Source organism: Aegilops tauschii, chromosome 5 (genome assembly GCF_002575655.3).
Source record: "Aegilops tauschii subsp. strangulata cultivar AL8/78 chromosome 5, Aet v6.0, whole genome shotgun sequence".
Classification (NCBI taxonomy): domain Eukaryota; kingdom Viridiplantae; phylum Streptophyta; class Magnoliopsida; order Poales; family Poaceae; genus Aegilops; species Aegilops tauschii.
In genome coordinates this window covers 417,252,270-417,324,358 of record NC_053039.3, presented here as the reverse complement: position 1 = coordinate 417,324,358, position 72,089 = coordinate 417,252,270, and the positions used below count along the sequence as shown (strand labels likewise).

The following is a 72,089-nucleotide window of genomic DNA, read 5'->3' as shown; positions in this document are numbered from 1 at the left end:
CAAAATGCACATAATCCCCTAAATATGGTAAATGAGCCCGGAAAAATGCCAAATTTGAACACGGTGATTTGCAGGGTGTATGTTCATCGTAGAAAAAAACTCCAGGGCAAAGAACGAAGAAAATTTGGATTCCCCTTCAATCTTGAGAATTTCCCTTTCGAAAGCATGGAACTTCCTCGGTGATGGTTCGATTTATGAAGGGCGTGCATGACAACATAGGCCAAACCTTCTCAAATTTTTACCAAGGCATGGTGAGGTCATACCATGGCACCATGCCAGGCATCATGTTTTTTAAGCATTTATTTAATTTTTTTAAAGTGGAAAACCCAACAAACAAACATTTGTGGTTGACTATTGCCACACATTTCATCGAAATATTTGTCCATTCCTTGTAAAAGGCATGAGAATTTACTAAATGGCATGAGCATGGTTTTCTAGGCCGTTCTTGTGGACCCTTTCATGCATCGATTGTTTGAACTTGAATTATGCACATTAATGCCTAGGAAATACACATAATCCCGTAAATATGGCAAATGAACCCGGAAAAGTGCCAAATTCAAACATGGTGATTTGCAGGTTGTATGTTCATCGTAGAAAAAACCCGTGGACAAAGGACAAAGGAAATTTGGACCCCCTTCAATCTTGGTGATTTCCCCCTTGAAACCATGAAACTTCCTCGGTGATGGTTCGATTTATGAAGAGCGTGCAAGACAACATAAGCCAAACCTTCTCAAATTTTTACCAAGGCATGGTGAGGTCATACCATGGCACCATGCCAGGCGTCATGTTTTTTAAGCATTTATTTCATTTTTATAGTTGAAAACCCAACAAATAGACATTTGTGGTTGACTATTGCCACACATTTCATCGAAATATCTGTCCATTCCTTGTAAAAGGCATGAGAATTTACTAAATGGCATGTGCATGGTTTTCTAGGCCGTTCTTGTGGACCCTTTCATGCATCGATTGTTTGAACTTGAATTACGCGCATTGATGCCTAGGTAATGCACACAATCCCCTAAATATGGCAAATGAACCCGGAAAAGTGCCAAATTCGAACACGGTGATTTGCAGGTTGTATGTTCATCATAGAAAAAACTCGTGGACAAAGGACAAAGGAAATTTGGACCCCCCTTCAATCTTGGTGATTTCCCCCTTGAAACCATGAAACTTCCTCGGTGATGGTTCGATTTATGAAAGGCGTGCTTCACGACATAAGGAAAACATTCTCCAATTTTACCAGGGCATGGTGATGCCATACCATGGCACCAAGCCAGGCGTCATGTTTTCCATCCATGTGTTTCATTTTTTGTATAGTTGTTAACCGAGTAAACGGCACATTTATGGTTGACTATTGCCACACATTTCCTTGAAATGTTTACCCATTCCTTGTAAAAGGCATGAGAATGTGCTGAATAACACGAGCATGGTTTTCCATACCGTTCTTGTGCACCTTTTCATGCACCGATTGTTCGAATTTTAATTATGTCCATTAATGCCTAGAAAATGCACATAATCCCCTAAATATTGTAAATGAGCCCAGGAAAATGTCAAATTTGAACACGTTGCATTTCAGGCGGTATGTTGATTGTTGGAAAAAACTAAATGACAAACTAGGATGGAAATTAGGATTCTCCTTCAATCTTGGGGATTTTCCCTCTCGAAAGCATGGAACTTCCTCCTCGATGATGGTTTGATTTATGAAGGGTGTGCATGACGACATAAGCCAAACCTTCTCAAATTTTTACCAGGCATGGTGTGGTCACACCATGGCACCATGCCAATCGTCATGTTTTTTAAGCATTTATTTCATTTTTCTATAGTTGAAAACCGAACAAACAAACATTTGTGGTTGACTATTGCCACACATTTCATCGAAATATCTGTCCATTCCTTGTAAAAGGCATGAGACTTTACTAAATGGCACGAGCATGGTTTTCTTGGCCGTTCTTGTGGACCCTTTCATGCATCTATTGTTTGAACTTGAATTATGCACATTAATGCCTAGGAAATGCACATAATCCCCTAAATATGGCAAATGAACCTGGAAAAGTGCCAAATTTGAACACGGTGATTTGCAGGTTGTATGCTCATCATAGAAAAAAAACTCGTGGACAAAGGACAATGGAAATTTGGATCCCCCTTCAATCTTGGTGATTTCCCCCTCGAAACCATGAAACTTCCTCGGATGATGGTTCAGTTTATGAAAGGCACGCATCACGACATAAGGAAAACATTCTCCAATTTTTACTAGGGGCATGGTGAGGCCATACCATGGCACCACACCAGGCGTCGTGTTTTCCAACCATGTGTTTCATTTTTTTATAGCACGAGCATGGTTTTCCAGACCGTTCTTGTGCACCTTTTCATGCACCGATTGTTTGAATTTGAATTATGTGCATAATTAATGCCTATAAAATGCACACAATCCCCTAAATATGGTAAATGAGTTTGAAAAAATGTCAAATTTGAACACGTTTCATTTGAGGCGGTATGTTGATCGTTGGAAAAAAACTGAAAGACAAACTAGGACGGAAATTTGGATTCCCCTTCAATCTTGGTGATTTCCCTCTCGAAAGCATTGAACTTCCTCGGTGATGGTTCGATTTATGAAGGGCGTGCATGACAACATAAATCAAACCTTCTCAGCTTTTAACGAGGGCACGGTGAGGCCATACCATGGCACCATGCCAGCCGTCATGTTTTTCAAGCACATATTTCATTGTTCTATAGTTGATAACCCAGTAAATGACGCGTTTGTGGTTGACTCCATTGAAATATCTGCCCGTTCCTTGTAAAAGGCTTGAGAAATTACTAAATACCACGAGTATGGTTTTTCCAGACCGTTCTTGTGCACCCTTCCATGCACCAACTGTTTGAATTTGAATTACGTGCATTAATGCCTACAAAATGCACATAATCCCCTAAATATTGTAAATGAACCCAGAAAAGTGTCAAATTTGAACACGGTGATTAGCAGGGTTTATGTTCATCGTAGAAAAAAACTCATGGATGAAAGACAAAGGAAATTTTGATTCCCATTCAATCTCGGTGATTTACTATCGCACACGGTTCATCTCCGTCGCCTCTGCGAACCGTGTGTGTTCACTCATGATAACCCACAAGTATAGGGGATCGCAACAGTTTTCGTGGATAGAGTATTCAACCCAAATTTATTGATTCGACACAAGGGCAGCCAAAGAATATTCTCAAGTATTAGCAGTTGAGTTGTCAATTCAACCACACCTGGAAAACTTAATATCAGCAACAAAGTATTTTGTAGCAAAGTAGTATGGAAGTAACGGTAACGGTGGCAAACGTAACAGTAACAGCTTTGTAGTAATTGTAACCGTGGCAACGGAAAAGTAACTAAGCAAAGATCAATATGTGAAAACCTCGTAGCCAATGGATCAATGATGGATAAATATATCAGATGCGATTCCTCATGCAACCGTTATTACATAGGGTGACACAGAACTAGCTCCAGTAAATCAATGTAATGTAGGCATGTATTCCGAATATAGTCATACGTGCTTATGGAAAAGAACTTGCATGACATCTTTTGTCCTACCCTCCCGTGGCAGCGGGGTCCTATTAGAAACTAAGGGATATTAAGGCCTCCTTTTAATAGAGTACCGGACTAAAGCATAAAACTTAGTGAATACATGAACTCCTCAAACTACGGTCATCACCGGGAGTGGTCCCGATTATTGTCACTTCGGGGTTGCCGGATCATAACACATAGTAGGTGACTAATGACTTGCAAGATAGGATCAAGAACTCACATATATTCACGAAAACATAATAGGTTCAGATCTGAAATCATGGCACTCGGGCCCTAGTGACAAGCATTAAGCATAGCAAAGTCATAGCAACATCAATCTCAGAACATAGTGGATACTAGGGATCAAACCCTAACAAAACTAACTCGATTACATGATAAATCTCATCCAACCCATCACCATCCAGCAAGCCTACGACGGAATTACTCACGCACGGTGGTGAGCATCATGAGATTGGTGATGGAGGATGGTTGATGATGACGATGGCGACGGATTCCCCTCTCCAGAGCCCCGAACAGACTCCAGATAGGCCCTCCCGAGAGAGATTAGGGCTTGGCGGCGGCTCCGTATCGTAAAACGCGATGAATCCTTCTCTTTGATTCCCCCCCCCCCCGAACGTGAATATATAGAGTTGGAGTTGAGGTCGGTGGAGCCTCAGGGGGCCCACGAGACAGGGGGCGTGCCCAGGGGGGCAGGCGCGCCCCCACCCTCGTGGACAGGGTGTGGGCCCCCTGGTCTTGACTCTTTCGCCAATATTTTTTATTAATTCCAAAAAATTCTCCGTGAAGTTTCAGGTCATTCCGAGAACTTTTATTTCTGCACAAAAATAACACCATGGCAATTCTGCTGAAAACAGCGTCAGTCTGGGTTAGTTCCATTCAAATCATGCAAGTTAAAGTCCAAAACAAGGGCAAAAGTGTTTGGAAAAGTAGATACGATGGATACTTATCAACTCCCCCAAGCTTAAACCTTTGCTTGTCCTCAAGCAATTCAGTTGACAAACTGAAAGTGATAAAGAAAAACTTTTCAATTTTTCAGCAAAGATTATGAACTAACCATATTCACAATAACACTTAGGTCTCATGTGTACTCATATCAATGGCATAATCAACTAGCGAGCAATAATCATAAATCTCGAATGACAACACTTTCTCAAAGCAATCATAATATGATATAACAAGATGGTATCTCGCTAGCCCTTTCTGAGACCGCAAAACATAAATGCAGGGCACCACTGAAGATCAAGGACTGAATAAACATTGTAATTCATGGTAAAAGAGATCCAGTCATACTCAATATAAATTAATAGTAATGGATGCAAATGACAGTGGTGCTCTCCAACTGGTGCTTTTTAATAAGAGGATGATGACTCAACATAAAAGTAAATAGATAGGCCCTTCGCAGAGGGAAGCAGGGATTTGTAGAGGTGCTAGAGCTTGATTTTTGAAATAGAGATAAATAATATTTTGAGTGGCATACTTTCATTGTCAACATAACAACCGAGAGATCTCAATATCTTCCATGCTACACACTTTATAGGCGGTTCCCAAGCAGAATTGTAAAGTTTATACTCCCCCACCACCAACAAGCATCAATCCATGGCTTGCCTGAAACAACGAGTGCCTCCAACTAACAACTGTCCTGGGGGAGTTTTGTTTGCAATTATTTTGATTTGGTTTGAGCATGGGACTGGGCATCCCGGTGACCAGCCATTTTCTCGTGAGTGAGGAGCGGAGTCCACTCCTCTTGAGAATAACCCGCCAAGCATAGAAGATACAGACAGCCCTAGTTGATACACGATACGTCCATTTTGCATCAAGCTTTTATATTGATATTTATTGCATTATGGGCTGTTATTACACATTATGTCAGAATACTTATGCCTATTTTCTCTTATTTTGCAAGGTTTACATGAAGAGGGAGAATGCCGGCAGCTGGAATTCTGGGCTGGAAAAGGAGCAAATATTAGAGACCTATTCTGCACAACTCCAAAAGTCCTGAAACTTCACGGAAGTCATTTTTGGAATTAATAAAAAATACTGAGTGAAGAAAGTACCAGAGGGGCCCCACACCATGGCCACGAGGGTGGGGGCGTGCCCCCCTGCCTCGTGGGTGATACGTCTCCGTCGTATCTACTTTTCCAAACACTTTTGCCCTTGTTTTGGGCTCTAACTTGCATGATTTGAATGGAACTAACCCGGACTGATGCTGTTTTCAGCAGAATTGCCATGGTGTTATTTATGTGCAGAAACAAAAGTTCTCGGAATGAACTGAAACTCCACGGAGATTATTTTTGGAAATAATAAAAAATATTGGCGAAAGAATCAAGGCCAGGGGGACCACACCCTGTCCATGAGGGTGGGGGGGGGGGGCGCCTGCCCCCCTGGGCGCGCCCCCTGCCTCTTGGGCCCCCTGGAGCTCCACCGACCTCAACTCCAACTCCATATATTCGTGTTCGGGGAGAAAAAATCAGATAAAAAGATTCATCGCGTTTTACGATACGGAGCCGCTGCCAAGCCCTAAACTCTCTCGGGAGGGCTGATCTGGAGTCCGTTCGAGGCTCCAGAGAGGGGAATCCGTCGCCGTCGTCATCATCAACCATCCTCCATCACCAATTTCATGATGCTCACCGCCGTGCGTTAGTAATTCCATCGTAGGCTTGCTGGACGGTGATGGGTTGGATGAGATTTATCATGTAATCGAGTTAGTTTTGTTAGGGTTTGATCCCTAGTATCCACTATGTTCTGAGATTGATGTTGCTATGACTTTGCTATGCTTAATGCTTGTCACTAGGGCCCGAGTGCCATGATTTCAGATCTGAATCTATTATGTTTTCATGAATATATGTGAGTTCTTGATCCTATCTTGCAAGTCTATAGTCACCTACTATGTGTTATGATCCAGCAACCCCGAAGTGACAATAATCGGGACCACTCCCGGTGATGACCATAGTTTGAGGAGTTCATGTATTCACTATGTGTTAATGCTTTGGTCCGGTACTCTATTAAAAGGAGGCCTTAATATCCCTTAGTTTCCGCTAGGACCCCGCTGCCACGGGAGGGTAGGACAAAAGATGTCATGCAAGTTCTTTTCCATAAGCACGTATGACTATATTCGGAATACATGCCTACATTACATTGATGAATTGGAGCTAGTTATGTGTCACCCTATGTTATGATTGTTACATGATGAACCGCATCCGGCATAATTCTCCATCACCGATCCAATGCCTACGAGCTTTTCACATATTGTTCTTCGCTTATTTCCTTTTCTGTTGCTGCTGGTACAATCACTACAAAACACAAAAATATTACTTTTGCTACCGTTACCGTTACTATCATACTACTTTGCTACTAAATACTTTGTTGCAGATACTAAGTTATCCAAGTGTGGTTGAATTGACAACTCAACTGCTAATACTTGAGAATATTCTTTGGCTCCCCTTGTGTCGAATCAATAAATTTGGGTTGAATACTCTACCTCGAAAACTGTTGCGATCCCCTATACTTGTGGGTTATCAAGACTATTTTCTGGCGCCGTTGCCGGGGAGCATAGCTCTATTCTTTGAGTCACTTGGGATTTATATCTGCTGGTCACTATGAGGAACTTGAAAGACGAAAAAACATAAATTTATCCCTCAACTACGAGGGGAGGTAAGGAACTGCCATCTAGCTCTGCACTTGATTCGCCTTCTGTTTTGAGTAAGCTTGTGACACCTAAATCTGCTTCTGCTATTAATTCTGATATGTCGCATGTTATTGATGATGCCACTTCTACTATGCATAATACTTATGTTGAAACTACTTCTATGCTTGATACTACTGTGCCACTTGGTGAATTTCTTGATGAACAACTTGCTAGGGCTAGAGAGAATGAAATTATTGAAATTGATAATATTGATGAAAGTGATGAAGGCTCTCCCAATAAATATGAATTACCTGTTGTGCCTGAGGGCTATGTTATGGATGAAGAAACTGCTAGAGACTTTCTTGCTTGCAATGATAGAAGTGATCTAAAGAAATTATTAGCTAAGCTTAAACAAAAAACTCTGAATGCTAGAATGAAATATGATCCTGCTTATGCTACTTCACCTATCTTTGTTACTGATAAGGATTATGAATTCTCTGTTGATCCTGATATAATTACTTTGGTCGTATCTGATCCTTTTTATGGCTATGAATCTGAAACTGTTGTGGCACATCTTGCTAAATTAAATGATATAGCCACCCTATTCACTAATGATGAGAGAACTTGCTACTTTTATATCCTTAAAATATTTCCGTTCTCATTAAAGGGTGATGCTAAGATAAGGTTTAATTCTCTTGATCCTGGTTGTGTGCGTAGTCCCCAGGATATGATTTATTACTTCTCTGCTAAATATTTCCCTGCTCATAAGAAACAAGCTGCTTTAAGGGATATATATAATTTTGTGCAAATTGAAGAAGAGAGTCTCCCACAAGCTTGGGGGAGGCTTCTCCAATTACTTAATGCTTTGCCTGATCATCCTCTTAAGAAAAATGAAATACTTGATATCTTTTATAATGGACTAACCGATGCTTCGAGAGACCACCTGGAAAGTAATGCTGGTTCTGTTTTTAGGGAAAGAACACCAGATGAAGCTGAAATTCTGTTGAAAAATATGTTGACTAATGAAAATAATTGGACACTTCCTGAGCCAATTCCTGAGCCTATTCCTAAACCAACTCCGAAGAAAAGGGGTGTTCTATTTCTCAGTCCTGAAGATATGCAAGAGGCAAAGAAATCTATGAAGGAATAGGGTATTAAAGCTGAAGATGTTAAGAATTTACCTCCTATTGAAGAAATACATGGTCTTAATTTACCGCCTGTTGAAGAAATCTATGATCTTAATCCATTACCTATTGAAGAAACACATGGTCTTGATAACCCGGCACAGGTAGTAAAGGTAAATTCTCTCTATAGATATGATAAAGCCGAAATCCCTCCTACTAAGTTTGCTAGCCAATGCCTAGATGAGTTTGATAATTTTATGGTTAAGCAAGAAGACTTCAATGCTTATTTTGGTAGTGAATTAAAACGCAATGCTTATATGATTGAACACTTGAGTGATTATATGTCTAGAGTTAAAGGTGAACTTAAACTCATTAGTAAACATGCTTCTATGGTTACCACTCAAGTAGAACAAGTACTTAAGGCTGAGAATTATTTTCTCAATGAATTAAATAGTAAGAATAATGATTATGCTGTTAGAGTGGCTACTAGAACTAGTAAAATGACTCAGGAACCTTTGTATCCTGAAGGCCATCCTAAGAGACTTGAGCAAGATTCTTTGAGAAATAATATTGATGCACCTAGTCCTTCTAAAAAGAAGAAAAAGAAAAATGATAGGACTTTGCATGCTTCTAGTGAACCTGTTGTAGACACACCTAAGAATCCCAATGATATTTCTATTTCTGATGCTGAAACACAATCTGGTAATGAACATGAACCTAGTGATAATATTAATGATGATGTTCATATTGATGCTCAACCTAGTAATGATAATGATGTAGAAATTGAACCTGCTGTTGATCTTGATAACCCACAATCAAAGAATCAACGTTATGATAAGAAATATTTTGTTGCTAGGAAACACGGTAAAGAAAGAGAACCATGGGTTCAAAAACCCATGCCTTTCCTCCCAAACCATCCAAGAAAAAGGATGATGAGGATTTTGAGCGCTTTGCTGAAATGATTACACCTATCTTCTTGCGTATGCGATTAACTGATATGCTCAGAATGAATCCTTATGCCAAGTATATGAAAGAAATTGTTACGAATAAAAGAAAGATACTGGAAGCTGAAATTTCCACCATGCTTGCTAATTATACTTTTAAGGGTAGAATACCAAAGAAACTTGGAGATCCAGGAGTACCCACTATACCATGCTCCATTAAAAGAAATTATGTTAGAACTGCTTTATGTGATCTTGGAGCCGGTGTTAGTGTTATGCCTGTCTCTTTATATCGTAGACTTGATTTGAATAAGTTGACACCTACTGAAATATCCTTACAAATGGCTGATAAATCAACTGCTATACCTGACGGTATTTGTGAGGATGTGCCTGTCGTGGTTGCAAACGTTACTATTTTAACGGACTTTGTTATTCTTGATATTCCCGAGGACGATAGTATGTCTATTATTCTTGGAAGACCTTTTTTGAATACTGCAGGGGCTGTTATTGATTGCAACAAAGGCAATGTCACTTTTCATGTTAATGGCAATGAGCATACGGTACACTTTCCGAGGAAACAACCTCAAGTTCATAGTATAAACTCTATTGGAAAAATTCCATCGATTATTTTTGGAGGTTTTGAATTTCCTCTACCTACTGTCAAGAAGAAATATGGTATTCTTATTATTGGGGATGTGCATATCCCCGTTGAGGTAACATAGTATTATTCGAAATTTCTCCGGTTCCATGTTATTCGGAATGAGTTTGTTAACAAGACTTGATCAACCTTGTTAGTGGATTCCTTTTGATGAGCATGAGATGGATGAAATTAGAAGCACAACCTTCTGTACCCTCTCTCTACTTTCTGTTATTTAGTTGAAATAAAGTAAAAATAGTATTTTCCTGTCTGCTTTCTGATTTATCCGTGCAATATAAAAATACCCCAAAAATAAAATTTCTCCAAATGCCCTGCCAATTTAATATGATTTTTTCTGGAATATTTGAGAATATCTGGCATTGAGAACACAACAGGGGGAGCAAGCACCTGGCCACGAGGGTCCAGGGCGCGCCCACCCCCCTGGGCGCGCCCCCTGCCTCGTGGGCCCACGGTGGCTCCCCTCCACTTATTCCTGCACCCACACACTTCTTCTTCCTCACAAAAAAATCACCAACCAGCTCAAGCACGAGTTCTATCTCATTTTGCTGCGATTTTCGGTCTCCTTGCTCAAAGCACCTCTCACAAAACTGCTTTGGGGGATTGTTCCTTGGTATGTGACTCCTCCATTGGTCCAATTAGTTTTTGTTCTAGTGCTTTATTCATTGCAAATTTGTGCTACCTAGGTGACAATGTTCTTGAGCTTGCATGTCAAATTTATATGGTTCCAAGTAGTTCTAATGCATGATATAGTCTCTAGGCACTTGTACGAGTAGTTGCTATCAATTTTGTTGAGCTTGGTTCATTTTTATTTGAAGTTACTAAAAATTTCAGAAATTTGTAGAGGAAGAAATATGTTTAGGAAAATGTACCAAGGTGGTCCTTCAAGGAAGCAAGGACCCAGGCTTGCAATGCGTGATGCTGATGATGAACCACCAAGGGACGCTCCCGTGCGGCCTTGTGAATGGCCTTCAGAGGACTTCATGGATCAAGCAGGAATCAAGGAAGAATTTAACGCATATTTGCGTAACGCTGATCTTGTGAGCTTCGAGGCAGAAAAGTGCCGTCAGTACCACTATCTTACTAGTTCCTTCGTGAGGAGGTTTGAATTTTCATCTTCACGCAATTCTCAAACTGTCCTGTTTGATCTTTATGAAAATTCTTATACTATGGACTTAGAGGATTTTACCACTGCTTGCAAACTTCCACAATGGGGAAGTACTAGTGAACCTCACAAATCTGAATTTAGAGATTTTCTTGCTAGTATAACTGTGGGGGAATCTAGAGACATAGCACAAGCTACCATAGGGAGCATTCATTTTCCTGCTATACATTATTTTGCTCTCTTCATAGGTAGGTGCATAAATGGTAAGGATGAAGCATGTCACAAGTGTGTCCCTGACCTCAGTGTTCTCAGGAGTGCTGTGTTAGGAGATAAATCTTATAATTTGGGAGCGATTGTTGCACGTAGGTTGCATCATAATAGATTTAATGGAGATTTCTTTGGTGGAATTTATGCAACCCGTATAGCTAATTTTCTTGGTATAACCATACGTGAGGATGATATTGAGTTGCCTCCTGCTTATTTGGATTATGAGGCTATGGTTCGTCATCATTTTGTTGAGAGGAACGATCAGTTCCTCCAGTACTGACTAATCTTTGACAGACGACGCACCTATCACGTCGCTCTCCCTGCTTCTACCTTCTTTGACTTTCAGGCAAAGGGGAGATATTACATAACCAGAGAGGAGGCAGATGAGTATAAGAGGAGGGCTGAGATAGCTCGCCTCCAAGCTGTAGCCCATGATGCAATGACTGCTGCATCTCAGTACGACCCCAACTACAACTTTGGATATCCGCCAGGCCATCCGTGGCAATAGACCAACTTAGGCCAAAAGCCTAAGCTTGGGGGAGTACGTATTTCCCACCGACATTACATTTATGTTAACACACTCATTGCTAGTTGTCGGTGCTCATACTTTTTCACTGTAATATCCATGCTAGGTTATTTTCCTTTTTATGCTTTCTTCTTGTGTGTTTAATAAACCTTAAGAAAAACAAAAAAAATTAGTAGTAACTTTTAGTTAGTTTACTTTTCTTGCTGTAGTAATAATTAAAAAGAAAACGCAAAAATATTTCATGTTCTTCTTTTGCTTGTTGGGAGCTTTCCCGTGTAAATAGTTTTATTTCCTTTCTTTTCTTTGGGGGTCGATAGGAGAAGACCATAATGAAAATGTTGAAGTGGCTCTTATATGCATGATTGTTGATTTAACCAAGAGCCCATATTGCCTTGTCTTCTCCTATTTATTGAATGCTCGCAGATTCCAGCTTAGTCCAATGCACGTGCACTATTATTATTATTATTCACATCGTTCAGTCATGCAAGTGAAAGGAAATTATGAAGATATATGATGAATTGATTGAGATGAGAGAAGCTGGTATGAACTCGACCTCTCTTGTTTTTGTAAATATGATTAGTTCATAATTCCTGATTCAGCCTATTATGAATAAACATGTTTGCAATGACAATTAGAGATTATAGTTACTTATGCCATGCTTAATTATCTATGAGTTATAATGGTTTACCTTGTGTGCCAACATGCTATTAAAATGGTTGTGATGTGGTATAGTAGGTTGGTATCCTCCTTTGAATGATTCGAGTGACTTGACTTGGCACATGTTCACGCCTGTAGTTGAAACAAATCAACATAGCCTTTACGATATTTATGTTCATGGCGGATTATATCCTACTCATGCTTGCACTCAATGTTTATTAATTTTAATGCATGTTCATGATTGTTGTCGCTCTCTAGTTGGTCGCTTCCCAGTCTTTTGCTAGCCTTCACTTGTACTAAGCGGGAATACTGCTTGTGCATCCAATCCCTTAAACCCCACAGTTATGCCATATGAGTCCACTATACCTTCCTATATGCGGTATCTACCTGCCGTTCCAAGTAAATTTGTATGTGCCAAACTCTAAACCTTCAAATGAAATTCTGTTTTGTATGCTCGAATAGCTCATGTATCAACTAGGGTTGTCCGTATCTTCCATGCTAGGCGGGTTATTCTCAAGAGGAGTGGACTCCGCTCCTCACTCACGAGAAAATGGCTGGTCACCGGGATGCCCAGTCCCATGCTTTATGCAAACCAAATCAAAATAATTGCAAACAAAACTCCCCCGGGACTGTTGTTAGTTGGAGGCACTCGTTGTTTCGAGCAAGCCATGGATTGATGCTTGTTGGTGGAGGGGGAGTATAAACTTTACCATTCTGTTTGGGCACCGCCTATAATGTGTGTAGCATGGAAGATATCGCCATCTCTTGGTTGTTATGTTGACAATGAAAGTATGCCGCTCAAAATATTATTTATCTCTGCTTTAAAATCGAGCTCTGGCACCTCTACAAATCCCTGCTTCCCTCTGCGAAGGGCCTATCTATTTACTTTTATGTTGAGTCATCAACCTCTTATTAAAAAGCACCAGCTGGAGAGCATCGCTGTCATTTGCATTCATTACTGTTAATTTATATTGGGTATGACTGGATCTCTTTTACCATGAATTACAATGTCTAGTCAGTCCTTGATCTTTTAAGGTGCTCTGCATTTATGTTTTGCGGTCTCAGAAAGGGCTAGCGAGATACCATCTTGTTATATCATATTATGATTGTTTTGAGAAAGTGTTGTCATCCGAGATTTATTATTATTGCTCGCTAGTTGATTATGCCATTGATATTAGTAAACATGAGACCTAAGAGTTATTGTGAATATGGTTAGTTCATTATCTTTGCTAAAAACTTGAATGCTGGCTTTACATATTTACAACAACAAGAGCAAACAGAGTTTGTAAAAGTTTTTCTTTATCACTTTCAGTTTATCAACTGAATTGCTTGAGGACAAGAAAAGGTTTAACCTTGGGCGAGTTGATACGTCTCCGTCGTATCTACTTTTCCAAACACTTTTGCCCTTGTTTTGGACTCTAACTTGCATGATTTGAATGGAACTAACCCGGACTGACGCTGTTTTCAGCAGAATTGCCATGGTGTTATTTATGTGCAGAAACAAAAGTTCTCGGAATGACCTGAAACTCCACGGAGATTATTTTTGGAAATAATAAAAAATATTGGTGAAAGAATCAAGGCCAGGGGGGCCACACCCTGTCCACGAGGGTGGGGGCGCGCCTACCCCCCTGGGCGTGCCCCCTGCCGCGTGGGCCCCCCTGGAGCTCCACCGACCTCAACTCCAACTCCATATATTCGTGTTCGGGGAGAAAAAAATCTGAGAAAAAGATCCATCACGTTTTACGATACGGAGCCGCCGCCAAGCCCTAAACTCTCTCGGGAGGGCTGATCTGGAGTCCGTTCGGGGCTCCGGAGAGGGGAATCCGTCGCCGTCATCATCATCAACCATCCTCCATCACCAATTTCATGATGCTCACCACCGTGCGTGAGTAATTCCATCGTAGGCTTGCTGGACGGTGATGGGTTGGATGAGATTTATCATGTAATCGAGTTAGTTTTGTTAGGGTTTGATCCCAAGTATCCACTATGTTTTGAGATTGACGTTGCTATGACTTTGCTATGCTTAATGCTTGTCACTAGGGCCCGAGTGCCATGATGTCAGATCTGAACCTATTATGTTTTCATGAATATATTTGAGTTCTTGATCCTATCTTGCAAGTCTATAGTCATCTACTATGTGTTATGATCCGGCAACCCCGAAGTGACAATAATCGGAACCACTCCCGGTGATGACCATAGTTTGAGGAGTTCATTTATTCACTATGTGTGAATGCTTTGGTCCGGTACTCTATTAAAAGGAGGCCTTAATATTCCTTAGTTTCCGCTAGGACCCCGCTGCCACGGGAGGGTAGGACAAAAGATGTCATCCAAGTTCTTTTCCATAAGCATGTATGACTATATTCGGAATACATGCCTACATTACATTGATGAATTGGAGCTAGTTCTGTGTCACCCTATGTTATGACTGTTACATGATGAACCGCATCCGGCATAATTCTCCATCACCGATCCAATGCCTACGAGCTTTTCACATATTGTTCCTCGCTTATTTACTTTTCTGTTGCTACTGTTACAATCACTGCAAAACCCAAAAATATTACTTTTTCTACCGTTACCACTACTATCATACTACTTTTCTACTAAATACTTTGCTACAGATACTAAGTTATCCAGGTGTGGTTGAATTGACAACTCAACTGCTAATACTTGAGAATATTCTTTGGCTCCCCTTGTGTCGAATCAATAAAGTTGGTTTGAATACTCTACCCTCAAAAACTGTTGCGGTCCCCTATACTGGTGGGTTATCAGTGGGCCCCCTGGCAGGCCTCCGGTGCCCCTCTTCTGCTATATGAAGTCTTTTACCCTAAAAAAAATCATAAGCAAGCTTTCGGGAAGAAACTCCGCCGCCACGAGGCGGAACCTTGGCGGAACCAATCTAGGGCTCCGGCGGAGCTGTTCTGCCGGGGAAACATCCCTCCGGGAGGGGGAAATCATCGCCATTGTCATCACCAATGATCCTCTCATCGGGAGGGGGTCAATCTCCATCAACATCTTCACTAGAACCATCTCCTCTAAAACCCTAGTTCATCTCTTGTATCCAATCTTTGCCCCAAAGCCTCAGATTGGTACCTATGGGTTGCTAGTAGTGTTGATTACTCCTTTTAGTTGATGCTAGTTGGTTTATATGGTGGAAGATCATATGTTCAGATCTATTATGCATATTAATACCCCTTCTGATTATGAACATGAATATGCTTTGTGAGTAGTTACGTTTGTTCCTGAGGACATGGGAGAAGTCTTGCTATAAGTAGTCATGTGAATTTGGTATTTGTTCGATATTTTGATAAGATGTATGTTGTCTTTCCTCTAGTGGTGTTATGTGAACGTCGACTACATGACACTTAACCATTGTTTGGGCCTAGAGGAAGACATTGGGAAGTAATAAGTAGATGATGGGTTGCTAGAGTGACAGAAGCTTAAACCCTAGTTTATGCGTTGCTTCGTAAGGGGCTGATTTGGATCCATATGTTTCATGCTATGGTTAGGTTTACCTTAGTACTTCTTTTCTAGTTGCAGATGCTTGCAATAGGGGTTAATCATAAGTGGGATGCTTGTCCAAGTAGGACAGCACCCAAGCACCGGTCCACCCACATATCAAATTATCAAAGTACCGAACGCGAATCATATGAACGTGATGAAAACTAGCTTGACGATAATTCCCATGTGTCCTCGGGACGTTTTCCTTCATATAAGAAATAGTCCAGGCTTGTCCTTTGCAACAAAAAGGATTGGGACATCTTGCTGCACCTTATTTACTTTCATTACTTGTTACCCGTTACAAATTACCTTATCACAAAACTACCTGTTACCGATAATTTCAGTGCTTGCAGAGAATACCTTACTGAAAACCGCTTGTGATTTCCTTCTGCTCCTCGTTGGGTTCAACACTCTTACTTATCGAAAGGACTATGATAGAATCCCTATACTTGTGGGTCATCAAGACTCTTTTCGGGCGCCCTTACCGGGGAGTGAAGCGCCTTTGGTAGGTGGAATTTGGTAAGGAAAAATTTATATAGTGTGCTGAAATTTACTGTCACTTATTACTATGGAAAGTAATCCTTTGAGGGGCTTGTTCGGGGTATCTTCACCCCGACCAGTAGAGCAAAGAGTTGCTCCTCAACCTACTGAACCTACTGAAAATGTTTACTTTGAAATTCCTTCGGGTATGGTAGATAAACTGCTAGCTAATCCTTTTACAGGAGATGGAACATTGTCATCCCGATTTGCACCTAATCTATGTGGATGAAGTTTGTGGATTATTTAAGCTTGCAGGTATGCCCGAGGATGTTATCAAGAAGAAGGTCTTCCCTTTATCTTTGAAGGGAGAGGCATTGACATGGTATAGGCTATGTGATGATATGGGATCATGGAACTACAAACGATTGAAATTGGAATTTCATCAGAAATTTTATCCTATGCACCTTGTTCATCGTGATCGTAATTATATATATAATTTTTGGCCTCGCGAAGGAGAAAGCATCGCTCAAGCTTGGGGGAGGCTTAAGTCAATGTTATATTCATGCCCCAATCATGAGCTCTCAAGAGAAATGATTATTCAAAAATTTTATGCTCGGCTTTCTCTCAATAATCGCTCCATGCTCGATACTTCTTGTACTGGCTCTTTTATCATGAAGACTATTGAATTCAAATGGGATTTATTGGAAAGAATTAAATGCAACTCTGAAGATTGGGATCTCGATGAAGGTAAGGAGTCAGGTATAACACCTAAGTTTGATTGTGTTAAATCTTTTATGGATACCGATGCTTTCCGTGAATTTAGCACTAAATATGGACTTGACTCTGAGATAGTAGCTTCTTTCTGTGAATCATTTGCTACTCATGTTGATCTCCCTAAGGAGAAGTGGTTTAAATATAATCCTCCCATTGAAGTAAAAGTAGTTGCACCTATTAAAGTTGAAGAAAAGACTATCACTTATACTGATCCTATTGTTCCTACTACTTATATTGAGAAACCACCTTTTCCTGTTAGAATAAAGGATCATGCTAAAGCTTCAACTGTAGTCAACAAAAGTAATATTAGGACACCCAAACCCCCTGAGCAAATTAAAGTTGAAACTAGTATTGCTATGGTTAAAGATCTCTTGGCTGATAATATTGATAGGCATGTTATTTACTTCTGTGATGAAACTGCTAGAATTGCTAAACCCGATACTAAAAATAAAAATAGACCTGTTGTAGGCATGCCTGTTATTTCTGTTAAAATAGGAGATCATTGTTATCATGGCGTGTGTGATATAGATTCTAGTGCAAGTGCAATACCTCATTCCTTATACAAAGAAATTATGCATGATATTGCACCCGCTGAGTTAGAAGATATTGATGTTACAATTAAGCTTGCCAACAGAGATACTATTACACCAGTCGGGATTGTTAGAGATGTTGAAGTCTTGTGTGGGAAAGTTAAATATCTTGCTGATTTTCTTGTTCTTGGCTCCCCACAAGATAACTTTTGTCCCATTATATTTTTTAGACCCTTCTTAAATACTGTTAATGCTAAGATAGACTGCAAAAAGGATGTTGTTACTATTGGTTTAGGGGATATGTCTCATGAGTTTAATTTTGCTAAATTTCATAGACAACCCCGTGATGAGGAATTGCCTAATAAAGATGAAATTATTGGTCTTGCTTCTATTGTCGTGCCTCCTTGTGATCCTTTAGAACAATATTTGCTAGACCATGAAAATGATATGTTTATGAATGAAAGAAGGGAAATAGATGAAGTATTCTTTAAATAGGGACCTATTCTGAAACACAATTTGCTTGTTGAAATCCTCGGGGATCCTCCTCCACCCAAGGGTGATCCCGTGTTTGAGCTTAAACCATTACCTAATACTCTTAAATACGCTTATCTTGATGAAAAGAAGATATATCCTGTTATTATTAGTGCTAACCTTTCAGAGCATGAAGAAAAGAAATTATTGAAAACTCTGAAGAAGCACCGTGCTGCTACTTGATATACTCTTGATGCTCTTAAGGGCATTAGTCCCACTTTATGCCAGCACAAAATTAAATTGGAGAAAGACGCTAAACCAGTTGTTGATCACCAACGACGGTTAAATCCTAAGATGAAAGAGGTGGTAAGAAAAGAAATACTAAAGCTTCTGGAGGCAGGTATAATTTATCCCGTTGCTGATAGTCAGTGGGTAAGCCCTGTCCATTGTGTCCCTAAGAAGGGAGGTATTACCGTTGTTCCTAATGATAAAGATGAATTGATCCCACAAAGAATTGTTACAGGTTATAGGATGATAATTGATTTTCGCAAATTAAATAAAGCTACTAAAAAGGATCATTACCCTTTACCTTTTATTGATCAAATGCTAGAAAGATTATCCAAACATACACATTTTTGCTTTCTAGATGGTTATTCTGGTTTCTCTCAAATACCTGTGTCAAAAGAGGATCAAGAAAATACTACTTTTACTTGTCCTTTCAATACCTTCGCTTATAGACGTATGCCTTTTGGTTTATGCAATGCACCTGCTACCTTTCAAAGATGCATGATGGCTATATTCTCTGATTTTTGTGAAAAGATTGTTGAGGTTTTCATGGATGATTTCTCCGTATATGGAACTTCTTTTGATGATTGCTTGAGCAACCTTGATCGAGTTTTGCAGAGATGTGAAGAAACCAATCTTGTCTTGAACTGGGAGAAGTGCCACTTTATGGTTAATGAAGGTATTGTCTTGGGGCATAAAATTTCTGAAAGAGGTATTGAAGTTGATAAAGCTCAGGTCGATGCTATTGAAAAGATGCCGTGTCCCAAGAACATCAAAGGTATAAGAAGTTTCCTTAGTCATGCCGGTTTCTACAGGAGGTTCATTAAGGACTTCTCAAAAATTTATCGGCCTCTGACTAATCTCTTACAGAAAGATATCCCTTTTGTGTTTGATGATGATTGTGTAGAAGCATTTGAAATACTTAAGAAAGCTTTGATTTCTGCACCTATTCTTCAGCCACCTGATTGGAATCTACCCTTTGAAATTATGTGTGATGCTAGTGATTATGCTGTAGGTGCTGTCTTAGGACAAAGAGTTGATAAGAAATTAAATGTTATTCAGTATGCTAGTAAAACTCAGACAGTGCCCAGAGAAATTGTGCTACTATTGAAAAAGAATTTTTAGCAGTTGTATTTGCCTGTGATAAGTTCAGACCTTATATTGCTGATTCTAAAGTAACTGTTCACACTGATCATGCTGCTATTAAATATCTAATGGAAAAGAAAGATGCTAAACCTAGACTTATTAGATGGGTTCTCTTGCTACAAGAATTTGATTTGCATATTACTAATAGAAAGGGAGCTGAGAACCCCGTTGCAGACAACTTATCTAGGTTAGAGAATGTTCTTGATGACCCACTGCCTATTGATGATAGCTTTCCTGATGAACAATTAGCTGTCATAAATGCTTCTCGTACTCCTCCATGGTATGCTGATTATGCTAATTACATTGTTGCTAAATTTATACCACCTAGTTTCACATACCAGCAAAAGAAAAAGTTTTTCTATGATTTAAGACATTACTTCTGGGATGACCCACACCTTTATAAAGAAGGAGTAGATGGTGTTATTAGGCGTTGTATACCTGAGCATGAACAGGAACAGATCCTACGCAAGTGTTACTCCGAGGCTTATGGAGGACACAACGCTGTAGATAGAACTGCACATAAGGTATTGCAATCCGATTTTTATTGGCCTACTCTATTCAAGGATGCCCGTAAGTTTGTCTTATCTTGTGATGAATGTCAAAGAATTGGTAATATTAGTATACGTCAGGAAATGCCTATGAATTATTCACTTGTTATTGAACCATTTGATGTTTGGGGCTTTGATTATATGGGACCGTTTCCTTCCTCTAATGGGTATACACATTTTTTAGTTGTTGTTGATTACGTTACTAAGTGGGTAGAAGCTATTCCAACTAGTAGTGCTGATCATAACACTTCTATTAAGATGCTTAAAGAAGTTATTTTTCCGAGGTTTGGAGTCCCTAGATACTTAATGACTGATGGTAGTTCACATTTTATTCATGGTGCTTTTTGTAAAATGCTTGCTAAGTATGATGTTAATCATAGAATTGCATCTCCGTATCACCCGCAGTCTAGTGGTCAAGTAGAATTGAGTAATAGAGAGCTCAAATTAATTTTGCAAAAGACTATTAATAGATCTAGAAAGAATTGGTCCAAGAAACTTGATGATGCATTATGGGCCTATAGAACTGCATATAAAAATCCTATGGGTATGTCTCCGTATAAAATGGTTTATGGAAAGGCATGTCACTTACCTCTTGAACTAGAACACAAGGCATATTGGGCTATTAAAGAGCTCAATTACGATTTCAAACTTGCCGGTGAGAAGAGGCTATTTGACATTAGCTCACTTGATGAATGGAGAACCCAAGCCTATGAGAAAGCCAAAATTGTTTAAGGAAAAAGTTAAAATATGGCATGACAAAAGGATACAAAAGCATGAGTTTAATGTAGGTGATTATGTGTTGCTATTCAACTCTCGTTTAAGATTTTTTGCAGGAAAACTCCTCTCTAAATGGGAAGGTCCTTACATTATCGAGGAAGTCTATCGTTCCGGTGCCATAAAAGTCAACAACTTCGAAGGCACAAACCCGAAAGTGGTAAACGGTCAAAGAATCAAACATTATATCTCAGGTAATCCTATAAATGTTGAAACTAATGTTATTGAAACCGTAACTCCAGAGGAATACATAAGGGACACTTTCCAGAACGTTTCAGACTCCGAAAAAGGAATAGGTATGTGGTACGGTAAGTAAACCGACTCCAAAACAGTTCTAATGGCCATTTTTCTCCGTTTTGGAATATTTAAGAAAATAGAAAAATAAAAATTAGTCCGGGAAGGACACGAGGCTTCCACGAGGGTGGAGGGCGCGCCCCCTGCCTCGTGGGAACCTCGTGTGCTCATCGGACTCCGTTTTCTTGCACGATACTTCTTTTGGTCGGTAAAAATTCATTATATAATCTCCCGAAGGTTTTGACTCTCGTATCACGCAAATATCCTCTGTTTTTGTTTCGAGCTGTTTCTGTAGCAGATTTGGAGCAAGATGTTTTCTCAAGAGTCAGTCGGGGAGAGTCGAGTGTCTCATCCGACACCGGGACCAGGAGCAAACAACGATGCTGACCACTTTGGGCCCGCAACGGAGGAAGAGATGGAGGCCGATCTGAAGAGGATAGATGCCATGGAGGAGGATCAAGAAGTTACTTCTCGCCTTCGAGCCGGATTCACAATGGGGGAACTACAGAGCTCAGCTATTCCAAACTCGGTCATCCCATCCAATGTTAGATTTCTTTCTTATGAAAATATGAAAAAGAGTGTCACCTGTTCTCCCGCAGCTATGCAACATCCTTGGGTGAAAGGAGCTTTAGCCGTCACGGGCAAGCTCCGTAAGGAAAATAATGGACCTCAAGCATCAAGTGAATAAGCTCGAGGAAGAGAATCGTATCCTGAAGGGCATCATCGCCAAGAATATTACATCACCACCTCCGAAGAAAGAGATATAATCACATGGGTATGGGCACTCCCCTTGGCAACTGCCAAGCTTGGGGGAGGTGCCCCGGTATCGTATCACCATCACACTCCTATCTTTACCGTTTTTCTTAGTTCGATCCTTTTGGTAATATCTTGATCTAGTAGAATAAAGTTTTAGTATGATCTAGTTTTGAGTTTTGCTTTATGATCCCTCTATGTAATCGAGTCCGTGAGCTATATAATAAAGATTAGTGTTGAGTCAAGGGCTTGATTATCTTGCTATGTTCTTGAGTGAATAAAAGAAAAAGAAAGAATAAAAAGAAATAAAGAGATCATATTGATCTTATGGAGAGTAATGACTTCACATATAAATATTATGATGATTAAAAGTTGTTGAGAGTTGACAAGCATAGTTTTGGTCATCATTGCAATTAATAGGAAGTAATAAAGAAAGAGAGGTTTTCACATATAAATATACTATCTTGGACATCTTTTATGATTGTGAGCACTCATTCAAATATGACATGCTAAAGAGTTGATGTTGGACAAGGAAGACAACGCAATGGGTTATGTTTTCTTATATCTGAAATAAAGTATATTGTCATGGATCATCCAACATGTTGAGCTTGCCTTTCTCCCTCATGCTAGCCAAATCCTTTGCACCAAGTAGAGATACTACTTGTGCTTTCGAATATCCTTAAACCCAGTTTTGCCATGAGAGTCCACCATACCTATCTATGGATTGAGTAAGATACTTCAAGTAGAGTGTCATCGTTGCATGCAATAAAAATTGCTCTCTAAATATGTATGATTTATTAGTGTGGGAGAAAATAAGCTTTATACGATCTTTTGATGTGGAAGAAATAAAAGCGACAGACTGCATAATAAAGGTCCATATCACAAGTGGCAATATAAAGTGACGTTCTTTCGCATTAAGATTTTGTGCATCTAACTATAAAAGCACATGAAAACCTCTGCTTCCCTCTGCGAAGGGCCTATCTTTTACTTTTATCTTCTATCCTTATGCAAGAGTCATGCTGATCTTAACCTTTCCTTTTTGCATTTTATCCTTTGGCAAGCACATTGTGTTGGAAAGATCCTGATATATATATATATATATATATATATATATATATATATCCAATTGGATGTAAGTTGGCATGAACTATTATTGTTGACATTATCCTTGAGGTAAAAGGTTGGGAGGCGAAACTATAAGCCCCTATCTTTCTCTGTGTCCGATTAAAACTCCATACCCATAGGTATTGCGTGAGTGTTAGCAATTGTGAAAGACTAAATGATAGTTGAGTATGTGGACTTGCTGAAAAGCTCTTATAATGACTCTTTCCGATGTTATGATAAATTGCAATTGCTTCAATGACCGAGATCATAGTTTGTTAGTTCTCAATGAAGTTTTTGATTCATACTTGACAATGTGAATAGATTGTTACTTTATTATAAGAAATCATATGACGATATCTATATATATGTTGCTGTTATAAGAATGATCATGATGCCCTCATGTCTGTATTTTATTTTATCGACACCTCTATCTCTAAACATGTGGACATATTTATCGTTATCGGCTTCCGCTTGAGGACAAGCGAGGTCTAAGCTTGGGGGAGCTGATACGTCCATTTTGCATCATGCTTTCATATTGATATTTATTGCATTATGGGATGTTATTACACATTATGTCACAATACTTATGCCTATTTTCTCTTATTTTACAAGGTTTACATGAAGAGGGAGAATGCCGGCAGCTGGAATTCTGGGCTGGAAAAGGAGCAAATATTAGAGACCTATTCTGCACAACTCCAAAAGTCATGAAACTTCACGAAAGTCATTTTTGGAATTAATTAAAAATACTGAGTGAAGAAAGTACCAGAGGGGGCCCACACCCTGTCCACGAGGGTGGGGGCGCGCCCTACCCCCTGGGTGCGCCCCTCTGCCTCGTGGCCCCCCTGGCAGGCCTCCGGTGCCCCTCTTCTGCTATATGAAGTCTTTTACCCTGAAAAATCATAAGCAAGTTTCGGGAAGAAACTCCGCTGCCACGAGGCAGAACCTTGGCGGAACCAATCTAGGGCTCCGGCGGAGCAATTCTGCCCGGGAAACATCCCTCCGGGAGGGGGAAATCATTGCCATCGTCATCACCAACGATCATCTCATCAAGAGGGGGGCAATGTCCATCAACAACTTCACCAGCACCATCTCCTCTAAAACCAACAAGCATCAATCCATGGCTTGCTCGAAACAACGAGTGCCTCCAACTAACAACAGTCCCGGGGGAGTTTTGTTTGCAATTATTTTGATTTGGTTTGCATAAAGCATGGGACTGGGCATCCCGGTGACCAGCCATTTTCTCGTGAGTGAGGAGCGGAGTCCACTCCTCTTGAGAATAACCCGCCTAGCATGGAAGATACGGACAACCCTAGTTGATACATGAGCTATTCGAGCATACAAAACAGAATTTCATTTGAAGGTTTAGAGTTTGGCACATACAAATTTACTTGGAACGGCAGGTAGATACCGCATATAGGAAGGTATGGTGGACTCAAATGGAATAGCTTTGGTGTTTATGGAAGTGGATGCACAAGCAGTATTCCCGCTTAGTACAAGTGAAGGCTAGAAAGAGACTGGGAAGCGACCAACTAGAGAGCGACAACAGTCATGAACATGCATTAAAATTAATCAACACTAAGTGCAAGAATGAGTAGGATATAATTCACCATGAACATAAATACCGTGGAGGCTATGTTGATTTTGTTTCAACTACATGCGTGAACATGTCCCAAGTCAAGCCACTCAAATCGTTCAAAGGAGGATACCACCCTATCATACCACATTACAACCATTTTAATAGCATGTTGGCAAGCAAGGTAAACCATTATAAACTCCTAGCAAATTAAGCATGGCATGAGCAACTATAATCTCTAATTTTCATTGCAAACATGTTTCATTCATAATAGGCTGAATCAGGAACGATGAACTAATCATATTTACAAAAACAAGATAGGTCGAGTTCATATCAGCTTTTCTCATCTCAATCAGTCCATCATATATCGTCATTATTGCCTTTCACTTGCACACCGAACGGTGTGGATAATAATAATAGTGCACGTGCATTGGACTAAGCTGGAATCTGCAAGCATTTAATACAAAGGAGAAGACAAGGTAATATGGGCTCTTGGTTAAATCAACAATAATGCATATAAGAGCCACTTCAACATTTTCATCATGGTCTTCTCCTCTCGACCCCCAAAGAAAAGAAAAAAATAAAACTATTTACACGGGAAAGCTCCCAACAAACAAAAGAAGAACGAGAAATCTTTTTGGGTTTTCTTTTAATTATTACCACTACAGGCATGGAAAGTAAGCTAGCTCAAAGCTATAACTAAATTTTTTTGGTTTTTCTTAAGGTTTTTCAAACACACAAGAAGAAAGCGAGAAAAGAAAATAAACTAGCATGGATAGTACAATGAAAAAGTATGAGCACCGACAACTGGAATGAGTGTGTGAACATGAACGTAATGTCGTTGAGAAATATGTACTCCCCCAAGCTTAGGCTTTTGGCCTAAGTTGGTCTATTCCCACGGATCGAAGCCACTCTCTCTGGTGTACTGAGGAGGGTCCTCAGGGTGCCACTGTTTGGCAATCTCCTCCGGATCCCACTGATAAACAGACTGCCAATAAGAGTCCAGAGGTGGCTCCGGCTCAGGCTCTACAACTGGTGTCAGGCTCCAGTATGCATAAACGGCCTCCGGTAAGATGAGGTACGTGCCTGAAAATATGTTAAACAAAGAGGGCGCAGGCAAGGTAATAACCTCACAGTGAGTTTTGCCAAAAATCAAATTATACTTAAGCAGTTGCTTCTTATTTTTAACAATAAAGTCATGTGCTACCATACTCTTATAGTCTAGAAAAATAGGAGGTAGCAACATTTCTTCTTTCTCATAATGCCTAATAGGTATCTCAAAGTATGCAGCAAGGCGTGAAGCAAAGATGCCACCAAAGATGGGGCCCTTTGTACGGTTCAGACTTAATCGTTTAGCAATAATAGCGCCTAAACTGAAAGTTGTATCATGAAACAAAGCATGGCGCAAAATAACAATATCAGGGGCACTAAGATTTCCACTGTTCCCGCAGCCAATTAAACATTGACTAGCAAATATTGCAAAGTAACGTAGAACAGGGAAATGTATGCTAGTAATTCTTGCATCGGAAACTTTCCTTGTTTCCCCTACAGCAATTTCATCAATAAATCCCTCCACATCACTACGATGTGGTTCCTCGATGCTGCCCTCAAAGGGTGTCTTGCAGACCAGACAAAAATCACGGAGTGACATCTCCTTAACCTCATCATATAAATGAAACTCCACTGAATGTGGTGATTTCTTAGCATGAAAATAAAAATTTTGCACGAAAATATTAGTGAGTAAGAGATACTGTTCGCGCTGGTCGCGGAGGAAGTCGATGAGGCTGAAAGCACAAGTGCTCCCTGGGTGATTTTGGTAATTAATGTCAACATATCTCTTGTTGGACTAATACTTTCATCTAGTATATTTCAGATAAGTCCAACAGTGGCGTGGCATGGACAAGAGGATGTGGAACCCCTTCAAGATGATAAGGACAAAGGATTGGCTCAAGCTCAAAGCTCAGGACTCTACATTTTTCATTTTAGTGATCCAAGATCACATTGAGTCCATAGGAAAGCCAATACTATTAAGAGGGGATGAGGTGTTGCTTAATGGCTAGCTTGCTCAAAGTGCTTAGTGATATGCTCTAAAGCCTTCAACCACTTTCTCACATCCACATATGTCCCAAACCAAAAGTCAAACTCGGCCCCACCGAAACTTTCTATCCGGCGCCACCTAGTTCTCTTGACATAGCCACTGCCACAAACCCTAATCAATTCGGTCTCACCGATGGGATCTCGGTCTCACCGAGATGGGCTTGCAAACTCTCTGTTGTCTATTGCATAATTTCGGTCTCACCGAAATATGAAACCGGTACCACCGAGTTTGCTTGGCCAACTCTTTGTTGTGCTTATTACCCAAATCGGTCCCACCGAGTTTGTGTAATCGGTCCAACCGAGATAAGGCTTTACCCTAACCCTAGCACATCGGTACCACCGAGTTGATCATGTCGGTCCCACCGAAATGCCTAACGGTCACATTATGAACCAAATCGGTCCGACCGAGTTTTCTGATTCGGTCCCACCGAGTTTGGTGATTTGTGTGTAACAGTTAGATTTTGTGTGGAGGCTATATATACCCCTCCAACCACTCTTCATTCGTGGAGAGAGCCATCAGAACATGCCTACACTTCCAACATACCTTTTCTGAGAGAGAACCACCTACACTTGTGTTGAGGTCAAGATATTCCATTCCAACCACATAAATCTTGATCTCTAGCCTTCCCCAAATTGCTTTCTACTCAAATCATCTTTCTACCAAATCCAATCCTATGAGAGAGAGTTGAGTGTTGGGGGGACTATCATTTGAAGCACAAGAGCAAGGAGTTCATCATCAACACACCATCTATTACCTCTTGGAGAGTGGTGTCTCCTAGATTGGTTAGGTGTCACTTGGGAGCCTCCGTCAAGATTGTGGAGTTGAACAAAGGAGTTTGTACGGGCAAGGAGATCGCCTACTTCATGAAGATCTACCCTAGTGAGGCAAGTCCTTCGTGGGCGATGGCCATGGTGGGATAGACAAGGTTGCTTCTTCGTGGACCCTTCGTGGGTGGAGCCCTCCGTGGACTCGCGTAACCGTTACCCTTCGTGGGTTGAAGTCTCCATCAACGTGGATGTACGATAGCACCACCTATCGGAACCACGGATAAAAAATCTCCGTGTCTCCAATTGCGTTTGCACACTCCAATCACATCCCTTTACATTCTTGCAACTTGCATGATTTACTTTCCGCTGCTCATATACTCTTGTCATGCTTGCTTGATATGTATTGTGAATGTTTGAACTGGTGCTAAAACTCCACTTCAACTTAAAGAATTTAAAAACTGCAACTTTTCTTGCTAAGTGTCTATTCACCCCCCCTCTAGACACCTCTTCTCGATCCTTTCAGAGGCCCGCATTCTCAGCCAAATAATAAAAGTCATCATGAATCCTGGCTGCTCTCAAGAAATCATCACAAGGCCATTCACACGGACGAACTTCCGCGGTGCGAGGAAGATTATATTTGGGCTTCTTATTCTCTTCACTTTGCTTATCCTTCGAGCTGCGGCTCGAAGAGCCTCTCTACATTCTCTTCAACATTTTCTCCCTCTGAAAATTTCTGAAATTTTAGTGACTCGAAATAAAAGTGAACCAAACTCAACAAGATTGATAGCAACTACTCCCACAAGTGCCTAGAGGCTATATCATGCATTAAAACTACCTGGGACCATATAAATTTGGCATGCAAGCTCAAGAACAGGGTCACCTATGCAGCAAAAACATGCAATAAATAAAGCACTAGAACATAAACTAATTGGACCATTGGAGGAGTTACATATGGAAGAACAATCCCCCAAAACAGTTTTGTGAGTGGAGCCTTGAGCAAGGAGATCAAAAATCGCAGCAAAATGAGCTAGAACACGACTGTGAGCTGTGTGGTGATTTTTTCTGGAGGAAGACGAAGTGTGTGGGTGCTGGAATACGTGGAGGGGGCCACGTGGGGCCCATGAGGCAGGGGGCGCGCCCCAGGGGGTGGGCGCGCCCTGGACCCTCATGGCCAGGTGATGGCTCCCCCTGGTGTGTTCTCAGTGCCAGATATTCTTAAATATTCTAAAAAATCATATATAAATTTCAGGACATTTGGAGAACTTTTATTTTCAGGGTATTTTTTATTGCACGGATAATTCAGAAAAATGATAGAAAATACTATTTTTGCTTTATTTAATCTAAATAACAGAAAGTAAAAGGAGGGTACAGAGAGTTGTGCTTTCTAACTTCATCCATCTCATGCTCATCAAAAGGAATCCACTAACAAGGTTGATCAAGTCTTGTTAACAAACTCATTCCGAATCGCATGAAACCGGAGAATCTTCGAATAACACTAGGTTACCTCAACGGGGATATGCATGTCCCCAACAATAAGAATATCATATTTCTTTTTAATAGTAGGAAGAGGAAATTCAAAACCTCCAATAATAATCGATGAAGTTTTTCCAACAGAATTGATACTGTGGACTTGAGGTTGTTTCCTCGGAAAGTGTACCGTATGCTCATTACCATTAACATGAAAAGTGACATTGCCTTTGTTGCAATCAATAGCAGCCCCTGCAGTATTCAAAAAGGGTCTACCAAGAATAATAGACATACTGTCGTCCTCGGGAATATCAAGAATAAGAAAGTCCGTTAAAATAGTAACGTTTGCAACCACAACAGGCACATCCTCACAAATACCAATAGGTATAGCAGTTGATTTATCGGCCATTTGCAAAGATATTTCAGTAGGTGTCAACTTATTCAAATCAAGTCTACGATATAAAGAGAGAGGCATAACACTAACACCGGCTCCTAGATCACATAAAGCAGTTTTTACATAGTTTCTTTTAATGGAGCATGGTATAGTTGTTACTCCTGGGTCTCCTAGTTTCTTAGGTATTCCACCCTTAAAAGTATAATTGGCAAGCATGGTGGAAATTTCAGCTTCCGGTATCTTTCTTTTATTTGTAACAATTTCTTTCATATACTTAGCATGAGGATTCATTTTAAGCATATCAGTCAAACGCATACGCAAAAAGATAGGTCTAATCATTTCAGCAAAGCGCTCAAAATCCTCATGATCCTTTTTCTTGGATGGTTTAGGAGGAAAAGGCATGGGTTTCTGAACCCATGGTTCTCTTTCTTTGCCGTGCTTCCTAGCAATGAAGTCTCTCTTATCATAACGTTGATTCTTTGATTGTGGGTTATCAAGATCAGTAGCAGGTTCAATTTCTACATCATTGTTATTGCTAGGTTGAGCATCATCATGAACATCATCATTAACATTATCACTATGTTCATGTTCATTACCAGATTGTGTTTCAGCATCAGAAATAGAAATATCATTGGGATTCTCAGGTGTGTCAACAACAGGTTCACTAGAAGCATGCAAATTCCTATCATTTTTCTTTTTCGTCTTCTTAGAAGGACTAGGTGTATCAACATTAATTCTCTGAGAATCTTGCTCAATTCTCTTAGGGTGGCCCTCAGGATACAAAGGTTCCTGAGTCATTTTAACCCCTCTAGTCATAACTCTAACAGCATTATCATTTTTCTTATTATTTAATTCATTGAGCAAATCATTTTGAGCTTTAAGCACTTGTTCTACTTGAGTGGTAACCATAGAAGCATGTTTACTAATAAGTTTAAGTTCACCCTTAGCTCTAGGCATATAATCACTCAAGTGTTCAATCATATAAGCATTACGTTTCAATTGTCTACCAACATAAGCATTAAAGTTTTCTTGTTTAACAATAAAATTATCAAACTCATCCAAGCATTGGCTAGAAAACTTAGTAGATGGGATTTCAGCTTTGTAAAATCTATAGAGAGAATTTACCTTCACTACCTGTATCGGGTTATCAAGACCATGTATTTCTTCAATAGGTGGTAAATTCTTGACATCTTCAGCTTTAATACCCTTTTCTTTCATAGATTTCTTTGCCTCTTGCATATCTTCAGGACTGAGAAATAGAATACCCCTTTTTCGTAGTGGGCTTAGGAGTTGGTTCAGGAAGTGTCCAATTTGTCGGATGTGGGGTTCCGGCAAACCCTTAAGGTTCGAACACTGGGGTGCGCGCGAAGTCTTTCCCTCCTATCGATCTACGCCCTAGCTCGCTAAGATCTTGCGGACGAACTCGACGAACTCACGACACAGAAAGACACGAGATTTATACTGGTTCGGGCCACTGTTGTGGTGTAATACCCTACTCCAGTGTGGTGGTGGTGGATTGCCTCTTGGGCTGATGATGAACAGTACAGAGGGAAGAACAGCCTCCTGAGGCTGAGGTGTTCTTGTGCTTGGTGTCTTAGCGGGTGAGAGCTGGATGAACTGCTCGATCCCCCCTACTGTGGTGGCTAGCTCTACTTATATCGGCCCTGGTACTCTTCCCAACTATTGAGCAGGAAGGGAGCCAACAACGGCGGGCAAATTTGAAGGGGGGCAGCTAGTACAAGCTATCCTGACAAAAGTGGTCTTCGCTTGCAAAAGGCTCTGGTGGTGACGCCGTCTTGGGCTCCATGATGACCTCCGTCTTGCTGTCCTCCTGGTCTTGGTCTCATTGCACCGATATAGCAACCTTTGCCTGATGCCTCGGTACTCCTTGCCTGCGCTGGCTTCCTTAGCAGCAAAGAGGAAACAAGGACACTGCACGCTCTGGTGCCCGCCTGGCGTCGATCGTCATGGCTCACGTCACGAGAGCCTCGTGAGGTTTGCCCGCCTTGATATCTCCGCTCCTCATGAGCTTACCTGACTAGGCCACTCTTGAGGAGGTCTTGCGTCGTCCGCCTTGCGAGGCTTGGCCCCTCGCGAGGGTCTTGGATGCCTTGTTGATAAAGATGGGCCGTACGGCCTGCTGGCTTAGCAACACCGTGGGCCGCAGGCAGGCAAGTCTGGGGACCCCCGTTCCTAGAATGCTGACAGTATCCCCCGGGCCCAAGGTGCGCTCGGGCTTGGCTTCGCGGCGAAGCCAAGGGTCAAGTACAGAGCACCGCGGGCCCCAAAAGCATGCGGCCTTGGTTGACGCGTGGCGGTTGATTGGATGTGGGCGTCTCCGCTTCCCCATGCTGCCTCGACAACTGCCCGACATGACAAGTCCCTGCGACATGCAATGAAAACCATCATTACCTGCGATCGTGGGAGGCGCCGGTTGGCCTTCTCTTGCTATAAATGGGGAGGGGGCGGAGCCCCCGTTGCCCATCTCTTCCTTGCTCGCTTGCTTCTTCCTCCTCGCTCCATTTCTTGTTGTGCCACCAATGGCGCCACGAAGGAAGTTCTCTGCCGCCGAGAAGGGAAAGGCCCCTCGCGAGGGACCCGGCTCCCCGGCGCCCAAGCGCGGACGCGGCCGTCCGCGCAAGCACGCCGCGACCCCCGCCGTGGCCCACTGTCGTAGTGGCGCCGCGGCATGCGGAGGGGGTCGTCCCAGCCATGGCGGTCCAGTTGACGAGGGGAGCCATGCTCTGGTGGCGCGGCCCCCACGTCCGCGCCTCCACACGGCGGAGGTGTCGCCGGAGTTTGTCGTCTGGTCGGGGAACCCGGCCGCAACTGACTCCAACTCCCGCGCTTCTTTGCTGGCGAACTGCCGGCCTCTAGTCCAGGAGGACTCTGGTTGCAGGCGGATGGTTGTTGTAGCAAGGTCTCTTGGGTTGCGGTCGAGACTTCCGCCGCGGGCAACATAGCCCTGGCCCGCGGCTGGCAGACGTTCGCCCGCGCGCGCGGCCTGGGCAGGCGGTGCACCCTCCACTTCAAGTATGATGGTGAATCGACCCTCTATGTGAGGGTGTTTAGGGAAGATGGTCACCGCGCCGGGTGCTGCCCCGAGGCGAACGACGGTGGGGAGGTGCTCGGCCTTGGTGATGGTCGCGACGAGGATGAGGGTGAGCCTGCCCTCGGCGGCGACCGTGTCTCGTCCAGCTACGGCGGCTCTTCCTCCGGCGACAGCTCCAGCAGTGGTGACTACGACCAACCGCCGCGCCCGCTTTGAAGGCGGCAGTGGGTCATCTTGTCGCCGCGCCTCCGTGAAGCGCAAGGAAGGATCCGGCTAGGCTCGGGGTGCCGCTAGGGGCCTGCCTCCGCGGATCGCTGCAATGCTACTTTTGTTTTACTCCTTTTCCTGCATTAAGAATGAAACCAGTATGGGCCCAGGGGGGCGTGTACCGAACTATGGTTCCTCGGTTATTGCACTATGCGTTTTGTTCCCGTGCCGTGTCGTTATTTTGCGCAAAGATAACTTAACCTGGTATATTCAGGATGCCCCCATTCTCATGAGGTGTTTGTTTCCTCGTGTCCATCTTGCCTTGGTGTCCTGCATTTGCTCAGGGACTGCCAAAATTTGTTAGGAAGTGCGTTAAAAGATTTGCCATTCACCCAGGCCCTGACCTGGTGCTTTGTATCGCGGTACCCGAGGGGCACGGACTAGGAGAGGTGCACCAGCTTTTGGGCTCAAACGAGGGTGGCTGGCGAGAAGGCAGATAGGAGAAAAATGCTCGCGAGGGCACCTGCCTAGCCCCCTCGTGAGGTATGCGAGAGAGAGAACACGAGCAAACCCGAGCCGGAAAAATGCGGTGAGAGGCGAGGGAACCAAATCAGCAAGGAACGCCAAAAGCAAACTTCGATTAAGGAAAAGCGAGCCAACTACGGAAAGCAAATGAAAAGCCGTGTCCGGCACCTAATCTAGTCTTCAAGTCTTCTCACCAGCGCGGAGCTAAGTGCTGCCACTAGGCGTGGGCGGGATCCCCAGGGCCTGAGGCCGGCGCTCCTGAGACTCCGGGGCGTGTACAGCCCCAACTCATTATTATGTGAGAGTGTCACGGGCGGCGATTCTTCACAGGCACCGGGCCTTCTTCACAGGCTCTGGGCCTTTCTTCACAGGCTCTGGCCTTGCTTCATGGGTAGAACTTCCGGAGGTGCTGGATGTTCCAGGCGTTTTGGATAGGTACCCCGTCTTGTGTCTCCAGGCGCACGGCGCCAGGCCTGGAGATGTGGACGACCCTGAACGGGCCCTGCCACATTGGTGAAAGCTTATGCAGCCCTTCCCTGGAGAGGACCCGCCTCAGGACTAGGTCACCCGTCTCGAGTGTCCTGGAGCGGATGTTGCGGCAGTGGTATCGCCGCAGCGGTTGCTGGTACCTCGCCGCCCTCAGTGCAGCTTCGCGACGACGTTCCTCCCCGAGCACGAGATCGATCCCCCGCATGGCGTCCTGCTATGTTTCGTCGAACGCCAGGACCCGTGCGGAGCGATGGTTGACCTCGTGAGGAAGGACTGCTTCAGCTCCGTAGACGAGGAAGAATGGAGTCTCGCCCATTGGCTTGGTGGCGGTGGTGCGGATGGACCACAACACGGACTGGAGCTCGTCGTGCCAGCCCCTGCCGCAGGCCTCCAGCTTCTTCTTGAAGGTCCTGGTCTTGAGGCCCCTCAGGACCTCCGTGTTAGCGCGTTCAGCCTGACCATTACTCCTGGGGTGGGCCACCGAAGCGTAGCAGATCTGCGTTCCAAGGTTAGCACAGTAGGTTTTGAAGAGGTTGCTAGTAAACTGCGAACCGTTATCTGTGATGATGCGGTTGGGGACCCCGAAGCGGCTCATGAGGCCATTGATGAACTTGACAGCGGAGCCGGCTGGGATGGTACGGACGGCTTCCACTTCCGCCCACTTGGTGAACTTGTCGATGGCGACGTAGAGATAGCGGCAGCCCCCTGGCGCCCGAGGGAACGGGCCTAAGATGTCCAGCCCCCAGACCGCAAACGGCCATGTGAGCGGGATGGTTTGGAGGCCCTGAGCAGGCTGATGGATTTGCTTGGCGTGGAATTGGCAAGCTTCGCAGGACTTCACCAGATCGGCTGCGTCGTTGAGTGTTGTAGGCCAGTAGAATCCACTGCGAAACACCTTGCCGACGAGGGTCCGTGACGACGAGTGGTGTCTGCAGTCCCCACCGTGTATGTCAATCAGCAACTCCCTTCCTTGATCACTGGAGATCCAGCGCAGCGTGACATCGTTCGGCCGTTTCCTGTATAACTCGCCGTCTTGGATAAAGTATGTTGTGGCTTGCCGGGCCACGCGCTCCGTGTCCTCTTCCTTCTTCGGCAGCGTCCCGTGCTTCAGGTACTCCTTGAATTCCTTGGTCCAGCATTACTCCTAGGGCTCGAGTGCCAAGAGCAGCCGAGCTCCTGAGGTCGGGCCACAGGCTAGAGCTCCCGTGACTGGAGGCTTGTAACATCCCAAATTTCCAATTTGGAATGTTATACATAGATCATTCATGCATATCATATTTTTTGCTGCATTGCGTTTCGCGATCCTCGAAATCCTAAGCAACTCAAGGACCCTCGGAGAGAGTTGGGGATTTCCCTGTTTTCATATTTGAATTTTATCAAATATTGAAACAAGGATTATTTGTTTTAATTATTTTTCTCTCCGAAAATATTTCGTATTCAAATATATGAGAGGAGATAATATGACTTCTCCAAAATAAATGAAATATTGGAGGAAAAAAATTAAAATCAAACATTGGATTTTATTCGGAGTTTTGTCGCTATTTTATTTGAATTACGAAAAATAAATGTTTCTCAATATTGCATTTAGACCCCAAATAAATGTTCATCTTGTCCGGCTAGATTTTACAGGACGGGGAAAATTTATTTCGGGATATTTGGAGTCCGTTTAGTATTTCTTTTATTTGCTTTTCTGCGTGAAATTATTTAAAAAAACGCGAACCGACCTCGGGCCGTATTCGGCCAGGACTCCGCCCGGCCGGCCCCATTATATAGCGCGCCCCCGAGCTGCCCCAGCCCAGCCCACCCCGCCGCCTAAACCCTAGCCCCGCCCCAGCCGCCGCCGCCGCCGCCGCTGCCGACCCCGCCCCCGCCGTCGCCGCCGATCGCCGCCCGCCATCGCCGCCACCCGCTGGACCCCGCCGACCGCCGCCGCCGGAGGTAGCCACCGGATCCGCCGCCGGTTTTCGCCAGTTAACCGCCCAGTTTTTTTATAAAACCGCAGTCTTTTTATTAGATCGGTTTTTATTTTTTTGTTCGGTTTAGTTATATAGCGAACGCTCGTTCGTTCGTTCGTTTTAACGAACGATTTTCACCGTTTAACCGCAGACAGCGAACGTTTATTCGTTAGCCTGTTCGTCAGTTTTCTTTTTCTCGGATTTTTCCGCGATTATTTCTGATCGTGATTTCTGATCCGATTTTCGTTCTAGTATAACTTTTCGCTCGTTTATCGGAATCAGGCGATTCAAGCGCCTAGAGTTTCGTCTTGAAACCCTCTTTCCGTTTAACCAACTCAAACAAGTTTTTGCTACTGTAAAATTTGACTTAGGTCCAGATTAGTAAACGAAGGTTGTTTCTTTCGTCATTTGATTTTCGTTGCTTCGTTTGATTTGATTCTTTTTGCAAACCGGAGTTCTTAAGTTGAACTTTCTGGTTAGATCTCTTATTTGAGTTTTACCTATGCATTATATGAGTGCTTATTGTATGCTTGTTTGTTTGCGATAGAGTACCCGGAGTGCGCCGCTTGCTACTTCGAATCTCTAGGTTTCACGGATCATCAGCAAGGCAAGTAACACTTTGATCATACCTCTTTACTACCCAGTTTTACTACATTAGATCAATCCCCAAACAATTGCATGGTTAGGATCTGAATTAAATTGTGGGATGGGTAGTAGCTGAGGTAGTACCTATTCACCTGTTTATTGTCAAACCCTGGGAGTTACTTCTACGTTATGCTTATATTGCTATGCTATGCTCGTAGACGTGGATTGGGTTTGCGTGTATCCATGACAGATGTGAGGTTGTTAGTTAATGGTTCAACTTAAGGTGGCAACTTAAATACACATCTGGGTGGATTGAGGCACCTGGGGTACCCAGTGATTGCCTGTTTTTTTGGAAATCCCGGGGTACCATGTGATTCTCCTATGGACTGCCACCCAGGCTCAAAGGGATCATAAGATTATTCATACTAGAAACTTCCACGTGCAGCCACAAGCTATTATGGGCTCTAGCATAGTTGATTAAGTCGTGTGAACTCTTACAGTGGTAGACTAGCAGATGTAGGGGATGTAGGTGGTACGGTCTACCCATCGTAAGGTGCTAACGCTTCTGAAAGACTATGTCTCGGTCATCCGTTTCTCAAACATCATGTAGTGCGAGAATTCAAACGGAGGAGATCGAGTCTTGTGGGGAAAACTGCACAAACCTCTGCAGAGTGTACAAACTAATCATGGTTAGCCGTGTCCCCGGTTATGGACATCTTGAGTATCTGGTTCTTGGATTATCATGTTGATCTCATCACTACTTAAATAATTTGTTGGGTTGTTAATGATCACTTTTAATTGGGATTGAGAGGGGGTTTACCTTCTCAATGTTTTCAACAAACTTTGTAGTTAAATAAAACTTATTCCTTTGCAGTAGGGAAAAATTGGCTTTTCGCAAAAACATATTAACCCTACAGCCTCCACCAGCCATATATGCATGTAGTGATAGCATTATTCTGTTCATTATCCTTTTGTGTTACATTGCCAGCATATTCCATGTGCTGACCCATTTTCGGGCTGCAACGTATCATGTTGCAGACTTTTCGGACGACGAGTAAGGAGCCTTACGTCGTGGTCTTTCACTCGGTGATGCCGTTGGAGTTGATGGACTCACTTTATCTTCCAAGCCTTCCGCTGTTATCGTTGTAGATGGCCTTAAGCCATATTTATTGTAATAAGTTCTATTTTGAGACATTCAATGTAATAAGTGTGTGATTGCTACTCTGTTATAAATCCTTCAAGTACTATGCGTGTCAGCATTACCGGTCCAGGGATGACACTGATGCACAGAGATCAGACTGTTTGAGGTCTGGTCGCTACAAAGATGGTATGAGAGCACACGCTGACTATAGGACACGACCACTAAGCTAAAGCCCTAGATCACTACTCTCTTCTCATTTCTGACTCCTCATCTTTTCTACTCTTTTAGGATGGCGGATGCCAGGAACAAGTTCATGCAACCGGACGAAGATACACCCTTTCGACCCCACTTGAAGGAAGTCACTAGATACCTGAACATTGGAATAGCAAGTTTCACCGGGACCTACAATGCCACTTTACCAGAAGAGGAGCGCTGGATTATTCAAGTTCAAGTTCCAGGAAGGACATTCACGCCAGTCACTGAGCCCATAGAGTTTTCCTCTGATGCATCAACCTGGAGTCTAGGAAAGAGTATGGCAGCTCACAATACCATGGGACGCATTGGAGAAGTTTACCACAATGATCTCAAGGATACAATCTACCAGATTTGTGGGCGCCGAGATGAGCAATGGGAGATGATCAGCACCAGGAAGGATAGATCGATTGCCTCTTTCATCCAGGAGTTAAACCAGCACATTCGACGCCAGGAGAACCAGATGTGCGCGGGCATGGCGGATTTGAAGAAAGCAATGACAAAGATCATGGAACTGGAGGAAGAACTCAAGGCTACACGCGAAGATTATGAGGAAGAAATTGTCGGACTAGTGGAGAAGAATGACGACCTGACGAGGAAGATCGGAGTTTTCATGGGAGACCCTGCGCCAGGAGGAGAAGATGACAGTTCCACTTACCCGGAGAACTACATCATCATCGACGCACGGACTCGGACCCTGACGATAGCGATGATGACTATGTTGATGAAGCTGGAGCAGATATCATGGAGTCTATGACCGATCAATTTTTCTAGTAGACCACCAAATCAATAGTAGTATTCCACCATGTATATAGTATAGTCCAAACACTTTTGTAACGATAGTTCTAGACCGATTGTATGCCATTGTTTGATTGATTGAGTGATATGTTTGTGTTTGTCTCATGTGCATATGGGTAGTGTTTCCCCTCTAGACCTCATTCTATTCTGTTTTCTCATCTTTTCTAAACCCAGCAGATGCCTCCGAGACGCGACAATGGATTTGCTTTCCCACCGGAGCTCACTCAGTTGATCCAGCAGCAGAATGCATTGATGCAGATACTAGTCCAGAATCAGAACCAGGGGAACAACAACAACCCACCACCACCCCCACCAGTTGACCACTTAGCCCGTTTTCTTAGGCTGAATCCGCCGGTGTTCTCCAGTAGCACCGAGCCGATTGTTGCGGATGATTGGCTTCGGAAGATTGATAGGGAGTTGACCACTGTAGGATGCACAGATGCGGAGAGAGTGCATTTTGCCGCACATCAGCTTGATGGACCCGCAACATCTTGGTGGGAGAATTTCATAGTCACTTACCCTATTGACACTGTGACATGGGACCAGTTCCAGCAGGCTTTTCGCACTGCCCATGTTTCAGCAGGAGCTATGGCCATGAAGAAGCGTGAGTTTCACAACTTACGCCAAGGAGGGCGCACTGTTGGCCAATATGTGGATGAGTTGAGTAAGTTAGCACGTTATGCCCCAGATGACGTCGCTACAGATGCAGCTAAGAAGGAGAAGTTTCTGGAAGGACTAAATGATGAGCTGAGCATGTAGTTGATGGTGGCAAATTTCAATAACTATCAGGAGTTGCTGGATAGAGCTCTCATGCTCGAAGGGAAGCAGCAGCAGATTGACAGCCGCAAGAGGAAGTATGGACAAGGGAAGTATAATTCTGGAGCCCAGCAGAGACCTCGTTACACCCCGAACTCGGGAGGACTTGTTCATAATCATGGAGGCCACACTCATAATGGAGGAAGTTTGCACAATCATGGTGGCCCCAAGAATGGTAATGGTAATGGAGGAAGTAGCGGACAGAACCGTTCCAACCCGGCAACACCCGCCAAGAAGGATCTAAGCCACGTGACGTGCTACAAATGCCAGAAGACCGGACATTACGCCAATGAATGTCTTGAAGCCAAGAATGGGAATGGCAATGGAAGCTCTGGGAAGAAGCCCAACCCTTTCACCAGGGGACAAGTGAACCACATTAACGTGGAGGAGGTTGAAGCCCAGCCAGATGCAGTAATAGGTAAGTTTTTGGTTAAGTCATTTACTACATTCGTACTTTTTGATACTGGTGCATCGCATTCATACATATCAAGGGGATTCGTGGATAAGTTTAAACTGCCAACCCAAGCCCTTAGGTCACCCATGTTAGTAACCTCGCCAGAAGCAGAGTATATGGCTAGCCTATGGTGTGATCGGTTACCGTTAAGGATTGGTAACTACTCGTTCCCCTCAGACCTAATAGTATTGGAGTCACAAGGATTGGATGTGATATTAGGCATGGATTGGTTATCGAAGTATGGAGGGAACATTGACTGTGGCAGTAAGTCAATTTTGCTTACCACCCCGAAAGGAAGAAGGATCAAGTATGTATCCCGACATGTGCCGAAGAGAACTCAAGTAAATTCCTTATCAGGAATTGTACAGGAGGAAGTACCAGTGGTGAAGGATTTCCCGGATGTATTTCCAGAAGAGTTGCCAGGCATGCCACCAGATAGAGACATTGATTTTTTGATTGAACTTTTGCCAGGCGCAGGGCCAATATCTAAGAGACCGTACAGAATGCCCGCAAAGGATTTGGAGGAAATTAAGAAGCAGATTAAGGAGTTACTGGATAAGGGATATATTCGCCCAAGTTCGTCACCTTGGGGATCACCAGTACTTCTAGTGGAGAAGAAGGATGGATCGTTAAGGATGGTTGTTGATTATCGTGGATTGAATGAGGTGACGATCAAGAACAAGTACCCACTGCCGATGATCAATGATTTGTTTGACCAGTTGCAAGGAGCTAAAGTGTTTTCTAAGATCGATCTATGATCAGGGTACCACCAGCTGAAGATTCGAGAGCAGGATATACCCAAGACAGCTTTTACAACGAGGTACGGGTTGTATGAGTACACCGTTATGTCATTTGGTCTGACTAACGCACCTGCCTATTTTATGAACATGACAAACAAGGTGTTTATGGAGTTTTTGGATAAGTTCGTCGTGGTGTTCATTGATGATATTTTGGTCTACTCTAAGAACGAAGAGGAACATAAAGAGCATTTGCGTTTGGTACTTGGGAAGCTCAGGGAACATCAGCTATACGCCAAGTTCAGCAAGTGTGAGTTTTGGCTGAAGGAAGTCGGATTCCTTGGACATGTTATATCCGGGGAAGGAATAGCAGTAGACCCCACCAAAGATGTCACTGTGACAAATTGGGAGTCACCCACGACAGTTGGAGAGATCCAAAGTTTTCTTGGACTCGCAGGATACTACCGGAGGTTCATTAAGAATTTCTCAAAGATTGCAAAGCCTATGACGGAATTGTTGAAGAAGGACACCAAATTCAATTGGACTGGGGAATGTGAGGCCAGTTTTCAGGAGTTGAAGAGATGCTTGGTTACATCACCAGTGTTTATTCTACCAGATCAACGCAAAGATTATGAAGTATATTGCGACGCTTCATGTCGAGGGCTTGGAGCCGTACTTATGCAGGAGGGAAGAGTTATTTCATATGCCTCACGACAGCTTAAACCCCATGAGTTAAATTATGCTACGCATGATTTGGAGCTAGCAGCCGTAGTGCATGCGTTGAAAACATGGAGACATTTTCTCATCGGAAACCATTGTGAGGTATACACGGATCACAAGAGTTTGAAGTATATCTTCACGCAGAAGGAGCTGAATCTCAGACAGAGGAGATGGCTAGAGCTCATTAAGGATTATGATATGAGATTGCATTATCATCCAGGAAAGGCTAACATAGTAGCTGATGCGTTGAGCCGCAAGAGTCATGTAAATACCATCATGACCAGAGAGTTGCCCAAGGAGTTAGCAGAAGACCTTTGCGAGCTGTGCTTGGAGATAGTTCCAAGAGGTTATGTAGCAGCCTTGGAAATTCAGTCTACCTTGATGGATAAGATCAAAGAAGCTCAAAAGACGGACAAGGAGATTGCTGAGATAAAGGAAAGGATGACTAAAGGAAAGGCTAAAGGATTTCGTGAGGATGAGCACGATACCTTATGGTTTGAGGACCGCGTATATGTGCCCAATGATCAGGAGATCAGGAAGCTGATTCTGCAAGAGGCCCATGATTCACCATATTCAATTCACCCAGGAAATACCAAGATGTATCTGGATTTGAAGGATAGTTTCTGGTGGACCGAAATGAAGAAGGATATGGTGGAATATGTAGCAGTTTGTGATGTATGTCAGAGAGTGAAGGCAGAACATCAGAAGCCAGCAGGATTGCTACAGCCATTGCCTATACCCGAATGGAAGTGGGATAAACTAGGCATGGATTTTATCACGGGATTACCCAGGACTCGTTCAGGCTATGACTCAATATGGGTTGTACTCGATCGTTTGACGAAAGTAGCTCATTTCATCCCAGTGAAGACCACTTACACCAGTGCTAAGTTGGCAAAGATATACGTGACCAGGATCGTATGTTTGCATGGAGTTCCGAGGACCATTGTATCAGATAGAGGAACCCAGTTTACTTCAAAGTTTTGGAATCAGTTGCATGAAACTTTGGGAACCAGACTAGAGTTCAGTACAGCTTTTCACCCGCAAACAGATGGACAGACTAAAAGAGTAAATCAGATTCTAGAGGACATGTTGAGAGCTTGTGCGCTAGACTATGGATCTAGTTGGGACGATAATTTTCCTTATGCAGAGTTCTCTTGTAACAACAGTTATCAAGCCAGTTTGAAGATGGCCCCTTTCGAAGCACTGTACGGAAGGAGGTGCAGAACACCGTTGTTGTGGGACGGAGTTGGAGACCGACAGTTGTTTGGACCAAATTTGATTAAAGAGTCTGAAGAGAAGGTTAAGTTGATTCACGATAGACTCAAGGTAGCCCAATCCAGGCAGAAGAGTTACGCGTATTCTAAACGCAAGGAGACAGTTTATGAAGTCGGAGACCGAGTTTATCTTCGAGTATCACCACTTCGAGAGCCACGTTTTGTAGGACCATACAAAGTTTTGGAACGTATGGGAGAAGTTGCCTACAAGTTGGAATTACCCGAAGGTTTGTCCGGAGTTCATGATGTCTTCCACGTTTCTCAGTTGAAGAAGTGCCACGCGGAGATGACTGATATTCCTCTAAGAGATACAGTGCTGCTAGAAGCGATATGTTTGGATAGTGATTTGACATATGAGGAGAAACCAGTCAAGATACTCGAGTTTGCCAGCCGAGTTACAGGCAACAAAGTAATCAAGTTCTGCAAAGTTCAGTGGAGTCACCATACCGAGAATGAAGCCACTTGGGAACGAGAGGAAGACCTACGGAAAGACCACCCACACCTATTTTCTAGCCAACCCGAATCTCGAGGGCGAGATTCATCTTAAGGGGGGTAGATTTGTAACATCCCAAATTTCCAATTTGGAATGTTATACATAGATCATTCATGCATATCATATTTTTTGATGCATTGCGTTTCGCGATCCTCGAAATCCTAAGCAACTCAAGGACCCTCGGAGAGAGTTGGGGATTTCCCTGTTTTCATATTTGAGTTTTATCAAATATTGAAACCAGGATTATTTGTTTTAATTATTTTTCTCTCCGAAAATATTTCGTATTCAAATATATGAGAGGAGATAATATGACTTCTCCAAAATAAATGAAATATTGGAGGAAAAATATTAAAATCAAATATTGGATTTTATTCGGAGTTTTGTCGCTATTTTATTTGAATTAGGAAACATAAACGTTTTTCAAAATTGCATTTAGACCCCAAATAAATGATCAACTTGTCCCGCTAGATTTTAGAGGACGAGGAAAATCTATTTCGGGATTTTTGGAGTCTGTTTAGTATTTCTTTTATTTGTTTTTCTGCGCGACATTATTTAAAAAAACGCGAACCGACCTCGGGCCGTATTCGGCCAGGACTCCGCCCGGTCGGCCCCTTTATATAGCGCGCCCCCGAGCCGCCCCAGCCGAGCCCACCCCGCCGCCCAAGCCCTAGCCCCGCCCCAGCCGCCGCCGCCGCTGCCGACCCCGCCGCCCGCCGTCGCCGCCGATCGCCGCCACCCGCCGGACCCCGCCGACCGCCGCCGCCCTCGCCGGAGTCTGCCGCCGCCGGAGGTAGCCACCGGATCCGCCGCCGGTTATCGCCGGTTAACCGCCCGGTTTTTTTATAAAACCGCGGTTGTCTTTTTTATTAGATCGGATTTTATTTTTTTGTTCGGGTTAGTTATATAGCGAACGCTCGTTCGTTCGTTCGTTTTAACGAACGATTTTCACCGTTTAACCGCAGACAGCAAACATTCGTTCGTTACCCTGTTCGTCAGTTTTCTTTTTCTCGGATTTTTCCGCGATTATTTCTGATCGCGATTTCTGATCCTGATTTTCGTTCTAGTATAACTTTTTGCTCGTTTATCGGAATCAGGCAATTCAAGCGCCTAGAGTTTCGTCTCCAAACCCTCTTTCCGTTTAACCAACTCAAACAAGTTTTTGCTACTGTAAAATTTGACTTAGGTCCAGATTAGTAAACAAAGATTGTTTCTTTCGCCGTTTGATTTTTGTTGCTTCGTTTGATTTGATTCTTTTTGCAAACCGGAGTTCTTAAGTTGAACTTTCTGGTTAGATCTCTTATTTGAGTTTTACCTATGCATTAGATGATTGCTTATTGTATGCTTGTTTGTTTGCGATAGAGTACCCGGAGTGCGCCGCTTGCTACTTCGAATCTCTAGGTTTCACGGATCATCAGCAAGGCAAGTAACACTTTGATCATACCTCTTTACTACCCAGTTTTACTGCATTAGATCAATCCCCAAACAATTGCATGGTTAGGATCTGAATTAAATTGTGGGATGGGTAGTAGCTGAGGTAGTACCTATTCACCTGTTTATTGTCAAACCCTGGGAGTTACTTCTACGTTATGCTTATATTGCTATGCTATGCTCGTAGACATGGATTGGGTTTGAGTGTATCCATGACAGATGTGAGGTTGTTAGTTAATGGTTCAACTTAAGGTGGCAACTTAAATACACATCTGGGTGGATTGAGGCACCTGGGGTACCCAGTGATTGCCTGTTTTTTTGGAAATCCCGGGGTACCATGTGATTCTCCTATGGACTGCCACCCAGGCTCAAAGGGATCATAAGATTATTCATACTAGAAACTTCCACGTGCAGCCACAAGCTATTATGGGCTCTAGCATAGTTGATTAAGTCGTGTGAACTCTTACAGTGGTAGACTAGCAGATGTAGGGGATGTAGGTGGTACGGTCTACCCATCGTAAGGTGCTAACGCTTCTGAAAGACTATGTATCGGTCATCCGTTTCTCAAACATCATGTAGTGCGAGAATTCAAACGGAGGAGATCGAGTCTTGTGAGGAAAACTGCACAAACCTCTGCAGAGTGTACAAACTAATCATGGTTAGCCGTGTCCCCGGTTATGGACATCTTGAGTATCTGGTTCTTGGATTATCATGTTGATCTCATCACTACTTAAATAATTTGTTGGGTTGTTAATGATCACTTTTAATTGGGATTGAGAGGGGGTTTACCTTCTCAATGTTTTCAACAAACTTTGTAGTTAAATAAAACTTATTCCTTTGCAGTAGGGAAAACTTGGCTTTTCGCAAAAACATATTAACCCTACAGCCTCCACCAGCCATATATGCATGTAGTGATAGCATTATTCTGTTCATTATCCTTTTGTGTTACATTGCCAGCATATTCCATGTGCTGACCCATTTTCGGGCTGCAACATATCATGTTGCAGACTTTTTGGACGACGAGTAAGGAGCCTTAGGTCGTGGTCTTTCACTTAGTGATGCCGTTGGAGTTGATGGACTCACTTTATCTTCCAAGCCTTCCGCTGTTATCGTTGTAGATAGCCTTAAGCCATATTTATTGTAATAAATTCTATTTTGAGACATTCGATGTAATAAGTGTGTGATTGCTACTCTGTTATAAATCCTTCAAGGACTGTGCGTGTCAGCATTACCGATCCAGGGATGACACTTATGCACAGAGATCGGACTGTTTGAGGTTTGGTCGCTACAAGGCTGTGGGAGCTCCTCCCGAGGCTGAGTCGTGCTTGAAAGAGGTGGTGTAGCTGATGGCTTGAAGAGCCGCTCCTCAAAGACACCGGGCTCTTGCGCTTGCCGCTTGGATGCTCTCTTGGCGATGTCGTCGGCTTCCTTGTTGGTGCCCCGGGGCACGTGCTGCAGCTCCAGGCCCGAGAACTGTTTTTCCATCTTGCGCACCTCCGCGAGGTAGGCCTCCATATGCTCGTCCTTCGGCTCGTACACCTTGTTGGAGAAGTTGACGAGGAGTTGTGAGTCACCCCTGACGGTAAGGCGCTTCACCCCTAGAGCTGCCGCAGCCTTCATGCCAGCTATGAGGCCTTCGTATTCTGCGATATTGTTGGAGACCTTCTCGCCGTGCTGAAAGCAGAGTTGCACGGCGTAGTAGAGCTTGTCCTGAGTGGGCGAGATGAGCAGTGCTCCAGCCCCCGCGCCCTGGTGCGTGAAGGCGCCATCGAAATACATGACCCAGCCATCTGGAGCCTCGCTCCCTGGGGAGGTGGACCGGTCTTCTCCTTCCTCAAGTGTCAGGGCATCCGTCCATTCTGCCACAAAGTCAGCAAGCGCAGCCCCCTTGATGACCATGGTAGTGCTGAATTCCAACTGGAATGCTTGCAACTCGATGTTCCACTCAGCGACCTTTCCGGCTGAGCTAGGGCTCCTGAGCACCGTCTCCATGGGTAGGCTGAGACGACCTTGATGGGGTGGCCCTGGAAGTAGTGTCGCATCTTGCGTGATGCCACCAACAGTGCGAGCAGGAGTTTCTGGGGCATGGGGTAGCATGCCCTCGCATCTCGCAGTACGGTGCTGACAAAGTACACCGGGTGTTCGACGAGAGCTGGCACACTGTCAAGGCTCAGGCCCTACGGAGATTGGGGCATATCCTGATGTGGAGGGGTTCCTGAGACCTGACTGTCCTCAGGAGCTTCTACGACGTTGCCCTGCCGAGCTTGGTCTTCCACCGCTGATGCCTTTGCTGCGCCCTCCTGACCCTACGCCACTTCATCTCCGGCTTGGCGCAGCGCGCCCTTGGCTTGGCGGTCCTCCCGAACCGCCACCAGCGCCGCGCTGGCGGAGTACGGGGTGGCGGCAAGGTAGAGTACCAGGGGCTCGAGAGGCCGTGGTGCCACCATCACCGGGGGGCTGGTAAGGTATTTCTGGAGGTCTCGGAAGGCCTGGTCGACCTCCGGGGTCCACTCGAACGGGCCCTTCTTCTTCATGAGCTTGAAGAAGGGTAAGGCGCGCTCTCCCAGTTTGGAGATGAAACGCCCTAATGCGGTCACCCGCCCTGCTAGCTTTTGCATCTCTTTGAGGGTCTGTCGTGGGCTCATGTCCTCGATGGCCTTGATCTTCTCCGGGTTCGCCTTGATCCCTCTATGGGAAACGAGGAATCCCAGCAGCTTGCCGGAGAGGACGCTGAACGCGCACTTCTCCGGGTTAAGCCTCAAGTTCACCTGGCGCAGGCTCTCGAAGGTCTCCTCCAAGTCTTGAATCAATGTCCTCACCTCGCGAGACTTTACCACTATGTCGTCGACGTAGGCCTCTGTGTTTCTCCCGAGCTGCAGCCCCAGGGCAATGTGCATCAACCGCTAAAATGTCGCGCCCGCGTTGCGCAACCTGAAGGGCATGCAGGTGTAGCAGTACACCCCACATGGTGTCAGGAAAGTTGTCTTCTCCACATCTTCCACCGCCATCTTGATCTGATGATACCCTGAGAATGCATCCAGCAAGCACAGCAGGTCGCACTCGGCGGTGGAGTCGACAATCTGGTCGATGCGCGGGAGTGGGAACGGATCTTGGGGGCAGGCTTTGTTAAGGTTGGTGAAGTAGACGCACATCCGCTCCTTCCCGCCTTTCTTTGGCACTACGACGGGGTTTGCCAGCCATTCGGGATATCGAACTTCTCGAATGGCGCCTACCGCCTCCAGCTTGCGTGTCTCTTGGACAATGAAGGCCTGCTTCTCAGTGGACTGCCGTCTTGCTCGCTGCTTCACGGGGCGTATGTTGGGGAATACCCTTAGATGATGCTGGATCACCTCCCTCGGGACCCCTACCAGCTGACTGGGCTCCCACGCGAATATCTCCTTGTTCGCGCGTAAGAACCTCACCAAGGCTTTTTCTTGTCCCGGGTCAAGGCCGGCTCCTATGGAAAAGGTGGCTCCTGAAGACCCGTCCTCGTTGATCGGCACCTTCTTGGTTTCCGCCTTGTCTTGGGTGAACAGTTGCTTCTTCTTGGTAGGCGCGGCCTCCTTGGCCTCGGGGGTACCGGCGTCGGCGGGCTGTGCTGCTGCCGCGGTCTTGAAGGCGAGCCCGAGCGCCATCACGGACTCCTTAATGTCCCCCTTGATGGTGAGGACGCCCTTGCTCCCTGGCATCTTCATGAGGTTGTAGGCCGGGTGAGTCACCGCCGTGAACTGAGCGAGAGCCGGGTACCCGAGGATGGCATTGTACGGGAGACCGATGCGGGCGATATCGAAGTCCACCAGCTCGGTGCGGTAGTTGTCACGTGTGACGAAGGTGATAGGGAGGTGGATCTGCCCCAGAGAGTGGGCAGCTCCACCACCCACTCCCGAGAAGGGCTTGATGAGGCTGAGCCGCTCGAGCGGCACGTGAAGAAGGCTGAAGGCTTCTACGGAGAGCAAGTTGAGGCCGGCACCGCCATTGATGAGGGTCTTGGTAACGGCCACGTTGTAGATGGTGGGCGTGCAGAGCATTGGGAGCATGCCGAAGCCGGCAGTGGAGTCGGGGTGGTCTTCTGAGTCGAAGGTGAGGTCGGCCTCTGGCGAAGCCCAACCCGGCGGAGCCCCCGGGCGCTTGGAGGTGGCCCCAATCTGACGGAGGAACGGCTTGACGTGGCGGCCTGAAGGCGGTGCTTGAGAGCCGCCCAGCAGGGCCGCGACTGCGTGGTGCGCTGGCACCGCGTAGCGAGCGGTGAAGAGGTCATGGAGTTCCCCCCAGGAGGCCACCGTGGATCCCGGGAGGTTGAGCAGCCAGGCGCGCGGCTCGCCGGCAAGGGCCATGGGGAACCAGTTGGCCATGATCTTGTCGTTGGCTCCGGCTTCGAGGACAGCCTCCTCGTACGCCAGCAGGAACGGCGTCGGGTCTGTCGCGCCGTCATAACGCGACGGCATCTCTGGCTTGAACTTGGTTGGCCACCGCACTCGCCGTAGGGCGGGGGCCAGGGCTCGGTACCCGGACACCCCGCTGTTGATGTCGGCCGCAGAGGTGGATGGCGGGGCACCTGCCATGGGGGCGAAGTGCGGCGGCGCAAGGCGCAGGTTGGTGGAGAGGAGCTCCGGCGCACCCCTACCTGGCGCGCCAAATCTCGGATGTGGGGTTCCGGCAAACCATTAAGGTTCGAACACTGGGGTGCGCGCGAAGTCTTTCCCTCCTACCGATCTACGCCCTAGCTCGCTAAGATCTTGCGGACGAACTCGACAAACTCACGGCACAGAAAGACACGAGATTTATACTGGTTCGGGCCACCGTTGTGGTGTAATACCATACTCCAGTGTGGTGGTGGTGGATTGCCTCTTGGGCTGATGATGAACAGTACAGAGGGAAGAACAGCCTCCTGAGGCTGAGGTGTTCTTGTGCTTGGTGTCTTAGCGGGTGAGAGCTTGATGAACTGCTCGATCCCCCCTACTGTGGTGGCTAGCTCTACTTATATAGGCCCTGGTCCTCTTCCCAACTATTGAGCGGGAAGAGAGCCAACAACGGCGGGCAAATTTGAAGGGGGACAGCTAGTACAAGCTATCCTGACAAAAGTGGTCTTCGCCTGCAAAAGGCTCTGGTGGTGACGCCGTCTTGGGCTCCATGATGACCTCCGTCTTACTGCCCTCCTGTTCTTGGTCTCGTTGCACCGATATGGCAACCTTTGCCTGATGCCTCGGTACTCCTCGCTTGCGCTGTCTTCCTTAGCACCAAAGAGGAAACAAGGACACTGGGCACTCTGGTGCCCGCCTGGCGTCGATCGTCATGGCTCACGTCACGAGAGCCTCATGAGGTTTGCCCCGCCTTGATATCTCCGCTCCTCGTGAGCCTGCCTGACTAGGCCACTCCTGAGGAGGTCTTGCATCGTCCGCCTCACGAGGCTTGGCCCCTCGCGAGGGTCTTGGATGCCTTATTGATGAAGATGGGTCGTACGGCCTCCTGGCTTAGCCACGCCGCGGGCCGCAGGCAGGCAAGTCTGGGGACCCCCATTCCCAGAACGCCGACACAATTATTTTCATTACTCAACATATTATTCAATAGCAATTCATCTTGATCAACAGTTCTTTCCCTAAAAACACAACCAGCACAACTATCCAGGTGGTCTCTGGAAGCATCAGTTAGTCCATTATAAAAGATATCAAGTATTTCATTTTTCTTGAGAGGATGATCAGGCAAAGCATTAAGTAATTGGAGAAGACTCCCCAAGTTTGTGGGATACTCTCTTCTTAAATTTGCACAAAATTATATATTTCCCTTAAAGCAGCTTGTTTCTTATGAGCGGGGAAATATTTAGCAGAAAAGTAGTAAATCATATCCTGGGGACTACGCACACAACCATGATCAAGAGAATTAAACCATATTTTAGCATCACCCTTTAATGAGAATGGAAATAATTTAAGGATATAGTAGTAACACATTTTTATCTCATGAGTGAATAGGGTGGCTATATCATTTAATTTAGTAAGATGTGCAACAACAGTTTCAGATTCATAGCCATAAAAAGGATCAGATTCAAACAAAGTAATTAACTCAGGATCGACAGAGAAATCATAATCCTTATCAGTAATACAAATAGGTGAAGTAGCAAAAGCAGGGTCATATTTCATTCTAGCATTCAAAGACTTTTCTTTCAGCTTAGCTACCAGTTTCTTAAGATCATATCTATCATTGCAAGCAAGAAAGTCTCTAGCAGTTTCTTCATCCATAACGTAACCCTCAGGTACATCAGGCAATTCATATCTAGGGGGAGAATCTTCATCATCACTTTCATCAATATTATCAGTTTCAATAATTTCATTCTCTCTAACCCTAGCAAGTTGTTCATCAAGAAATTCACCTAATGCAAAGTATTATCAAGCATAGAAGTAGTTTCATCATAAGTATCATGCATAGCAGAAGTGGCATCATCAATAACATGCGACATATCAGAATCAATAGCAGGAGTCACTACAAAAAAAAAGACACATCCGTGACATTTTGGGCCGAATGAAAAAAAATTATGTCATACTTATGACACTTCTATGACAATAATTGTGACAAAACACGGTATCATCATAGATGTGGTGGGGTCCTACTTCTATGACAAAAAATCATGACAGAAAATGGGCTTTTCGTCCTGGGCGGGCCGGAGACGCAGCTGCATGACATTCTTTGGGCCGTCCATGACGGAAAAAACCATGGTAGAAGCAAGGGTGAGGAAAATATCGGGGTGTTTCCGGTTACGATGGGTGGTCGGGGCCGAGCGATGCGCATTTCTCTCGTACACACACGCGCGTGGGTGCGAGGCGTTGGGCTCTAACTGAACCCGAGCGATTGCACTGCAAGCTACGCGTTACTGAACCCGAGCGATCGATCGATGGCTGTTAACTGAACCCGATCGAGCGATTCCTTCGCTACTGCTGCTAACTGAAGCCGATCGATGCTGCCTCTGGATGAACAGTGAGCGTTGCTGGGGGGGTTTGGATGAACAGTTCCTGGTGGGGGTGGATGAACAGGACCCCGTGGTGTTGCCTCTGTATGAACAGGACCCCGATCGATCGAGCTGGTTGGGGCTGGATGAACAGGACCCCGTGGAGGGCAGGATGAACAGGACCACCCCATGGAGGGCAGGATGAACAGTAGACGGTGGAGGGCTGGATGAACAGTAGCCCGTGGAGGGGTCATTGAACAGGAGCCCGTGGAGAGGGCTGGTTGAACAGTAGCCGGTGGAGTAGCGCGCGGTGGAGGCTGGATGAACAGGAGTCCGTGGATGAACAGTCGCAGGTGGAGGCTGGAGGAAGTCGACGGTGGATGAATAGTAGCCCGTGGAGGCTGGAGGGGGTCGACGGTGGAGATGAACAGTATCCCTTGGAGTCCCGTTTTGCGGTACGCCACACCCCTCCCGATGAACAGGACCCCATTTTGACCGTAGCACTCCAACACAAGTCCGTTTCCTCCATTTTGCGGTACGCCACACCCCTCCCGATCAACAGGACCCCCGTTTCGACCGTAGGAGGTCCGTCCGTTTAGCGGTACGCCAGACCCCTCCCAGTGAACAAGATACGTTTTCGAACGTGGCCGGTCGAACACAAGGCCGTTTCCTCCGTTCTGCGATACGCCAGGCCTCGTTTCAATCGGCTGTTCCGTTCAAGCCCTCCCGATGAACACGACGACGCATTCCGTTCCGACCCAGCTGGTTGGCTCCCCATGAACACGAAGACGACGCAGTTTCTCCATTCTGACCCAGCCATGTACACGAGCCCTGGCCGTACGTATGCACGAGTAGGCGTTCGAGACCCTGCCCGTATGTATGTACGTGGCCGTATTTTCTTTCTTGCACACTGGCCGCTGTACGTACGTGTACATGCTACGTGCGCGCCTCTACTACGACACGTGCACACCTCTACATCGACCAGTATGTACGTACACGTTCGCGACCAGAATGACAACGCTACGTATGCTTCGACCAGGTGGGTCCCGACTGTCAGGCACTTCCTTGCGTGCGAAGATGTAGCTGGTGGGTCCCAGCAGTCAGGGGGCGAATCATTTTTTTGCCCGGACGCACTTCCTTGCGTGCGAAGATGTAGCTGGTGGGTCCCAGCTATCGGGGGGAAATGTTTTTTCGTGAAATATGGTGGCCCGTCCGATGGGTCCCCGCTGTCAGGTGGAGGAATAATTATTTTGCGTGTAATAAGGAGGCACTTCCTTGTTGTGGTCGTGGACCCAGCTGTCAGCCTCTCCACGTACAGTCCATTTTCGATGGAAGCCGTTCCTTAACCACGTTGACCACGCCGCGCCGAGAGCACCAGGGCGGTGGACGATGGCGAGGCCTAGGAAGGGGATGACGCGGAGCTGGGGAAGACGCGGCAGTGGATGCCCACGTGTAGAGGAGTACGAGGGTTCACTGGTTCGCTGCGGTGTGAGGCTGTCGTCGCCGCAGAATAACAGGGGGTGTGGGTGAGTAGAGGGATGGCCTGGCCAGCGGTGGGAGTAGTAGTGGGCGGTGAGGCCTCCGCCGCATCGCAGCCGGCCACGGGAGGCAGGAGCACGAGGCACAACCGGTGCTGCTTTGGGCGGATAGAGCACGAAGACCAGAGGTTGAAGAAGCAGTACGGCCGTTGGATGGACATCGTACGGTCACTGGAGCTAGAATCGTTCATATTGACTAAGTTGACAAAGCCATCCGTCCCCATCAACTTAGGTGGTCCACAAGTCAGCCTCCCACTATTGTGGGTCCCAGCTAGCAGGGGGTATTCATTTTTTTGTGCGTAATAAGGAGGCACTTCCTTCCGTGCGAAGATATAGCTGGTGGGTCCGACCTGTCAGCGGTGGGAACGTTTTTCGTGAAATACAGTGGCCCTTCCGGTGGGACCCAGCTGTCAGGTGGAGGAATCATTATTTTGCGCGTAATAAGGAGGCATTTCCTTGCGTGCGGCCGTGGACCCAGCTGTCAGCCTCTCCACGCACAGTCTACTTCCGATGTTGTCATTCGTTGACCACGTTGACCACTCCGCGCCGAGCGCATCCAAGGTGGTGGACGACGGCGAGGCCCCGGACAGCAACAAGCCGGAGATGGGAAGACGCGGGAGTAGAGTCGCAGACGGAGAGGTGTACGAGGGTTAACTAATTCTGGTGCGGTGTGGTTCGGCAGTCGGTGGAGAAGAACAGGAGGTGTGGAGGGGTGGAGGGATGGCCTGGCCAACGGTGGAGTAGCGCTTCATAGCGAAGTGTGCTAAGCAGAGCTGCTAGCAGTAGGAGGCGGGAGCAGGTGGTTCCGGCGGCGCTGGAGGAAGAAGATGAGAGATTGAAGATGGATGCCGGTCGTTGGATGTAAATCCAATGGCTAACGATGTTAGAATCATTTGTTGACTAAGTTGACAACGACTTGCATTGGCTTCGACCTATTGGCCCACATTTCAGCCTCCAAAAATGTGGCACGTATTCAACCCATTTTTTCAGAATTTACAGTCTTTTTCATCTCTTTTTTTTGAACTACAGTCCATTAGCTGGGCTGGGTGAACAAATAATGTAGCGTCCATGCGGCCCATTTATGCTTTTCCTAAAAAAATTACAGGCCATTTGCACTTTCTCGAAATACACGATTTTGCTGGGCTTATTCTAATTATAATGTTGGGGTGGGCACAGCAATGTTATCAAAAAATAAACAGGGGTTGAGCATTTTGTTATATATATATATATATATATATATATATATATATATATATATATATATATATATATATAGTGATGCTATTCATCACCCAGGGTGCAGAATAAGTTATTCTTCACCCGAGGTAATCTTATGATCACTTCATAATTAAATTACATTTGGAATTCAAATAGTTACATTCCTATTGATTCACTACGTAAAATTTGGTATAAAAAATAAAATATAGATCATAAGACAAGAAAATTTGGAGTTTATATATATTTTATACTATGTTTTCACGTTTGTAATTTTACATAACATAAAATATTTTTACGGCGACTATATATTTTCTTATGGTCTCTTTTTACGTCAGAAATAAGATAAAACATACGGAACGTAAAATTACAGTGCATTGCTTGTAAAATAGAGGGGGGTGAAGAATAACTATTCCTCACCCAGGGTGACGAATACTCAATCCCTATATATATGATTTAAGGACCAATGTAATAATAAATCACTTATTATTTATATATATATATAATAAGTGATTTATTATTACATTGGTCCTTAAATCTTACCAAGCTTTTGTACACAATCACCAGGATTTTCGTTGCCAAAAAAATCCAAGATTTGTTTGTTAAGAAATTATTTTTATAAGTTAATAAGATGTGGGATATTGTTTTCTTTCATATGTAAGTATCTGTTAAATATATGATGAAAATAAAAATAATATATAATAACATATAAAATAATTTAAATATATATAATATAGTTAGAAGGGAAACATAAGTTGGACCAGGCGTTCCTATTCTTATATAGAAAAATAGAACAGACCTCTATGTTTTCTACAAAAAAATACATAAATTGGGCTGCCGATGTTTCAGGAAAAATAAAACCTCGGATGGGAGGTCCATAGGCCGGTCGATACATGACGCTCCTCAAGAAAATACAAGCAAGCCTATGGACCTCCCATCCGAGGTCGTGGGCTGCGCATGTTATAAAAGAAAGCCTAGACGGGGCAGCCCAAAACCCAACTGATACTTGCTGCCCCAGTGATAATAAATGATACCTGCCAGCTCCCCGGCTTCATTGTGAATTTATCTCCTATAGTAACTACGTTGAAGCACCTAAAAAATGTAACTATGTTGACAAACCCGTGGGCCCCAACGTCAGTATAGCATTAGGATGAACTATTTTTTCGATGAGGCACTTGCTTGCATACGGCCATAGACCTGGTGGGTCCCGACTGTCCGCTTCTCCACATACAGTCCTCTCCAGATTCCTCTCGTTTGTTCAGCATGTTCACAATGGCATACAACGGCGTCCCTCATTTTCTCTGTTTTTCGCACACTCGACATTGTGTGGGCATCTTGAAAATAGCATAACTTTTTGACTGTGCATCATATGAAGATGTGCTATGCATGAATGTTGATCAGCATGATGTTAACTGGCTGGTAGTTCCAGTTTCGACCATGAATAAAACTTCTAGCATGATGTTAACACTGCTTGAAAAGGCCGTGTTAATATAAATCCTCTTCCTTTGAAAGTTACAGTTTCTTATCTAAAACTGAACTTGGAGTTTCTTATCTGAAACTGAAACTTACAGTTTCTTCTGTGAGAATCACATTGTCTGCACTTTTATAATCCTATGAAACTACATTTTTTAAGTGCTAAAAATAGATCTCTAGAATTCATAAAATACTTCATATGCTCAATACTGCAAATCTGAAATTCAAAAGACATTCATATCTGAAAGTACTCTCAAAATACACAACACAAAACACAATTCACAACCTGCAAATACTAACAACCCTAAGCTCCTCCTGACAATTCACAACCTGCCCGACTATTGGTCTGGGGGGGCAATCCCTCCTACTCCTCGGCGGCAGACAGCCACCCCGTGAGAAAATGTGAACGGCGAGGGAGAGGATGGCGGGGAAGCGTCGTCGGGCCAACTGTTTCTCTCCTCTTGTAGTTGGGTTCGGTCGACGAAGACTCCACCGGCTCGCTCTGGCATGACATCCTCATAAACGGCACCCTGTAGATGCTCGATCCTTCAATCTCTGGTGGATGCTCCATCTGGGATCGATACTCCCACCACCGCTGTGACACCCAAAATTTTCATTTGGATTTTTCAAAAAAATTTACTTGACTTGAGGGAGGTGTTTTAAAAATTTTATTCAAAAGAACCCTCCCTTTCAAAATATTTTTTTTATGGCAAGAGTTTTATTTGGATTCACCCAAGACTTGTTTTTAGTCTTGGAGGTTCTTGCTTTTTATTTTTGACTCAAGCCAAAATGCTTTTCACTTGGGAAAATTGCCTTTTGAAAATCTCTTTGAAAATGCACTATGGCTTTTGGAATAATCCTTTACCACTTTCAACAAATCCCTCTTGCCATGGCCTTAGTGCAAATCCACTCTCCTAAACCTTCCCTCATCTTTGGATCATGATTTGCATCAAATCCAGCAAGTTGGACCTCCCTATATGATTATTTTCCATTTAATCTTATCAAAACATTTTCTGCCCTCTATTCTAGCCCTTGGAGGTTTACAAAGGAACTACTCTTTCTGCTTTGATTTTTGCCCCAAACCTTTTTCCCTTCCTAGTCCTTTGAACCCTCAACCAAGATCCATGAAGATCCACTGGTCTTCAGTTCAAATTTTTCAAACTATACTGGCTGCAAGTTTGGACCAGATTTGTCAAATTTGATGAAATTCATTCAAATCCTTCTCCAAAAATTCTGAGTAAAATCAGGCAGCCCCTGGGTGCATTGAGAGGTCACCTCACCAAGTCCCAGCCCCAGGAAAAAATTTCTTCACGCCAAATCATTCTGTCGAACACCTGCAGAGCATTGTCAATGTCAAGTTCAGATATTCAGAAATACAGTTCAGTGTTGCTGTCGTTTTCTTCAGAACCTATTGTCGATCTCGACAGTGCCGCGTTCGCGCCTTGCTCCCCGTCCCCTCCCCCTTGTTCCTGCACCGCACGAGCGCCTGGATGTTTGCGGGCGTCGGCGACGTGCTGGAGGAGGTGCGCCACCCCGTGACCGACGCCAGCGGCGGCTTTGCGGCCGCCAGAGAGAAGCGCGGCGCAGACGGCGCCACCCAGCGCCGCCCAAGCCACCGGAGACCGCCGCGTGGCCACCCACTCCCCAGTGCGCGCTGCCACCCTCGTCGTGAACCGCTGGGCGCGGAGCGCGCTCTCTGCCGCCGTCGTGCCCGTGCGGCCACCTCACCGTGGACCGGCGCCATTACGCCAAGACCGACCGGGATTAGCGGGGGAACGGCACCAGTACACCTCACTGATGCTGCCTGGCCGCTTAAGCTCCCTGCCAAGACACTGCCTCGCCGTAATTGCTCGCCGGAGCAACCCCGTTCACGGCCGCCCCCACGATCCGCCTATAAATAGAGGCCCCGAGCTTCAACTCGAACCCACACCACCTCTGCACTCCACCAAGACCCTGCCTAGCCACTGGAAGAGCCCCGAGGAAGTCTCCTTCCTCAACTCCGGCCGCCGCGACCCGCCACGGGATCCAGCTCGATTCACTCCCGTGCGTGCACCTCTGCCTCCCATTTCTTGCCAGTAGCCCTCTAGTGCATCCCTCCTTCTGACCCGCGCTTCAATTCGAAGTTTGCAGCACACCACCGGAGTTCTCCACCATCACCCGAGCCGCCGTCCGCCGGAGAAAGTGTCGCCGTCGACGTGGTGCTCTCCGTCGGTCGAGTCCACCACCCACCGACGTGGAAGGACACGCTGAAGCTCTTGGTACACTCTGATCTCCCTGTCTCGCCGTGGTTCGACGCCGGCGACCACCGCAGTCTTCGGGCGCCGGCGAACTTTTTTAAACCTGACATGTGGACCCCCCTGTCAGCCTCTATTCTCTTCTCCCTCGAAGCGTTTTCTGTGGGCGCCTTCGGGCAAATACGTTTTCCCTTTGAGCTGGCGCGTTTCTTTCCGAAGCGTTTTCTGTTTTCTCAGTTAAACCCCTGGAACTTTTCTGTTTCATTACAGATGAGTCCCTGGACAGAAACCTTTATAACTTTTTAATAAAAAGTGATTTTTGAGTGATTCTTTTTCTGACAGTCTTAAAATTTTGTCTAGTTTTTATGGGATTTATTTGGAAAAAATTTAGAACAACTTTTATGCACGCGTTGGTTTTCACGTTAGCGCCCGTTTTCGTTATGTCGTAGGTTCCGGAAGAGGTGACGGAGCCGCGAACTTCGCCGAGCTAGACTCCGACTTCTCCGAACCAGGCAAGCATGTTTGAACCTTTGATATGATAGGTGTTTTGCATGTTTGCGTGTAAGTTTGTGCGTGGCATATGAGTGTCGGTGAATACCTCGTTGCTTGTGAGGCAACTACCCGTATGTTCCAAAGTTGCGATGATCTCTGGTGAGAGATGGCCTAATCATGTGGTGACATGAAGGGCAGCAAGGTGGTACTGTTGTAGCATACCAGCCTTGCGTCATCTGACTAATTCTGACGTTAACGTGGACGGAGTCACGTTATCGTTCTTTTCCCTTCCGTGCTACCACATGTTTCTTTTGCCAGGATGCGGTTTAGTAAGTTAGTAAACTCTTTCCGTGTACACACCAAACAGAGGGGCCGGGATGATGGTTCCATGGCCCTGGATTAAAGCCAGTCATCCGGTCAGGGGGCATGGGTGTTTTCGGTTGGGACCGAGAGGGGGGCACCCCCTTAGAGCGCGCGTATAGAAATTTGATCCCATGCTACGCGAGGTTGTAGCCTCCCCGTCTCAAGGTTTTTCTTGAACGTTGCCGAGGGTGATCCCTGGCTTCGGAATGTTGAATGGGTGTGTACTGGTTAGACGTGTTTCTTCCAAAACACCGTAAACGGAACTAGTCCCCGTGACTTCTGAAATCCGTTGGCTGTGGTTAAGTACAAACTCTGTAGAGTCAAATCCTTCCAAGTCATCGTATCCATGATCAAGTAGGGTGATCAGTATATCCATATCTATCCTCGTGGAAATTTATCCCCGGTGGACAAGCTCAAGTGGTAAACCCAGTTTAATTGTTATTCCTGCGGATGGACTAACCTTATATTTGTCTCGTACTCGTAATAATTTATGTTCTCGAGTTACTGAATTATTGAGCTACAATATAAGCCCTTTATGTGATGTCGCTCAGACGTTCGACTGTGGCATGTTTGTCTTTTACTTTCAATATAAGCCCTTTATGTGATGTCGCTCAGACGTCCGACTGTGGCATGTTTGTCTTTTATTTTCTGTTATAAGCCCTTTATGTGGTGTCGCCCTGACGCCCGACTGCGGCATTATTATTCTTGCAGTTTTCTCTCGAGGAGTCATTCAGACCCTCGTTTGGCACCGGTATTACTATTCTTGCAGTTTCCTCTCGAGGAATCATTCAGACCCTCGTTTGGCACCCAGTATTTATTTTGGGATTCCGGGAGGACTACCGCCCGACTTCTCGGTTATTTTTCCATGCATTATTGTCTCTATGCCTGAACGCACTTGTTAATCTGTTCATATGCTTCATGTTTACATCTGTTATATCTTATGTCCGAACTGTCTTGCGAGTACTTTCATAGTACTCACCTGGCTTGTTGATTTGGCCAGATGTTAACGAAGGCGATCTCTTGGATGAAGAGTTTGATAGTGCGTACGACGCCTAGAGGAGTCCCAGTCAGTCCTGTGCGATCCTGGATATTGGTCACTTGTATTATAAACGCTTCCGCCACCCGCCATAAGTCTCCTCGAGCCTCCCTCCGACGCTCGAAGAGCTGTAGTTTTCAGGAGTCATATCACCCACTCCGCTGTGATATTTCCACCACCGTTGTTATCGTGAGTTAGTAGTTATGCCACCCTATCCGCCGTTATGTTTTATCGGCGTTCATGTAATAAATTGTTGAGCAGTCTCCGCTCAACCTTGTATTATATTCAGTACTCTTGGTATTTTTCTTCTGTGACCAAGATATTGTCTACCAGTGAGAAGGAATTCTTCTTTACTGGTCCGTAAAAGGGATTGGTCTCTCAATAAATATTTTATTGAAAAACCGGTCGTGACAACCGCTCCCTCACGATCGGACTCGGTGAATCTGTTTGCTCCATGGCCCGGAGGAGCAGCTCTATGTACTCCCACGCGACTCCCTTCGGGAGTATCGCCGCCTTTTCGCTCTATTGCAGATATTTGGCCATGGATGTCGCCGTCGCCGCTAGTTGGTCCTTGTTGTCAAACCAAGACGGTATCTCCAACATCCTAGCTAGCTTCACAGGGTCGCCGTATGCGATCCTCACGTATCAGTTGTACTCCTCCATTGATCTACTTCTCCACAGCACCTTCACTCGCCGGCGGTGGATTTTTAATGGAAGAGGAGAGGAGCAACGCTGGTTTTGGTTTAGAACGGGAGAGGAGCGACGCTGGTTTTGGATTGGAACAGGAGAGGAGGGGCGGTGGTTCTGAAATGGAAGAGGAGAGGAGCGGTGCTGGATTTAGATTGGAACAGTGTAAGTGCATCTAGTGCCCCTTAGTGATTTTGGTGTGTTGAAGACTTATAGGTTAAGGGACTGATGCGTTTGTGAGTGTACACAGGTCCATAAGTCTATGAGGAGTTTGATATTTACAGAGAAAGTCGACCCCTAAAAATGAAGTTCTTCGATTGAAGACTTTGGATTTCTGAAGACTTTCTGAAGACTTCGAAACTGAAGAAATTGGTGTGACCTTGAAGACTTGGCATTCATTCGAGGAACATGAAGCGTGAAGACTTTTGTTTTTGTAGTTTCATTTTCTCTTTCTTGAGTCATAGGAAACACCGTACTGTTAAAGGGGGTTGAGGAAATACTAAGGAAAAAATTCCAAATGATGCTCAACTCAAAATCCTACACCTACCAATCCCTTCGAGTGAAGCCATTGGAAATCTCATACAGTTCAGTCAATTTCTTCAGTGACAAAGACGAAGTTCTTCTGGTCGCTGAGGAATTTGTTCTAACTGAGGAGTTAGGAATTCGCCAGTCTGGATTGCCTCAACAGTGAGGAACATGATAGCCCTGAGGATTTTGAACCTCAAATTTCCTACCGTTGATGTGCTACACGCCAGCTGTCCCAAAATATCTACCCACCTAACGGTCATATCATTGAAGGGCATTTATGTCTTATCATGTCGGGCTGCTCCCTAGGCTATAAATAGCCACCCCCTACAACCACTAGCTGGTTGGCTGCTCCGAGAGAAACTGACACTTGTCATTTGAGAGCATCCCATCCTCCGAGGACTTTGAGCGAAAATCATCGAGTGAGGAAAACCCAAACCCAAACACCTACAAACCCAAAGTGACTGAGCATCACTGAAGAGATTGATCCTGCGTGGATCCGACACTTGTTACATTTGAAGACTGTGCTTCTTCCAGACGGTTAGGCGTCATGGTCTAGAGCATCCAAGAGGAAATTGTGGATCGCCGAGTGACCGAGTTTGTGAAGGTTTGGAAGTCGCCTGAAGACTTACCACGAGTGATTGGGCAAGATCTGTATGACCTTAGCTCAAGGAGAATACAGTGAGGACTGTGTGTCCTCAGGTTTGAATACCTAGCCGCTCCAACCAGATGTACAACTGAGACAGCAGTTGGAGCTGGTCTACCAAATCATTGTCTTCACCAAGCTTACTGGTTCTATTTCCTCAACTCTTTCATTTCCTCATTTCTGTTGTTGTGAGCTTGTTCATATCTGTTTGAAGACTTTGACTGAAGACTTTCTCAATTTCCTCAGTTCAATTTCTTCAGTCTGCTTGTCTTCATCCTGTTTTATCCTGTGATTACGCTTTCTGTACTCTGTGCTTGTCTTCATTTCATCATGATGACCATGCTTGTGTTCTGTTATGTTTACTTTTGAGTACTTATTCCGCTGCAAGTAGTTCTTCGCTAAGGAATTTCCTCACCCGCAAATTCCTCAGTGAAGAATTCATAAAAATCGCCTATTCACCCCTCCTCTAGTTGATATAACACACTTTCAATTGGTATCAGAGCAAGGTACTCCCTTGTTCTGTGTGATTTTGGTTTAACGCCTGGAGTTTTAGTTATGTCGACCGCAGGTATGATCAAGGTCTCTGCTGGGTGTCCTACCTTCAATGGGACGGACTACCCTTACTGGAATAATAAGATGCGTATGCATCTTGAGGCAATTGATAACGATCTCTGGTATGTTGTGGAAAATGGTGTTCCCCCATTCACACCTTCTCAGAACGCTACTGATGTGAAGAGATTCAAGCAACTCGATTCTCAAGCGAAGAACATCATATGTGGCCATCTGAGCAAAGGGCAGTATGGAAGAGTGAGTGCTTTGGAAACTTGTAAGCTTATCTGGGATAGGCTGTCCAAAGTGAATGAAGGAGTCTCAACTCAACGTGACTCTCGTGTTGACGTTCTTCGCAATCTCTTCAACCGCTTCAAAAGACTCGACAATGAAAATGTTCAGCAAACCTTCGATCACCTCACTGACATCTCAAATGAGCTTCAAGCACTTGGTGCCACTGACATCACCGACCATGAGGTGGTGAAGAAATTGCTGAGATCGCTTGATTCCTCATTTGATACTCTGGCATTGATGATACAAGAACGTGCTGATTACAAGTCACTTGATCCCGCTGATATTCTTGAGAGGCTAAACACTCATGAGTTCCAGCTTGGTGAAAAGAGAGATCTCTATGGTTCGAGCTATGGCAGACCACGTGCCCTGAAGGCCAAGGCTGTCTCTGAATCTGAAGGTGAAGATTCTGGTAGTAGCCTTGGTGATCCTGAATAACTGAGCCAGGAGCTAGCACTGCTCGTGAAGAAATTCCAGAGGTTCTCAAGACGTGGTCGCTTTGGAAAATCCTCAAGGAGCAATGATTCCTCATCCAGTGACTACAAGAAGAGGCTATGCCACAAGTGCAAGAAACCTGATCACTACATTCAAGATTGTCCTCAGTGGGAAAAGGAACCAAAGAAGAAGAAATACAAGGATTACAGTTCTGATGATGCGAAGAAGAAGAAGAAATCTTCAAAGTCTTCATCATCAAAATCCTCGAAGTCTTCGTCTCACAAGAAGAGCAGCTCCAAGAAGGCTCGGGCATTCATTGGCAAGGAAATGGACTCTGAGGCTGAATCTGAGGAACATGAAGAAAAGGAGGCATCTGAGGAGTCCGAGTCTGGTGTGGTGAGTCTAGCTCTCGCTACTGCATTCATCAACAAGTCTATCTTCAACTCTGAAGAAAATGGCTCCACTAACAAGGCTGATGAAGACAATGATGACTACGCTCCCACCTATTGCTTCATGGCAAAGGGTGCCAAGGTACTCAAATATACCTCCTCTGAATCAAGTGAGAATGAATCTGATGAAAACCTCAAGCCCAGCTACTCTAAACTTGCTAAGATTGCTGTGAAACAACAAAAGGCTTTTCAAAAGGTTCAAAATATGCTAGACAAAAGTGATGATATGTTGGGTGAAGAAATGGATCGCACTAAAACCTTAACTAAAAATCTTCAGAGACTTCACTCTAGGTTTGACAACCTTCAAGGTCATCATAACACTCTCTTATCTGATCATGAGAAGCTTTCTTATGAATTTCTTCAGAGAAAGCAAGATCTTAAAAAGCTAAGATTGACTTATGAAGATCTTCAAAAGGAGCGTGATTCATTACTTGCTCAACATATCAGTGCTTCACAGGAAGAATTTGTTCCTCCATGTTTGAAATGCATTGAACGTGAATCTGCTAATTCTTCTCCTGAATGTTCAAATGTTTCGTGTGCTACAAATTCTTCACATGTCTCTACTGTCACTAATTCCTCATCTAAGGACATTGCTAGTATCACTGATGATGCAGGGCTGAAGGAATTGTACATGACAGCCATGTACAAAAGCCTCAAAGGGCATCAGACTTTTTGTGATGTGCTTAAAAAGCAGATCCTCAACAGGAACCCTAGGAAAGAGGGTATTGCCTTTGAGAGGAAACTCAATGCTGATGGTACATATTGGAAGCCTGAGTAGTACCCCAAAAACCTCATGGGTTGCTGCAAAGGGACCTCCAGTTGATCCATCCAATTTATCTGGCTTTACATGTGAATCTCCTCATTCTTCTGATGAGTCTTTTGACTCCAACTATAAACTGTTCAAAAGTCAGAATGGTGAAGTATTTGCTAGATATGTTGGCACTAACTGCAGGAATGGTTTCCCTATGAAGAAATCTGGGTTCCCAAAAGGTGCCTTGAAAGTCTTCAAGTGAATGTCCTCATGACACCACCAGTGAAGAATAGGAACCCCAGATCAAACTCTTCATATGGACCAAATTCTTCATATGGATCCAAGTCCTCATATGGACCAAATTCCTCACGCGGATCAAATTTCTCAAAAGGATCAAAATCCTCATATTATCATCATCGTGCTAACCCCTCTATTTCGCAGGCAAGAGCTAAGGGCTATGAATATGACCATTATTCTTCTAATCATTATGTTCATAAGTCCTCGAAGAATTTCTCTGTTTATTCATATGCTTATCCTAACTCCTCTTATGTGAAACGAATTGGATTGGCTTCTATGCCACCTTTCTCATATGGAGCTCGCAGAGTGATGAACTCTTTACCACCCCTTCAGATGTGGGTGGTGAAGAAAAAGAACTAATCTCTTATGCAGGGTCAAGTCTCCAGACGTGCTCAAACGTCTGAAGAATTTGCTGGAGACCTGAAATTGCCTGAAAGGACGCAGGCTAATCATGAAAAAATGAACTTTCATTTCTCACGTCCTCATATTGCTTTATCTGTTCTATTGCTTGATGAAATTGATCTGATGAAATTGATGTCATATTCTTCACTGATGAAGTATATGAGTTCGTAAGTTGCACTAATTCATCTGCAGGATGATCAACCCAAAGCAAATGAGTGGGTCCTCGATAGTGGATGTACAAATCACATGACTGGTGACAAGAATCTATTGATGGATGCTCCCTTATCTCCATCGCATCTGAAGCATATCATCTTCGCTGACAAAGGCAAAAGTCAGGTATTGGGTCTAGGTAAGGTTGCTATCTCAAAGGATCGGCACATGGACAAAGTCATGCTTGTCGAGTCCTTAGGATACAATCTCATGTCTGTCTCAATGCTTTGTGATCTTGATATGGTTGTTGTCTTTGGCAAGTATCGCTGTGTTGTGATCATGGAAGCTGACCATTCCAAAGTCTTCGAAGGCTTTAGGAGAGGAGACTTGTATATTGTTGATTTCTCTACAGGACCACAACCAGCCGTATGCCTACTTGCAAAAGCTTCGGAAAGCTGGCTATGGCATCGACGATTTGGTCATGCAGGCATGAGGAATTTTCACACGCTTGCGAAGAAGAAGCATGTCATTGGCATTGAGAATGTCAAATTCCTCAAGGATCACTTGTGCGGAGCCTGTGAAGCTGGAAAGATGACCAAGGCCAAGCATTCAGCAAAGACTATCATGACTACCGCTCGACCATTTGAATTGCTTCATATGGATCTCTTTGGCCCTAACCATCACTACAAGAAATGGGTTAATACATGACGGATTTGCGGTGACAGATTCGAAAACCGTCATGGACAGACTGGTACATCCCGCAAGCCCACCTAAGCCCACTTGAAGCCCTAAACCATTCCCCGTATATAAAACCTAACCCTAGAGACACTCCCACTCTTTCTCCTCCTCCTCCGCCGCCGCCCCCATCTTGGCCCTCTCTAGTTAGCGACTTCCTGCCCGCGCCGCGTCACTGTATCCTCCTCCTTTGCACCGCCGCCGTCCTACTCCTGCCCGTCGTCCAGCTCCTGCTCCTCCATCGGAACCAACCGGAGCACGCCTGGAAGTGGAGGAAATTCCCGTCCCTCTCTGTACTGGATCTGGATGGGCTCCCATGATTCTTTCTCCCTCTGTTGGTAAGGACGCACTAGCACATCTACTATCTTTTGCAGCGAAGGATCTCTTATCTTTGCAAACCTTTGTGCTGATCCGGCATGGAGGTCAAACCCGACGCGGGCTTGTCGGAGCGGAGTGGCCATGCGGTGGCCTACGGCACGGCTCACTGGAGGCAGCAGCGCAGCGGCATCGCCGTTTCCTTCCCCGTCCATGAGGTCTGATCTCCCGCCGGCCCCATACACCGAAACTCAAGGTCCACTTGGTCTTGTTTTTTTCATTTTTCTTTGGACTAATCTCATAGCTTCTTGGTCAGTTCGTCTTTTACCCCAAGATAATTTCCACGAATCAGTATCTTCATTGATTTTGGTCTGTGGCTACCTAATTCTACAGCTAGAATAGAATAGAACAGGTTGAGGGGATCGATCTGAAACCGAGTAGGCAAACATTTGAGTCTAGGTTAGTCGGTATCTTTGGAGCAAAATTGAACGCCCCCAAAAGAAATATCTGCACACGGAACAAAAAAGAAATTGTATTTTGAAATATCTGAATAAAATTTCAATGCAACGAGAGCGCCATATCGGTAGACTGCTAGAGCTGTACTTGTTTTCATTTCCTGCTATTCGATTTGCTATTAATCTTACTTTCTCAATGTACAGACGTGCTTCACAAATGTTAAAAAATCTTGATGGTTAACACTATAACTTAAGGAGATATTTCCATAAGCAAGTTTAGTTTCTTGCTGTGCAGGGTTCTATTAGCTTATTCTGAATCTGAACATGACATGACAAACCACTGAAACATGATCAGATTAATTTTTTGTGTGTATTTAACAAGTTCCTTTGATTGATTGGAATACATCTCACACACACATACTGGATCGCAGCGGTGCGGCCAACCTCTGGCCTCTGCTTCTTCCTCCCTGACGGCGGCGTGGAATCAACAGTGGGTTCCGCTAACCCCAACCGCGGCCTAACATGCATGGACTGAAGCGTTGGACAGGCGCCCACTACTCGCCTCTGGATGTCTGGGTCATCTGAGATAAGTTATTATGTCTCTTCCTTAAAGTGAGATCGTGTGCTTCTCTGATCCAGTTGTAGTAAGTTCTACAAGGCCTTAGCTGGTTTTCAGGGAGAACTTCATCTCATGGCTGAAACTTGGGTAAAACTATGGGCATACAAAATACATCTTTGTTTTTGTTGCCTTACAAACATGGTTGTGAACGAACTGAATGTTGGCAAACAACTCTATATCCATCCTCACTTATTCTGATATTTTTGGAAGTGAAAGGGAGTAAGGATAGCGCAAAGAGCAGAGAGCACACCGGTTATGTTGGAAAAATTGGTCGAAGTTACAGTCCAGTAGTTGGCATAAATATAGGAACTCTAGAATGCCTGAATGCACACAACATTGATGGTAAGACATGCTTGACAACTACCTAACACAATCATATTGTTCATTTCGTAAATTTAGACATAAAATAGTATTGTCTTCACAATGTCCACCACTGAATATCTTTGTGCATTTCTAGACCTTGAAGTTATATAAGAAAATCCAATTTATCTTCTCACTTGTGTCCTGGAAGGTTTTAGCATATGTACCTATATCCGTGATTGCTTTTACATGTGTTCTGATTCAGCTTGTACCTTCATTAACGTGAAGTAATGTTTAAGATATATATAGACTAAATTTGTAGTCTGATTCGTGCAAGCCTTCTTCCTACTGCTGCCACTTTGTATAAATATATATACTGGTTCGTGCAAGCCTTGCTCCTGCTTCAAATTTGTATTCTGAAAGTACCTATATATCCGTGCATCAGACTAAATTTGTAGTCCGATTCGCGAAGTAGGAGCAAGGCTTGTTTCTACTGCTGCCACCTTGTATAAATATATATACTGGTTCATTTCGTTTCATTATTGTTTTTTGTTATAAATAATACTACTATGTTGGTCACGTGGGTAGCATATAAAATTGTTATGCACAGAAGTAACACGGATAATAAAATCAATGGGTTTATGATAGAAAAGCTTTTCTGTATATCATGAATGAATATAAACGATGCATGATCATTTCGAGCTGCACTTCCCTATCTATTATTTCATTGTTTATCAAGTATTTTCAAGTTTCATAGTCCATTACCTTACAAATTTTGATTTTTCATCTAATAACAAATACATAGCTTAATGTTCCATGAATAAAACTAAGTGTGGGAGATCTCTCAAGGAAACTGTATCATATTCTTTGGTGAAATTTTCCATGCCATTTGAAGTTCACTTGGCAGGCAAGTATTGTTTACTATTTGTTAGCCCTTTGAGATGTAGTTGCAAGATAAACATTGCCGCTGCTCGTCGACCCGGATGACATAAACTTCAAATGTTCACGTGTCAACAAGTTTACACATCATGGGGGGATATTGTTTGTTAGTGATATGCCATTTCGTTGGCGGGTTTATATGGCCTCAACTACTGCTGCTATAGTACTTGGAGCTCTGTGATGTGTATTTTTTCACTTTGTCATTTGAATTTCATTTGACACACTTTTCTTTGTATTAATTTTAAGAAACCACATGTTTACTCTTGTTTTATACTCCATTTGTAGGCACTATAAGTTTTAGGAATTCTGGACATCATGTAATTCATTTTTTTATTTTTGTTGCAATTCTCTTATTTCTACTATCCATTCATATCTCCAAATATCTAATATTCTTGTAAATATGCTAGGTAATATTGGATAGAGTGCTACACAGTCCAGTGATTCGTGGAAATTGATCAATGTATATGGTCCATGTTCTGGTCAGCGTCGGGTGGATTTTACTAATTGGTTATTTGACCTACATATACCTGATGATGAGAACTGGTTGATCCTTGGAGATTTCAACTTTATTCGTTCCACGAATAACAGAAACAAACCTGAGGGTGAGGCGGCGGACATGTTGCTTTTTAATCAAATCATTCGAGCGCGGTCTCTGATGGAGTTACCTGTGAAGGGCCGAACATATACCTGGAGTAATATGCAAGACGACCCCTTACTTGAACAGCTTGATTGGTTCTTTTCGTCCTCTTGCTGGACCACCTCGTTCCCAAACACAATGGTCTTGCCATTGGGAAAACCGGTGTCTGATCATATCCCATGTGTGGTTACCATTGAGTCCACTATCCCCAAGTCCAAACTCTTCCGTTTTGAGAATTTTTGGATTAACCATTCTGGGTTTATGGACGTGGTTGCCACCTCCTGGTCCAAGGCATGCCATGCCCCGAACGCTGCCGCCCGCATTTGTAAAAAACTGAAAATTCTGAGGTATGATCTCAAGAGATGGAGCAGGGATATCTCAAAGCTGAAAATCATAATCCAGAACAGTAATGAATCCTTAGCTACGATGGATAATCTCGAGGACAAAAGACCTCTATTTATCCAGGAATCAAACTTCCGGAAAATTTTGATCACTTGCAGACATTGTTACAGTTTCAGAATGAATACTGGAGGAAAAGATGCACGATCAGATACTTCAGGTTTGCGGATGAAAATACCAAACTCTTTCAATCCCTGGCCACGGAGAGATATAGACACAACTCTATCGCCATGCTTCGTGATGGCGATGTGGAAATACATGACCATGTTGGCAAGGAAGGGGTGTTGTTCAAAACCTATAAGGAACGTTTGGGTTCTTCTAAATCCACTCACATGCGTTTTGATCTTTCCAGAATCATCCGTCGGATTGAGGGACTGGAGCACTTGTCAGCACCTTTTTCCAATGAAGAGATTGACACTGTTATTAAGGAAATGCCGAGTGATCGGGCTCCGGGTCCTGATGGTTTTAATGGTTGTTTCCTTAAGAGCTGCTGGCAGATCATCAAGTCGGACTTCTATGAGTTGTGCCATGCATTCCATGCCGGAGGACTAGATATAACCAGTATTAGTGAGGGGTACATCACCTTGATCCCAAAGAACTCTTCTCCAGAAACTGCAAATGATTATAGACCAATTAATTTATTGAATTGTTGTCTAAAAATCATCACTAAGATCTTGGCTAATCGGCTACAGAAAGTCATCCTCAAGATCATTCACAGAAATCAGTACGGTTTCCTCAAAGGGAGGACAATCCAAGATTGCCTGGCGTGGTCGTTTGAATACATCCATCAATGCCATACTTCAGCGAGGGAAAACATCCTCCTCAAATTAGACTTTGCCAAGGCGTTTGACACTATTGGGCACGCCCCCATGATGGCAATTATGAAGCACATGGGTTTTGATGACAAATGGCTTGGATGGATGAAAACGATCTTTGGCTCGGGGGTTTCTTCTGTACTCCTTAATGGAGTCCCTGGTCGAAAATTCAACTGTAAGTGTGGAGTGCGCCAGGGGGACCCTCTCTCACCGTTGATCTTTGTCCTTGCGGCTGATCTCCTCCAAGCTGCAGTTAACGATGCTTTTACTCGAGGACTGATTGATCTTCCTCTCCCTCGTGATAGGGAGGGTGACTTCCCTATTGTCCAATACGCTAACGACACGATTTTAGTTATGCAGGCATGTCCCATGCAGGCTGCCCGTATGAAAGCTATCCTAGAAGATTATGCTACTTCCATTGGGCTGAAGATCAATTTTCAGAAATCAACTCTTATACCCATTAACATTGATCACCGCCGTGCTTGTGAACTGGCTGGGGTTTTTGGTTGCTCTGTTGGTTCCATGCCCTTCACATACCTCGGCCTGCCAATGGGCACGACGAGGCCTAGTGTCCTTGATCTTATGCCGCTGGTTCATGCAGTTGAGCGGAAGACATCCACTGCGCTATCACTGATGTCATCCGGGGCTAAACTGACCTTGGTCAATTCAGTTGTGACTTCGATGCTGATATATGCAATGTGCACAATCAAAATGCACCCAAAGGTGATTGAACATCTGGACAAGTTGCGTAGATATTGCCTCTGGGCTAAAAACTCTGACGATGGGGTCAAGAATAACTCTCTCGCGGCCTGGGAACTTGTCTGCCGCCCAAAACGCTGCGGAGGCCTTGGTGTTATTGATATTAAAACACAGAATACAGCCCTCCTCTTAAAACATCTATTCAAATTCTATAATCACGAAGATGTTCCCTGGGTGGAGCTTGTTTGGGATGCCTACTACAGAAACAGGATACCACATGCATCTGAGGCGGTGGGCTCTTTCTGGTGGAAGGACGTGATGCAACTCAGTGGGATCTTCTGAGGGATCACTAAAGTCACCCCCGGGGATGGCTCTAGTGCTCTGTTCTGTAAAGATGTTTGGTTTGATAATACTCAGGATTCCCCAATAATGGACATATACCCACGAGCCTTTTCATTTTGCTTGAATGAGGACGACTCCATTGCTAAGGTTCTTACTGCAACCGACCCAGCCACGATTTTTAGTCTACCTCTCTCGATCCAGGCGAGGGAGGAAATCAAAGAGATCCAGGAGGGGTTGCCACAAAATCGGATGGCTGCCGATCGCTGTGACGTCTGGGAATGCACGCTCGGGCGTTTCTCGTCCAAGAAGTTCTATAACCACTGCTACAAACAGGTTGTAGCAGATGAGGCGTTTGGATGGCTCTGGAAAGCTAAAAGCCCGATCAAATTCAAGATGTTTGGGTGGCTACTCCTAGTTGATCGTCTGAATACCAGGAATATGCTCAAACGCAGACATTTTGTTGTTGTGGGGGGCAACTATGCATGCATGTTCTGTCAAAACCCTCCAGAGGAAACGGTGGAACATCTGTTCTTCAATTGCCCCTTTAGTCAACGCTGCTGGGATGTAGTTGGAATGACATGGCCGATAGATGACAACAGACTGGCTCTTCTGCGTGGGGTTAGGGATAATTGGAGACAACCTCTTTTCATGGATATTTTTCTTTTGGCTGCTTGGAGTCTTTGGATGGAGAGAAACAATCAACACTTTAGAGGGATTCAGCACTCTTATGGAGCATGGCTGGCTAGATTCAAGCATCTCTTGGAGCTGCTAACACATAACTGCCGAGAGGAACTTCATCCCTTCCTGTCTAATTACATTGTAAATTTGGGTCACTAGGACCGTGGATAGCTTGCATGGCCGGGGGGCCACAAAAACCCTTTGTAACACATATGTAATTGTTCCCTTGTGAGTAATACAAAGTCAGTGGGAGCCTCTCCCACTGTCATTCTTTCTCAAAAAAAATAGTTTATGCGTTCTGTTGATGTAAAATGGATTGTATTGGTTCATATATAACTC

The 72,089-nt window shown here is 44.6% G+C and overlaps 1 long non-coding RNA gene across 1 annotated transcript; it reads left to right on the top strand.

The window, feature by feature from the left end:
* Window positions 1–65,660: 65,660 nt before the first annotated feature.
* LOC109776033 (uncharacterized) lies at window positions 65,661–68,550 on the top strand. The gene is made up of 3 exons (XR_002235966.3): window positions 65,661–65,890; window positions 65,975–66,085; window positions 66,754–68,550. It is a non-coding gene; the product is annotated as an uncharacterized lncRNA (long non-coding RNA).
* Window positions 68,551–72,089: the final 3,539 nt, after the last annotated feature.